The sequence below is a fragment of the Onychomys torridus genome, chromosome 3 (assembly GCF_903995425.1).
Source record: "Onychomys torridus chromosome 3, mOncTor1.1, whole genome shotgun sequence".
Lineage (NCBI taxonomy): Eukaryota > Metazoa > Chordata > Mammalia > Rodentia > Cricetidae > Onychomys > Onychomys torridus.
The window spans coordinates 111,002,816-111,074,540 of NC_050445.1; the positions used below are offsets into that span (position 1 = coordinate 111,002,816).

At 44.7% G+C, this 71,725-nt stretch overlaps 2 protein-coding genes and 1 long non-coding RNA gene across 3 annotated transcripts; all 3 read right to left on the reverse strand.

The window, feature by feature from the left end:
• Window positions 1-4,981: 4,981 nt before the first annotated feature.
• Gp9 (glycoprotein IX platelet) lies at window positions 4,982-5,515 on the reverse strand. The gene has a single exon (XM_036181907.1). It carries the CDS (start codon window positions 5,513-5,515, stop codon window positions 4,982-4,984), a length of 534 nt encoding a protein of 177 aa, XP_036037800.1.
• A 25,335-nt stretch (window positions 5,516-30,850) lies between these two features.
• On the reverse strand, window positions 30,851-37,275 carry Efcc1 (EF-hand and coiled-coil domain containing 1). Its single transcript, XM_036181908.1, has 8 exons — window positions 37,200-37,275; window positions 37,042-37,093; window positions 36,854-36,943; window positions 35,578-35,708; window positions 33,715-33,847; window positions 33,303-33,315; window positions 31,919-31,982; window positions 30,851-30,987 (listed from the first exon to the last, which is right to left on the reverse strand). Exons 1-8 carry the CDS (start codon window positions 37,273-37,275, stop codon window positions 30,851-30,853), a joined length of 696 nt encoding a protein of 231 aa, XP_036037801.1.
• Window positions 37,276-40,919: 3,644 nt separating this feature from the next.
• LOC118579294 lies at window positions 40,920-57,926 on the reverse strand. Its single transcript, XR_004944461.1, has 4 exons — window positions 57,903-57,926; window positions 42,440-42,580; window positions 42,234-42,333; window positions 40,920-41,209 (listed from the first exon to the last, which is right to left on the reverse strand). It is a non-coding gene; the product is annotated as an uncharacterized LOC118579294 (long non-coding RNA).
• Between the last annotated feature and the right edge of the window lie 13,799 nt (window positions 57,927-71,725).

Consider the following 71,725-nt stretch of genomic DNA (forward strand, 5'->3'; position numbering starts at 1 on the left):
CTCTCTGGTAGCCGGGAAGCAGAGAGGATGTGTGTGTTTTAATACCTCCTGCACAGGCACACCCTCAACGCCTAACTTCCTCTCATCAGACCCCACTTCCTGAAGGTCCCACACCTTCTCTATAGTGCCACAGGCTGGGGCCCAAGCCTCTGATTCATGGGCCTTTGGGAGACATTCAAGATCAAAACTCTAGCACCTGATCTGTAGTGAAATTCCAGCCTTGTCTCTGAGACCCCTGGGAAATCACACCCTGACCTCCTATCTCCTAAGGCTTGAGGCAGCTGGCAGGTTCTCACTGGACAGAGTCAGCTTAGCTAGCACGGTGACGACACATCAGGGTGCCAGGAGGGGGCAGCAGCAGAATTTTGGTGTAAGAGGATCTAGATTGTCCCCCATGTTGGGACTAGGGCCTGAAGGCCTTGGTCCCTGGGACCTGCACATGCTCAGAAGATCTTCATTTTCATGTCTTTGAGAGAGGGTCTCAATATGTAGCCCCGACTGCCGGTACTCACAGGGATTTGCCTGCCTCTGCCTCCTGGATGTTGGGATTAAATGTGTTCACTACCATGTCAGGCCTCAGAAGATTTTAATTTTTTCATTTTTCTTTATTAAGAAATTCTCTACTCACTCCACATGCTATCCACAGACACCCCTCCTCCCTCCTCCCACCCCCAGCCCTCTTTCCCAAACCACCCTGCATCCCCACATCCCCCAAATCGAGGTCTCCCATGGGGAGTCAGCAGAGCCCAGCACACTGAGACTAGGCAGGTCCAAGCCCCTTCAGACTGCACCAAGGCTGTGCAAGGCGTCACACCACAGGCACTGGATTCCAGAAGCCTGCCCATAGACCAGGGACAGATCCTGAACCCCTGCCTGGGTGCCCCCCAAACAGTTTGAGCCAAACAACTGTCTTCCGTATCCAGAGGGCCCAGTCCAGTCCCATGGGGGCTCCACAGCCACCAGTCCACAGTTCATGGGCTTCCATTAGTGTGGCTGGTCATCTCTGCATGTCCTCCCTACATGATCTCGACGTCTCTCACCTGCAGGATCTCTCCTCTCTCTCTCATCAACTGGATTCCCAGAGCTCAGCCTGGTGTCTGGCTGTAGATCTCTGCATCTGCCTCCATCAGTCACTGGACAAAGGCTCTGTGATGACAGCTAGGTTATTTGCTAGGCTGGTCACCAGAGTAGACCAGTCCAGGCACCCTCTGGACCACTGCCAGCAGACCAAGGTGGGGGTCATCTTTGTGGATTCCTGAGAGCCTCCCCAGCACCCTGCCTCTTGCTATTCCCATGATGTCCTCATCTATCATGGTATCTCCCTCCCTGCCCTCCCACTCTGTCCCTGTTCCAGCTTGACCCTCCCATTTCCCTACGTTCTCATCCCCCACTCCTCGCCCTCTGCCACCCCCCTCCCCGACCCGGTTCACTCATGTAGATCTCATCCACTTCTCCTTCACAGGATCATCCATGTGTCCCTCCTAGGGTCTTTTCCTATTAGCTAGCCTCTCTGGAGCTGTGGGGTGCAGTCTGGCCATCCCTTCCCTCCCATCTAGTATCCACGTAGGAGTGAGTACATACTATGTTTGTCCTTTGCCTCAGAAGATTTTAATGGACCACGTCTGGCTTGTGAAAGGGTCATAGTGGCCTATCAGTGGTGCAGGGCCCATATCTCCCTCTATGCTAGGGAAGACTGCTTGTTAATGAGATACCTGAGAATATCTCATGTGAGGGGTTTCACACAGGGCATTTAGGCCCAGGGAGCAGATCCCAGAGTTTATTGTTGACACTCGGTGTTCATGTAACCCCTGATCTCTAACACGGGAGCCACAAGCTCTCGGCCCCTGGGCTCCACATGAGCTGTTGCATTTCATTCATCCTGCTACCCCCCCCCTTTTAAATTTTAGAAGATTTTATTTTATGTGTATGAATAAATATTTTGCCTGTACAATGTCTGTAAACCATGCACATGCCTGGTGCCCACAGAGGCCAGAAGAGAGCATTAGATCCCCTAGAACCGGAGTTACAGATGGTTGTGAGCTGCCATGTGGATGCTAGAAATTAAACCCATGTCCTCTGGAAGAGCAGCCAGTGCTCTTAACTTTGGGCCATCTCTCCAGCTCCCAGAGCTGCAAACTTAAGAGCTGACATTCCCTGAGATTCAGCAGTGCCCATCATCACACTTCTCTCCAGATCTACCTGTACTTCCTCAAGCCCTTCTCTGGTACTGATTGAATTTTTCTTCTTCTTCTTCTTCTTCTTCTTCTTCTTCTTCTTCTTCTTCTTCTTCTTCTTCTTCTTCTTCTTCTTCTTCTTCTTCTTCTTCTTCTTCTTCTTCTTTTTTTTTTTTTTTTCTTTTTCCAGAGCTGAGGACCGAACCCAGGGCCTTGCACTTAGCTAGGCAAGTGCTCTACTACTGAGCTAAATCCCCAACCCCGGTATTGATTTAATTTGATAAAAGATGCTTATTGCTTGTCATGTGGTACTTAGCCTGGTCCAGGCCCTTCAGATACAGCAGCGGGTGTACCTCAGCCTTCAACTCCAAGTCCTACACTCTTGTGTCCTCCTGATCCCAGGAGGCCCTTTGGTGACACTAACCAGTTTCTTCTCATCTTCCCTGGAACATGTCTTTGGCCCACTGAGTTTTCTAGTAATGATTATAGAACCTGGCTGGTTAGAGATGACTGTTATTGATTAGGACCATTCCTTGTCAGTTCTCTGGTTAGGGTTCAAATGCCATGCCTGCCAGGGACAAACTATAGATATGGAGATTTAATTGTGGCTGCTGTGGACTGAAGTACAGCTCTTCAAGTGGTTTTTTTGAGACAGGGTTTCTCTGTGTAGCTTTGGTGCTTGCCCTGGATATGGATCTTGCTCTGTAGACCAGGCTGTCCTCGAACTCACAGAGATCCGCCTGCTTCTGCCTCCCGTGTGCTGGGATTATAGGTGTGCGCCACCACCTGGCTTCTCTTCTTTTTTTTAAAGACAAGGTCTCATACTGTGCTCTGGGCTAGGCTGGAACTCACTGTGCAGCCCAGGCTGGCCTTGCAGTGATCTTCTTGCTCCAGTTTACATGGTGTTGGGATTACAGGTATGGCCACAATGCCCTGCTCTTTTAAAAGTCTGATTTGATTGCCAACACTTAAAGAACATGTGGACAGTACCCTCTTCCTCTGGAGCTCAGGGTTAGAGGGGACTTTCTACTCAATGGTGCTGCCCCTTTGAGTGAAGCCCAGGTTGTCCAGTTGCCACAGTCTCCACCACTCCCATTGTCTTCCATCCTGAGTTTCTGGCTCTCACTCTTCACTGAGTCCTGATAGATGATAGATAGATGATAGATAGATAGATAGATGATAGATAGATAGATAGATAGATAGATGATAGATAGATAGATAGATGATAGATAGATAGATAGATGATAGATAGATAGATGATAGATAGATAGATAGATAGATAGATGATAGATAGATAGATAGATGATAGATAGATAGATAGATAGATAGATGATAGATAGATAGATAGATAGATGATAGATAGATAGATGATAGAGATAGATAGATAGATAGATGATAGATGATAGATAGATAGATGATAGATGATAGATAGATGATAGATGATAGATAGATAGATGACAGATAGATAGATGATAGATGATAGATAGATGATAGATAGCTAGATGATTGATAGATAGATAGATAGATGATAGATAGATGATAGATAGATAGATAGATGACAGATAGATAGATGATAGATGATAGATAGATGATAGATAGCTAGATGATTGATAGATAGATAGATAGATGATAGATAGATAGATGATAGATGATAGATAGATGATAGATAGATGATAGATGATAGATAGATGATAGATAGATAGATGATAGATAGATAGATGATAGATGGATAGATAGATAGATGATAGATGATAGATAGATAGATGATAGATAGATAGATGGATAGATAGATAGATGATAGATGATAGATAGATAGATGATAGATAGATAGATAGATGATAGATAGATGATAGATAGATAGATGATAGATAGATAGATGATAGATAGATAGATAGATGATAGATAGATAGATAGATGATAGATAGATAGATGATAGATAGATGATAGATAGATAGATAGATAGATAGATGATAGATAGATAGATAGATAGATGACCCAGAGTTTGGAAGCTGCTGGTTCCAGCATGTGAGGAAGAATTGTTTTCTCTTTTGCACTGAAGAAGCAGCTAGGGAAGAAGAGTAAGGAAGTCAGGGGAGATGCAGGAATGGAGGTTCCAGACCAATTGGGAAAAGCATCATGAAGATGCACCCTTTCCTCTGGATCACTCTGCCCCGCCCACTGCTCTGCCCCGCCCACTGCTCTGCCCCGCCCACTGCTCTGCCCCGCCCACTGCCCTGCCCCGCCCACTGCTCTGCCCCGCCCACTGCCCTGCCCTGCCCACTGTTCTGCCCAGTAAGCTTTCTGTGGAGCCTGGATGGGGCCTGCAGCCCTGTGTCAAGTTGACCTGGGTCGAGTGAGGCTGCTGGCAGAAGCCATGGGAGCTGGTCCCAGGACCTGGCTTGGGACGCCCAGAGATTATGGAATTAGGGTGACTGGGTGGGAAACTTTAGGGAGAGAGAAGCCTCAATACCAGGTTAAAACAAAGTGAACCCAGGTTTCTAGAAGCCAGACTTAAGAAAATTACTATTTTGTGCTCATACAAAAAGGCTATGCAGTGGGTTTATTGTTGTCTTTTAAAATTACGTTTTAAATTACAGCATGGGTGTGGAGGTGAGATTCTGTTCTCTCCTATGATATGGATCCTGGGGACCGAACTCAGGTCTTCAGACTTGGCAGAAGCGTCTTTGCTCACTCAGAGGTCTCAGCAGCCCCTCCTTTAGGTTTTTGATAGCATGGGCTGACTCAGGCTGGTGCTTCTGGGCACCGGGCTTAGGTCTGGACTTCCAGCCTGGTTTCATGTGCGAGGCTCAATTCAGGGGCACTGGGAATGTGCTCAGCAGGCCAGCCAGCAGAACCAGGCCCAGCACAGTCACAGCGACCAGTGCCACATCCCACAAGATCCCTGAATAGGCCCAGGATGGTGGTAGCTTCCAGCCACAGCTACCCAGCTCATAGCCTGTCAGCTGGCCCAGTGGACGCCTGGTGGCCAGGTCAGGGCTGGCACAGTACACATGTAGCAGGGCCTCAGGCATGTGGTCCTCCAGCCAGAGGCGCAGGTAGGTGAGGCTGCAGTCACAGTGCCAGGGGTTCTGTGTCACATCGAGGTTCCACAGCTGAGGCATGTGGTCGAAGGCACCTGGTGGCACTGAACGGAGGCTATTGTTGCCCAGGAGGAGCTGGCGAGTGTGAGCCGGCAGCGCGGGCAGGGATGTGAGGCCCTGCCCCTCGCAGTTCACCTTTAACCCCATGGTTTCCAAGGCCTGGCAGGTACAGGGCTTTGGGCAGTCTTGGGTGGCTGTGGCCACAGGCCAGAGCAGAAACAGGAGTCCCCGGGTAGTCATCCAGCAGGCAGGCTGTGGGCAGAGCAATAAGAGTGGGACCTGTCAGCCTGTTCCAGGATACCTGTGCGGGACAAAGGTGTGTACTTTCTCTCCAGGCCTCTGGAGGGCGCATGAGCTCTGTGCTCTGGGATAGGCTGAAACCTCACTATGCAGCCCAGGAAGTGTGGTAGAGAGGGCCAAGATCTTCCTGGTCTCTGGCAGATATCCCAGCCCCTGCTCAGATAAAGGAGCAGGTGACTGACTTCTAAGGGACTCCAGTCTTAGTCCCTGGCCACAGAGGCTAGGAAAGGTCTTTCCAGACTGTACCCAGTCCTTTGCCTGAGCCTGGAGCCAGGCCATGGAATGCGTTCTACACCTTGGCCACTCTCTCATGATACCTGATTAAAAAACCTGCAGGGCTTAGCTCAGAGGGGAACTCATGGGGACCTGTCTAGAAAGCCAATCATCTAGGCTAATGGCCAGAGCTGGGAAATGAAGGCCCAGAGAGGGGAAGCACTTGCCCAGGGCCACCCAGAAGTCCACGGCAGAGCGCAGAGTCTGGAGAATGTCTCAGGGCCATCTGAGGCAGCCTCCCCTCCCAGCTTAGGACGAGGACCTTTGTTTCCCCTTCTCAAGCATTTGCTTTCCTCCCAAGCCCCAACACAGAGCAGGTTTCAGGACTGTTCACTGAGTGACTCATGAATCTTGATTCAGCCAAGTTGCTGGTTGACACCTTAGAGCCAATGTCCTCTCACATTCCATCTTTTAGTGGAGAGAGTCAAGGGAGAGACACAAGTGACCCCTCTCTTTCTGCCAGCTCATCTGGAGTGGACACCAGGCAGGAGGTCCTGCTGGAAATAAGATCACTTACCTGTGAGGCCTTGGTTGGGACACACCTTCTGTGAGCTGGTGGCATCCTGGTTAAGGCAGTGGTGGTAGTGTGTGGGAGCTGTGGGAGCTGGCAGTGGTGGCTGCTGCCTGAGCAGAGGAAGGAAATGATGAAAATAGCCTGGCTTATCCCCCAAGTACAGCCCCGAGGGCCTATCTCAGAGGCAGGAGGCCCCCAGGCTCCCAGGGCCTTGGGCATGGAAATGCAAGCCAACGCCACTTTAAGGGAGGGGTATCTCTGTACCACAAGCAACCTGTGGCCTTGTGTGGTGGGTCTGGAGGCCGGTAGAGGTGCCCCTGCCTGGTCCTAGGAGTTGGGGAGGGCTTCCTGGAAGAGAAGACGCTTAGATGAGTGATGGTGGTCTGTATTTTGCAAATGTGGGCAATGGTCCTGGTTCTGCACACCTCCCTGAGGTATGGGATGGGAACACAAGGATGCCTGTTTATAGCCCTCCATCCCTCTGAAGACGGTAAGGGAGGCTCCTTTTTGTCCATGGTGTTTTAAGCACCTTCTCTTTCCTTTTCTAATAGAGATGCAGGTTTGTAGCACTGAACCTCTCAGAGGCCGGGCCCAAGTGCAACCAAAGACCAACATATATCTCATATTTACTTTTTCCATTCCTGTTAGTAACTGTACTGTTTCTCTTACAAGATAAATGTAGTTTCAGTTTAATTAAAGCTTTTGGTATTACAAAAGATTAATCAAAATCAGGCCTAATGGTCAAACATAAACATCATGAAATTAAAACTCAAATGCGTGCATTTTTATAATAAATCATAAAAATTCCACAGTTGTGAAATTGTGACTACTAACCAAGTCAGTTGATACTTAGCAGATGACAGAGTTCATGTGCACAGAAGATGGGGGGCGGGGTGCCCGTGAATCCTGGGCTGGAGTGACACTTGCTGAAACTGGGGCTCCTGGGACTGTGGGAGGAAGGATGGGCCACTGGGGAAGGAAGAGATCCCTGACTAGCCCTGTGGTCATGGCTGGTGTTGGCCAAGATCAACAAACACGGTCTGGAGAGATTCAGCCGGGTTTAGGGATGGAGAGGGAACCTGAGGCTGGGATCGGCAGTGCCATTGGCATACTGGATCTTGTTCAGCAGGCAGGTGTCATGCCAGCTGGGACAGAGGTCCCCAGGGTGTCCTGCAACCGGTTCTTAAGTAGTTCTAATGTAGCAGAAGTCACGCTGGCCCAGAGTCGAGGCAGAAGGCTGCTACTCCTCTCTTAACTCTCCTGCATGCCTCTCCCCACCTCCACAGACTAGCTGCTGTCTTCTTCCCTGGAAGACAGGCCTTTGGACGATGACTGGATCTCCCTCTAAGCCTATGAGAGCCATGTGCTCTCTTCACAGCATCTGTCCGCTTCTGTTTTCAGTATGGGGGCAGGATACACATGGGCCACCCACAGGCTGAGCTCTGGCTCTCCAGACCAGCTTCCTCAACCTTTTGCAACTGGCTCAGAGAGAGCGGGGAAGGTGTTTCTCTGGTCCCTGAGGTCATACTTGTCTGGAGCCTGTTTTCCTGTGTCTATGAGGACTCTGGCCCTGAATGGGGGCCTCAGCCTCTGTGAGCCTTTCTTCCCTTTGTGGTAGAGCCTTGGGCATCAGGAATCTTCACTGTCCCATCTTTGGGGCAGCTGATTTCTCCTCCAAGTGGGACGGGAGCCCCTAGGTGAGGGGGGATCCCTCCTGGCTGTGCTCCTGGCTAGGCCTAGGTGGTCCTTATCTCATCTATTCAGGTTTCTAAGATTTCTTTATTTTTAACAGGTTACAGCATCGTCAGTAACTACAAAACTCTACACAAATAATTTATTTTTCTTGTGGAGAAATTGTAATGTTCAAAAGAATAGGAAGAAGAAAATTAAAAATTTCTTCCACCCCCAACACGAATAAGAACACCTTTGAGGACTGGTGTCAGGGTACAACTCAACACAGAGTGCTTGTCTAACATGTGCAAGGGCCTGAGTTTGGGGTCCCAGGGTCATATGTATACCTACATAGAAGTATTTTTTTCTTACCCAATAGAATCATCCAGAGCTCACTCTGTTCTGGACCCTCCCCTTCCCTCTGTGACTAAACCTACATCCTGGGCATCTGTCATGGAGGCTCAGCACCGCTTCGTGGGTGTGGCTTCCTTAAAGAATCCTCTTATCTCGGTTGTACAGGTCCTTTGTAGTGTTGAGAGGATCAGAGGTTCCCCCCACCCCTTCACTGACCCCGGGCAGCAGGGGAGGACTCTGGAACTGTGGCTGAGCACTGGTAAGATTACAAACAAGGACTGTTAACCACAATTAGGACTGTTCTTTCGGCTTTTATAAGACACCATAGTAAATAGTCTTTCAAAAGTTTTTGCATTTTTCCCCCCTCTTTTGAGACAGGGTTTCTCTGTGTAGTTCTGGCTGTCCTGGAACTTATTCTATAGATCAGGCTGGCCCCGAACTCACAAAGGTCCACCTGCCTCTGCCTCTGCTTCCTGAGTGCTGGGATTAAAGGCCTGTGCCACTTATTCTTGACAGCCTTGGGCTGAGGCCTGTCAACCCAGTGGCTCAGCTCTTCTTTTGTGGTTGGCCAGGACTGCTCTCACAGCGGTCCTGCTAAGCTGAACCTTGAGTGAACGGATGCCTGGAGGAAGCTGTGCCCAACCGCAGCTGCTTTCTGCTAAAAGACAACTCCAACTTTCACTAGTCCCTGTGAACTCTAGCAACCATTTTTACCCAGATCAGAGAGAGCTGGCCTCAAACTCTCTAGGCAGTTGAGGAAGATCTCAAACTGCGGATCCTCCTGCCTCAACTTGCTGAGTGCTGAGATTACAGGCCACTGTACCCTGCTCGAAGGGATATTCTTATTTTTGTTCTCATCTCCCTCCTCTTCTTCCTCCTCCGATTGCTTTGGCTACTCTGGCTCTTTCGTACATCTGTATACGTACAAAGTATATATATATATATACTTTGAGCTCAGGACCCAACCCAGGGCCTTGCACTTGCTAGGCTGGCGCTCTATCACTGAGCTAAATCCCCAACCCACGTCTGCATATTTTTAAAGAAATGTTTAAAAAATTTATTTCGTGTTTTTGAGTGTTTTGCCTGCATTATATCTGTGCACCATGTGTGTGCCTGGTGCCTGCAGAGGTCACAAGAGACATCGCATCATCTGGAACTCGTTATGATGGTGGTGAACCCCATGTAGGTGCTGGGAACTGATCCCAGCTCCTTTGCAAGAGCAACAAGTGCTCTTAACTGATGAGCTATCTCTCCAGCCCTGTTGTAGGAATTTTAATATTGTCTATTTTTCTATTGCTGTGGAGAAAGTCATTGATAATTAGGTGGGAATTGCATTGATTCTCTGGGCAGTATGGTCCTTTTAGCACCATTAATTCTTTTGATCTGTGAACATGGCTTATCTTTCCAGTTCTTGTATCCTCTGTTTTTCTTCTTACTTTTCTTTTTTCACGTAGTCTGTGTCTGTGTGTGTGTATGTGCACACAGGCAAGCACATAGCATGCCTGCGTGCTAGGAAAGGCAGAGAACCACTAACATTTCTCCTTCCATTATGTGGGCTCTAGCGATAAAACACAGGTCACTATGCTTGGTGGCAAGCCTTTGCCTGCCATCTTGTCAGCTCTTTATCCTTCAAATGACTTTTTATTGAAAACTGCTTTGAACACCAAATTTCCAGCTTTACAATGAACAAACACAGTAATTGTCACACAAAAACAAAACATCTTCCAATAGCCATTGTTTTTCTATTTGTGACAGCTTTATGTTTATTCTTTTGTCATAAAAAGAGGAATATAGTCCTCTATAATTTCTTCAAAGTTATTTTTAGATTTACTTATCTTTTATGTATATGAGTGTTTTGCCTGCATGTATGTCTGTGCACCATATTCCTGCAGTGCCCACAGAGTTCAGAGGAGGGTGTCAGCTCCACAGATCTGGAGTTACAGGTGGTTGTGAGCCACAATCTGAGTTCTGGGAATCGAACCCTGGTCCTCTGAAAGAGCAGCCAGTGAGTGTTCTTAACTTCTTCCACCAGGATTTTTTTTATTTTATTTTGAATATTCAGCAAGTTCATCATTGGCATATAGACTGTTATTATAGCAACATATAAAAATTAACATAACTAAATATATATAAACAAAATATATATGATGACTGATGCCATTTTTTAGGCTTGAGAGTATGCTTTTTAGAAACTTTCTATTTATTCTTTGTGGCTTTCATGCATCTTGACCCCATTTATCTCCCCGTCCCTTCCTATCCAACCTCTGCCCTTGCAACCCCCTTCCCCAAATAACAAAATTTAAGAGAAGAAGTAAGAAGAGAAAAAGAAAGGAAGGAAGGAAGACAGGAAGAAAGAAAGATGTCATCATGGAAGCTGTAGTGTGACACAGTGAGTCACGCCGTAAACCCTTTTGTCCACATATCTTAATTTCAAGTGTTCATTGCAAAGAGCCATTGGTCTGGCTTGAAGCCCCTGGTTTCTGCTACACTAGTGATGCTGGGCGCTCACTGGGACTCCTCTTGGATGCCCTGTTGTTGCCCTGTGTTGTGGAGATACTGCAGCTTTGGGTTTGAGGGACCAGCCCCTTCACGTGCTCCAGCAGATCATAGATTGGGGTGGATGTTGGTGTGGGCCAACTCATAGCCTGGTTCTGGGCTGGGGTGGTTGCAGGGTTGGTCAGCCCATCAGCTCTCTCCCCCATCCTCACCACCAGGGTAAACTCTCTAGCACTGCCTGGCTAGTTTGCCCTATACAGCAAGGAGCAAGGGGCGGGGGTGGTTCTCCTGCTTTCAGGTCCCCAGGACCTGCTCACCCACCCAGCACCATCAGGGCCAGCTCTCCTGTTGCCCAGGTGAGGTGCAGGGGCCACTCTCGTGAGAGCTGCAGCTGGTGAGGGGCAGGGCCAGCTCTCCTGGTCTTCTGACCCCAGGGCCAGCTCTCCTGGTCTTCTGACCCCAGGGCCAGCTCTCCCACCTGCCACAGGCAGTGAGTGGCAGAGGTGTGGTGTGTGGAAGAGCGTTTCTCCCACGCTCACACCACTGTATGGCAGGGGCGGGGTCAGATCTCTCGAACTCACATTTTAGGGGTGGCTCACCTGCGCCTCTGTGAACAGGGTCAGCGCCTCTGTGCTGCCCGGGTGAGGTCCAGGGCCTTTCTCCTGAGTACTGCAGCTGGTGAGGGACTGGGTCTGCTCTTCTGATTGCCACTGGTGGAGAGGAGCGAGAGGGGCGGGGCGTCTTTCTCTCACCACACCACCACATGGCAGACAAGGAGGGGCAGATCCAGCTCTCCCACTCTGATGCCCTCAGGGCCAGGACCCCACAAACAGGATCAGCTCTCTTGGGCTTCCCAGGCTCCCTAGGGTTGCAGCCAGTGAGGGGTGGGGCCAACTCTGTGCAATTGTATCCTCTAGGCCTTTGGTGGTAACGGGAGCCACCGACATCAACATAGACCAGGGCTGCTGCTGCAGGGCCACGGGCATCGACATGGGTCTTGGCAGCACCCAAGTCCTGGACATCACCATGGCTTGCCACCCACCTCAGCCCACTCTTCATCACCTTCACTTCTTCAGATCTGCCCCTCTCCACAGGACGTGAACTACCCTGTCTCTCTCCCACATCCCACAATATTTGCTCACCATGATAGTGTTCTACGGGTGGGCTGTGTGTTTTGTCTCCTGCTCCTGCTCAGTCACAGTGGCTGAGAATACACTGTTTTGGTTTGAAACAGGGTTTCTTTGTGTAACAGTCCTGGCTGTCCTGGAACTCCCTATGTAGACCAGGTTGGCCTCAAACTCACAGAGATCTACCTGCCTCTGCTGGGATTAAAGCCACGTGACACCACATCCAGCTGTACTTTACATAATTAAAGAGGTTCACCACTCATTGGTAAAAACAAGGGCTTGAAATACTTTCACATTTTTGTTAAAGGTATATGAACATTCACTTGCCTTACCTTAATTTATAATCCTGACATTTTTATGCATTCAAATAGCCACACTCTATTTTATTATGAAAAGAAATAATTATGCCAGATGTAATGGCACTGCTCTATACTCCCCGTACTTGGGAGGCAGAGGCAGGATGATTGTCTCAAAGTTTGAGGCCAACATGGCCTACATGGTAAGATTCAGGCCAGCCAGGCTACATAGCAAGACTTTATCTCAGAAAAAAGAAAAAGAAAAAATAAGTAGTTCTATGTGCCAGTAACAGTGTCCTTAACAATTAATGACGAAGGCTTTTAACATCAAGATGCAGCACATAGCATTAAACAAAAGGAACACCTTAAATTACTTAAACTTTCAAATTAAAAAAAGGGGGTTCGAGAAATTTGCTAATATCCACTGAATCTATTTGCATCTTACAAAACTACTTTGATTGAAAAACAACCTAAAAAACCCTACAAGATAAGATCTCATGTTACTTACTGCCATTAAAATTGAGAAACAGTTCCTGGGAACAAGCCTGGGGAAGAAATGATAAAATCCTGCTGGGATAATTGTTTTTGTACACTGTGTGAAGATGCGTCTCTGTCCTTCCTCACTGCCTAAGGCACCTCTGGTTGGTTTACTAAAGAGCTGAATATCCAATAGTGAGGCAGGAGAGGACAGGGAGACTCCAGGGACGGATAGGAACCTGGGAAAGAATCTGAGGTGGGAGATTCCCCAGCTGTTGCAGGATATTTGATCACTGTGTGAAAAGCACCTTCTGGTTGGTTTACTAAAGAGCAGAATGGCCAACAGCTAGGTAGGAGAGAATAGGCGGGATTTCCGGGGGGAGAGAGAGGAACTAAAGAATCTGATGCTCGAGGGAGTTGCCAGCGAAACACAGAGCAAGTCGGATGTACAGATCTGCCACGTGGCAGAATGTAGATTAATAGAAGTAGGTTAATTTGAGTCATCAGAGCTAGTTGGGAACAAGCCTAAATTAAGGCCAAGCATTCACACTTAACAAGAAGTCCTGTGTCGTTATTTAGGAGTTGGCAGTCCAAAGAAAGTCACGTTACAAAATCCCCTTTATTGAACGAAGCTGTCTCTAAGAGAATTCCCGAAATTACTAACAACTACTTTTAACAGCTTATTGCCAGATGTAAGGGCACTTCAAAGTGTTTGCTTCAGTTAGATGAAACAACTATTTTATTTTATTTACTTATTTGTTCATTCAAAAAGATTTATTTATGTGTGTCTGTGTGTTCAACAAATGCACACTCGGGTACAAGTGCCCATGGAGGCCAGAAAGGGTGTCAGACACCCTGGAGGTGGAGTTACAGGTGTTGTGGGTCACCTGAACCAAGGTCTTCTCCACGTCTGTTATGGTGTTCCTTCCTCCTCTCCCTTCCTCTCCACCTCCTCTCTCTCTGTCCTTTTCTATCTGAGGCAGGGTCTCACTGTGGAGCCCTGGCTGGCCTAGAACTCCATGTAGACCAGGTTGGCCTGGGACTCTCAGAGCCTGAGTGCTGGGATAAATGGCTTGTGCTAGGCACTATGCTCAGCAACATGGACTCCTGAGTGCTGAGCTAACTTCCCAGCCCCAGTTTATTTGATTTACTTTTTGAGACAAGGTCTCATGTAGCTTAAGCTGGCCTTGAACTTGTTACACAGCCAAAGATGACCTTGGATTTCTGATTCTCCGACCTTGAAGTCCTGGGATTCTAGGTAAGCATCACCATGCCTTAGCTAAACAACTGATATTTCTCACTTTATGTAAGGTATGTCTATTACGGCACACATAAAGAACTATTGTTTTGTTGCTGTTTGCAAGGCACACACAAGGGAGAAATACCTTGAAGCTGATGAATTTTTCATGAATGAAGTACACAGTGGAAACACTGCATCGGTGTGGCCTGGCCAGTGCTGGAGGGACGGTGGATTTGCAGCTGTAGTTAAAGCTGGTGGCAATGAACACAGTGCTTTTACTTGCTGTATGGTCCACTAGGAGGCCCTTGGAGCAAAACAATATCACTAGCATCCATCCCGTGATTTGCTACCAAAGTCAGCAATGTAAGAGTGGAGTCCTCAGTGGTCACTTGTTTCAAACCTTTGCAAAGATATGGCCCCGATCGTGCAGGCTTATTACTTCATTCAGAGAGGAGGAAGCTGTGGGGTGGGGCGGTGGAGCTGGTGGTGAAGTTCAAACAGATTATTGTAATTCAAAGATTAAGTTTTTTTTTTTTAAAAAATAGAAATATGTGCAAGTGTATATACGTGTGGGTGTATGTCTGGTGTATGCACACGTGTGTGGATGTGAGTGCCTATGCATACACTTAGAGGCCAGAGAAGGTCTTGCTGTAACATTCTGTGCTTCATTCCTTTGACAAGGGATCTCCCTCCACCCCACCTCCCCCCCCCCCCCCCCCACCACACACACAGGGTTTCTCTGAGTAGCCCCAGCTGTCCTGGTGTTGAGCTCAGAGATCCACCTGCCTCTGTCTCCTGAGTGCTGGCATTAAAGGTGTGCACCACTACCACCACCCCACTGACACAGAATCTCTTACTGAGCCCAGAGCTAGGCTGGTGGTTAGGATGCCTGGATGGCACCCCCACTCACTATTGTGGTTATAGCCATGCCCTGCCTTTATGTGGGTTCTCGGGTCTGAACTCAGGTGCAGCCATTGCTCTTAGCCAAAGAGCTGTCTCTCCAACCCCAGTTGTTATTTTTGTTTGTTTGTTTTTGATGGAGCAGAAATCTAATTTTGTTAATTTGTTTGCATATTGGTTTATGGCTTTCAGAACTGTATTTTTTGATTAAAAAGATAAATGATTTAAAAATACTGCTTTAGGGAAGAAATTATAGTATTTTTTTGCTGTTGTTTTTGAGACAGGGCTTCTCTATGTAGCCTTGGCTGTTCTAGAGCTAGCTCTGTAGACCAGGCTGGCCTTGAACTCACACAGATCCTCCTGCCTCTGCCTCCTGAGTGCTGGGATTCAAGGTGTTTGCTACCACTCCCAGTTTGTAATGTTTATACTAAAAGAAAAAATAAAAGTTTAACTGAAAAAAATCTAACATATAGAATATGGTGGAATGTGTTCTTTAAAAATGCTTACAGTTAAAGATGATTTTATAATTGAAAGTAGCTTTCCCAAAGATTTGATTGTAAGAGTCATACCTGCTCATCTGAAGTGCCCTGAGACACGACCTCAGAAACGCTGCCTTCTCATTTGATTCTAAGCAGCTACACTGGGTATGTAAACTGTACCTTGCTGAAGTTTAACAAGTTTATTTGCATTTAAGAATCAAGTAGAACCTGCCAGTTCTCAAGCAATACAGGTTAAAATTAGAATTTCATGAAAGAATCTTTAAACCAGTTTTAGCTCAGGAGGAGAATAGAATTTCCAACAATTTCTGAGATGGCCTTAAACATATTTTGTCCATATTATACCACATATTTATGATATTTTGAGTACTGATGATTCTAAGATCAAAATATTGATCATCTCTAGAAAACACTGAAGATGTTCTGTGTCCTGCAGTATCAAATATTCAGCCAAGATTTAATTTCTTTTTCTTTTTGATTATTTTGAGACAGGGTTTCTCTGTGTAGTTTTGGTGTCTGTCCTGGACCTCGCTCTGTACACCAGGCTAGTCTCAAACTCACAGAGACCTTCCTGGCTCTGCCTCCTGAGTGCTAGGATTGAATGCATGCGCCACAGCCGCCCAGCAAGATTTAATTTCTCATGTAACCATAACCAAGCACCTGCATCTGATTTGCAAATTTGACCTTGTCTTTAACAAATAATAAAATTATTTGAGTATCAAAAATTGTTTTAAGATTAATCTCTTGCTGGGTGTGGTGGCACACACCTTTAATCCCAGCACTTGGGAGGCAGAGACAGGTGGATCTCTATGATTTTGAGGCCAGCCTGGTCTACAAAGCGAGTTCCAGGACAGACAGCTAGGGCTGTTACACAGAGAAACCCTGTCTAGAAAAAAACAAAGAAAGATGAATTTCTTTATGATTCATTATTGGAAAGCATATTATTTATATACCTATTTTGCATACTTATCTGTTTTTTTTTTTTTTTTTTTTTTTTTTTTTTCGAGACAGGGTTTCTCTGTGTAGCTTTGTGCCTTTTTCTGGAACTCACTTGGTAGCCCAGGCTGGCCTCGAACTCACAGAGATCTGCCTGGCTCTGCCTCCCAAGTGCAGTGCTGGGATTAAAGGAGTGTGCCACTACTGCCCGGCTTGCATACTTATATACTATGAGGTCATGTAAAAATTTCTTGAGCAAACAAGGGTTGTAAGTAGAAATTTGTGAAGTTGTGATGCTAATTTGTAGTTTGTGTTGACTTACCACAGTTTATAATCACCAGAATAGGAAGCCTCCATTGAGGAGTTGTCGTCCCCCCCCCCCAAGTTTTGTGCCTTTCCTAGAACTCGCTTTGGAGACCAGGCTGGCCTTGAACTCACAGAGATCCACCTGGCTCTGCCTCCCGAGTGCTGAGCTTAAAGGCGTGCACCATCACCGCCCGGCTTAGTTTTAGTTTTTAAGACAAGGTCTCACTAAGTAGCTCTGGCTGGCCTGGAACTCACTCTAAATTGCCAGGCTGGCCTTGAACTCATAGAAATCTGTCTGCTTTGGCCTCCTAAGTGCTGGGATAAAAGTTGTGTGCTACTGTGTCCAGCTTCCCAACCGACTGAGGACCCTGGTTCTTCAGGAACCCTCTAGGGTTTGGGTGCTAGGGGGAGTGCTGAGGCCCCAGCACCATGGGCTGAGCAGCTGTGGGGTTCTCAGAGTCTCAGAGTCTCAGGTGTGTGTCTACATGTTGTTGTTGTTGTTATTATTATTATTATTATTATTATTATTATTATTATTATTACTGGAGCTGAGGACTGAACCCAGGGCCTTGTGCTTGCTAGGCAAGCGCTCTACCATTGAGCTAAATCCCCAACCCCACATGTTGTTATTATTACAAAGTAAGATGATTTAATGAACCCTCTCTCATATACAATAGATATGGATTATCTCTCTCTTCTATCTATTATCTATCTATCTATCATCTATCTATCTATCTATCTATCCATCTATCATCTATCTATCTATCTATCTATCTATCTATCTATCTATCTATCTATCTGTCTATCTATCTATCATCTATCTATCTATCTATCTATCTATCATCTATCTATCATCTATCTGTCTATCTATCATCTATCTGTCTATCTATCTATCTATCTATCTATCTATCTATCTATCTATCTATCTATCTATCTATCTATCACTATCATCTACCTGGTTATCCTTCCTATTGGCTGTTCCTCTAGAGAACCCTGACAAATACAGAAGCTCCTACTCAAATCACAGCAACTCCTTCAAACACCCTTCTAGAATACTCGATTGGTTATGAGCAGCGCCAGGTTAGGGGGCTTCCATGCTTTTTTTTTTTATTTTCATTTGTTTTTAAATTCTGCAACTTTTTTTTTTGTTTTTGTTTTTGAGACAGGGTCTCTCTGCATAGCCCTGGCTGTCCTGAAACTCTCTTTGTAGAGCAGGCTGGCCTCTAACTCACAGAGATCTGCCTGGTTCTGTCTCTGGAGTGTTGTGATTAAAGGTGTCAACCACCATACCTGGCTGCAACTTCACTGAATTCATTTATGAGCTGTAAAATCTTTTAGAATGCAACAGTTAGTATCATCTATGAGTAAAACCACATTATTTACACAGCTAATTTAACTTCTTCCTTCCTGATTTGGATACCATTTCTTTCTTTCTTTTGCCTAAATGCTCTTGGTAAGACTTCCTATACCACATTAAAGAGGAAAGATAGACACCCTGTCTGACCTTAGAGGCAATGCTTCAGCTCGTTCCCGTTGGGGTGACACTGTCTACTTTTTATGTGTAGCAGAGTAGCTTTTGACATTTTGAGGTGTGTTTCTTCTGTACCTAATTACCTAATTTGTTGAGAGTTTTTTTTTTTTCCCTTTTTCTTTTTTGAGACAGGGTTTCTCTGTGTAGCCTTGGCTATCCTGGCACTAGCTCTGTAGATCATGCTGGCCTTGTCCTCACAGAGATCTGCCTGCCTCTGCTTGCCTAGTGCTAGGATTAAAGGGTTGTGCCATCACCCCCTGGCTATTTTGGAAATGTCTTAATTGGAAGAATCGTAATGAATCTTGTTAAAATGTTTCCTAGAAATTGTAAATGGAGACGTCTGAGTCCTGCTTTGTTTTCATTACTCATGGTTGGTCTGCTTGGAGGCTCTGCTTCTCCCTGGCTTGGTTTGGTGGTGTATGTGCTCAAGAGTTTATCCATTTCTCTTGGGTAGGCTTTGTAGTAGATCGCAACAGTCTCACGTGATTCTTTGCATTTCTGTGGTGCTGATCATGTGGTTTCCATTTCCACCTCTAATTTAATTTTTTCTCAGTTTCTCTTGGTTACTCTATATGCAGGTCTGTCAATTATATTTATCTTAAAAAACAAAAAAAACAGCCGGGTGGTGGTGGCACACGCCTGTAATCCCAGCACTGAGGAGGCAGAGCCAGGCGGATCTCTGTGAGTTTGAGGCCAGCCTGGTCTCCAAAGCAAATTCCAGGAAAGGTGCAAAGCTACACAGAGAGACCCTGTCTCAAAAAACCAAAAAAAACCAACCAACCAACCAACCAACCAACCAACCAAACAAACAAAAACAAAACAAAACAAAAACCCCAACCAATTTGCCCTGTGGTAATACACACCTTTAATCCCAGCACCCGGGAAGCAGAAGCAGGCAGATCTCTGTGAGTTCGAGGCTAGCTTGGTCTACAAAGTGAGTTCCAAGACAGCCAGGGCTGTTTGAGAAACCCTGTCTCAAAACAAACAAACAAACAAACAAACAAACAACAAACAAACAACAAACAAAACAAAACAAGCAAATGTTGTGGACTATTCCTTCACACTGTGTGGAGATGTGTCACTGTGATTGGTTTAATAAAAAGCCACTAGCTAGGCAGGAGGTATAGGCAGGACTTCTGGTTAGAGAGCTCAGGGAAGAAGGAAAGGGGAGTTGTCTGCTGGGTGAAGAGGGAACTAGACATGCAGGAGGAGAGGTAAAAGCTACCAGTCATGTGGCAACACTTAGACAATAGAAATGGGTTAAGTTATAAGAACTAGTGGGACAAGCCTAAGCTATAGACTGAGCTTTTATAATTAATAATAAGTCTCCATGTCACTTTTTGTTAGCTGGTATCCCAAAGAAAAATCTATCTACAAACAAATAAACAAAAGCTCCAATTCTTTGTTTCAATAACTTTTTAATTTTTCTTTTAGTTTTGATTTTATTTTTGCTTTGATTATTATCACTTCTTTCCCTTACTAATTTTGGGTTCAGCCTTTTTTTGATTCCCTGAGCCCTTGACATACACTGCTAGATTGTTTGAGACCTTTTTTCATGTGACATTTATTGCTGTAAACTCCTCCAGTTCTGTTCCGGCTGTACACCCTAGGGTTTGATGTACTGTCTTATCAATTGCATTTATTTTAGATATAAAATTTTTCCTTTTGGATTTTTTTGACCATTTAGGATAATGGTATTCAATTTCCATGTACTTTAGCTTTTTGTTGATTTGTTGTTTGAGAAGATACATGATATGATTCAGTTTAAAAAAACTTATTAAGACTTGATTGAGGTACAGCACATAGCCTGTTGGGAGAAAGGGCCATTTGGTGACTGCCCTGTAATGTCTGCTAGGCACATTGGTTCCACAATTTGGTTCAATTCAGATGCTTTCTTTGAGATTTTTCATCTGGACGATCTGTCCATTTCAGAAGATGGGATCTTGAGGGCTTTACGGTGGTAAATCTGTCAACTTGGTTGGAAAGAGAAACACAGTAGACTGTAGGGCCGGGGAGAAGGCTCTGGAGGTGAGAGTACTTGCTGTGGAAACAAGAGGACCAGGGTTCAAATCTAGAACCCATGCAAAGCCAGGCATTGGCAGCTGTACCTGTAAACCGGGATGTGAGGTGGGAGCCAGAGACAGGCAGAGTCCAGGAGGTTGCTGGTCAGGCAGCCTAGGTCAAGGGTCAGGTTCTGTAGAGACCTAGTCACACAAAATAAGGTGGCAAGTGATGGTGGACAATGCCAGACATACTTCTGGCCTCCACTTGTACATTCATGGACACACACACACACACACACCTACCTTGCCCAGGAAGGAATCCTTGACAGACTAGAATAATAATTGTACCAAAGTCCAACTTGGTGAACCGACACATTTCTATTGGGGTTCCTAACAGGTGTGGATGAGGAGTTACAGGAGCAGTGTCTTAGGCTTCTATTGCTGTGACGAAGCACCATGACCAAAAAGCAATTTGGGGAAGAAAGAGTTTATTTGGCTTACAGTTCCACAGCATCGTTCCTCATTGAAGGGAATCAGGACAGGAACTCAAACAAGCAGGAACCTGGAGGTGGGAGCTGATGCAGAAGCCATGAAGGGGTGCTGCTTACTGGCTTGTTCCCTATGACTTACTCCCTATGACTTGCTCACTCTGCTTTCTTATAGAATCCAGGACCACCCAGGAATGGTAGCACCCACCATGGGCCTGGCCCTCCCCCATCAATCACTAATTAAGAAAACATCCAATAGCCGGATCTTATAGAGACATTTTCTCAGTTGAGGTTTCCTCCTTCAGATGACTCCAGCTTGTGTCAAATTGACATTAAGCTGTCCAGCACAAACAGAGAGGAATCAGAAGCAGTCTGTCTGGATAGGAGGTAAGGGCTCACGAAAGCTCAGCCTGGAGTGCTCTGCATGCCTTGAGGGCTGCCCTGTAGGACAGGCCAAGTCAAGTCCTAGGAATCTCCTCTGGGCTGGTCAGTGTCTGTCCCTAGCAGTTTGCTGCTTCTAGAAAGCTGGGGTGGGTGATGCCAGCACTTGGAAGGCAGAGACAGGCAGATCTCTGTGAGTTCGAGGCCAGCCTGGCCTACACAGTGGGACCCGATCACAAACAACCAAGCCACTTGGAATCTCATATTTCTGCTTTCTCAGGGTTGTGATGTCTGCATGCCCCCTGCGTCTCATGGGCCTCTGTCTTTCTCTACAGAGAAATGTGTTCAATTCAGAGAACACTGCTGTACTAGACACTTGTAATCACAGAATTCGGGAGACAGGAGGATTTGGAGTTGGTGGCCACTGGATTACATAGCAGACCCATCTCAAAAAGCAAAACAGTAAAATGTAGAAATTTACAAGCTCGTGCACGTATGAGTTAGAATTAGAGCAGGTTCTTAGAAAACAAGGAATGAACTGCGCCTGAAGGCCCTCCTGGGTTGAACTTGAACAGCCTCAGGCTGGGAGAGCTGGAGACCTCGCCCTCTGTGCTTCGGACCAGCAAGTGTGTTCCCCACCTAGTGGTGATAGTGTAGAGTTACTTAGCTGGGGTATTACGAGCAATTTAAGGTCAACAGAGTATTTTTGCCAGAAGGTGAAGGAAGGACATTGGCTAGAATTTCCCAGAAAACATTTTTAACGAGTTACAGACACTTAGGGTAATTCCAAAATTCCAAAGAAGGACTTCTAGAAAAAGAAAAGAAGGGTAAGACAGGACATCTGTTCTCACACACTTGTGTGTGTTTTTCTGAACTGTTGTGGAATCACTGTGTGCCCTGCCCTGTTCCTCACCCAGCTATCCAATATGTTCTCTTTCCTTTCCATTCAAGGGCCTAAGTTCATCCTTGGATTATGTTTTCTAAGTGGGAGGGCACTGGCTATGCATGGGCTGGGCGTCTGGAGTCTCAGTGCACATATGGTCCCCTCTTATTACCTTCCAGCCTCGCTGCTGCCTGTCTCCTGCATCCTAACCCTTTCCCTGCTCAGCCTTTGGCCTGGGTGTGCTGTATCTGATGTGAACTAGAAGCATGACTGAGCAGCATACATTCTCCCACTCCCAGTATCTTTTTGCTTATGGATGCCCTTCAGCTGGCTTCCTGCTTTTGCCTTGACTATGGATCACTGTCAGGCCTCCTTCCCTACCATGAGTTTACCACAGGAAATGTGTTTGTTATCCACTGCTGTGTACACTACCCTGCAACTTCACAGTAACATTTGTTTATTTTTTCTTGGTTTTTGTGGGTCACAAATGCTTGTTTTAGCTGGAGAGTTCTAGATGTTGCAGTCAGGATCTCAGCAGGTCTGAAGCTGGGGTTGTTGCCACTGAAGGATTTGATTGGGGCTGGTGGAATTGTTCTAGAGATGTGCACCTGAGCTGATGACTAGCGTTCTCCATTCCTTGCTGGCATTGACAGATTAGGATGGCTCAAGGCCCTCTGGACAGGGCTTCCTGGATGTACTCAGGACACAGTGGCCAAGAGACAGCAAGGAGGGCACTACCATGCCATGTGGTTGAGTCTGTGTTCCCACTAGCAGCTCCCAACACACTCTGCTTGTCAAGTATGGCTTATACCTGACAGTCTTGCTGTCTTTCTTAGGGTTTCTATTGCTGTGAAGAGACACCATGACCACGGTAACTCTTATAAAGAAAACATTTAATTGGGGCTGGATTACAGTTTCAGAGGTTCAGTCCGTTATTATCTGGGTGGACACGGTGGTGTGCAGGTAGAAATGCTGCTGGAGAAGGAGCAGAGAGTTCAACATCGTGATCTGAGGCAGCAGAAGCAACTGTGTGTCACCCTGGGCACAGCTTGAACATATGAGACCACAAAGCCCACCTCCACAGTGACCCCTACTCCCACAAAGCCACAGCTCCTAACAGTGCCACTCCCTGTGGAGGGCATTTCTTTCAAACCACCACACTTGCTTACCCTCAAAGGAAGGAATTAGGTATTTCATTCTGGAGGAAGTGTGACAAAGGTGTTGTGATATGCTAAGAAGAGAGTCTTTTTTTTTTTTTTCTCTCGAAGCTAGGATGGAAGCCAGGACTTTACTTCTGCTAAACAGGTACCTACCACTGAGATCAAGAATCTTCAATCAAATAATTACAAGGCCTCTATCGAGAAGTTAGCAGTTTTTCAGATGGGGGCCCAGCACTGAGACAGGAAGTGGACCCGGGCTTCCACCCCTAAATAAGAAGCTATTTGTAATTAACACCTGATTGCAAAGGAAAATTTAGTTCTCTCCAATGGAGTCTCACTGGGGATGCTAACCACATTTCTGGGTAGGCCCCACGCCCAGCAGTACATGGCCAGAACAAACTCAATAGTGTTTTTGCAGACTTTTTAATCTTATATTGCTTTGTTTGGGCATTTTTTTTGTCATATTGTTCTTTTGCTTACATATTTTGGTTTCCATTTTTGTGGATTTGTGTGTTTCTTGATTTTTTTGTTTCATTTTATTTGATTGTTTTTTAAAGAGAGAAAGAAAGGGTGTGGAGTTGGGCAGGCAGAAAGATCCGAGAGGAGTTGAGGGAGGAGATGATCAGAATATATTGTCTAATTTTTTTCAAAGACATCCTAGATTTTCACATTGAAAAGGAATTTTAGAACACTTAATAGAACTTTGGCTACCTGATAAAATTAGTTTATACAAGGGTACTATAAAGTGATACAATGAGTTTAAGTTAATGTATTTATATATTGCATGTGAAAAGGATTAATAAATTCACTTATATTCTTTTCTAAGATATATTTAGTATCAATTGCATACACTCAAACCATTTTGCTTTTATAAATGAAAAATAGGAAACACTGACTTTATTTTTCTGAGTTATTGAATGTGCAATTGATCTGTGATGATCAGATGATTTATAAAAGTAATTATTTTGGTGCTATTAGTATTGATTTTGTGGTTTTTCAGACTTTCCACATTCTTTTCTGGTATTATTGATTGTGCCAATGTAGAAACATAAATGTGCAAACAGAGTGTAGTTATTGAATTTCACCTGCTTCCACACTAGTCATTTGGTGACTACACAGAGATTCCGATGTCCTTGTTTATCATGCCTCAGGCCTGGAGTGTTCTCAGCAATACATGGTTTGTAAAATAATTGGAAAAAAATATGAATTAATCTTTGGCTATAAGTTATATTATCATACATACATGGAAGACTTTGTTAATATGGATTAAAGATTAAATGGCCTATTTAAACATTTTTTTTTCAATAAAAAAAAGAAGAAAATAGCAGTTTTATTGAGCAGTGCAGACCAAGGAGTTAATTGGTGCATAGTGATACCTAGGACTCACAGGAAGCAAAGGGAACTTTGGGTCAGGATTCTGGGACTCAATATCCACCAACTAACCTTTTTTTTTTTTTTTTTTAAATAAATTTTTGGGTTCAAGTGTCAGGGGACTTTCTCTTTGAGTGGAATCATCCACATATACTATTTTTGACTCAAGGAGAAACTGAGGTTTCCATGACAGCTGTTCTCTGGAGATGTGGCCTCAACCACAGGCTCAGTGGCATGATGTGTATCTCCCTGTGAAGAGCTTTCTTTACGCTTCCCTGTCAGGGTGTCTCGGACCCTGAGCTCTGTATAGGTCCTTGGGCTGCCCAAGTGGGTGCAGTCTGTCCCTTGGCCAGACATGCTGGGCTCTGCTGTGTGGAAGTGAGTAGAGTCCTTGTCACGGAGGTGTGGATGTGAGGCAAAGCACACTGTTTGCTGCCACTCACAGCCGATGCGCTGGCCCGGACCCAGGTCTGCATCCAGAGAATCCCATGATCTTCTGGGGTCATCTCACCCTGGACTTTGTTCTGGCCAGGAGCATTAGGCATGTGTTCAGGTCCCATCCATGTTCAAGGTGTCTGCACACTGGATGAGGGAAAAGGTGGCAGGCTGCAAGCCAGCAAGGCTCTGAAGGCTCAAGAAGTACTGAGTATCAGCCCCACTCTCTGTAAGGACACTGAAGAGGCCACGGTCTCCAGCCTCCTTCCCATACGACGGTGTGTCAGTTCCACTGGAATAAGGTGAGCAATTCCTTTTTTATTTTTATGTATGTATGTATGTATGTATGTATGTATGTATGTATGTATGTATGTATGTACGTACGTACGTATGTATTTTTTGTGATGGAGATTGAACCAGGTCCCGTGTGAAGGACAAATAGCTCACACTGTTGCCTATGACTTGCTTATATTTTGCTGAAGATTTTGTTTTGTTTTGTTTTTTGTTTTTTCAAGACAGGGTTTCTCTGTGTAGCTTTGGAGCCTGTCCTGGAACTCACTCTGTAGACCAGGCTGGCCTCAAACTCACAGAGATCTGCCTGGCTCTGCCTCCTGAGTGCTGGGATCAAAGATGTGCGCCACTACCGCCTGGCTTGCTGAAGATTTTTGTACATATGAGGCATTTTGCTCTGTCTTTTTTGTTTGAGATAATTGCTTGCATGATGGCAACCCTGGCCTTGCAGAAGGGACTGCAAAGAAGGCCTGCTTCTGTTTGCTGGAAGAGACTAGATGATTCGTACAGCCCTTTTCTTATAGTTCGGCAGTAGAATGTACTGGAGAACCTGTCCTGGGCCTGTTATTTTCCTGTTTTGTTAATTATTAATGATAGTCTCTAGTACATATCAGATGGTGTTTCTTCGTGTGCAGCTCTTACGTGTTTTCAAGGGATCGGTCCCTTTCATTAGCTCACAAGGCCTATCCACATCACGTTTAAAATCCTTTGGTGCTCTTGGGATCTGTCCTGTGATGACATCCCTCTTTCACTGCTGGTATTAGTAAGATGTGTCTGTTTTTATCTTTGATTAGCCTGGACAGAAGCTTTTTTTTTAAATAAATATTTTAAAGGTTTTTAATTAATAATTTTATTTTATGTGCATTGGTGTCAGATCCCCTGGAACTGGCGTTAGAGACAGTGGTGAGCTACCATGTGAGTGTTGGGAATTGAACCTGAGTCCTCTGGAAGAGCAGCCAGTGCTCCTTACTGCTGAGCCATCTCTTCAGCCCCTGCAAGAAGCTTTTATTAACCACTTTCATAATCTTTCCAACAACCAGCTTTGGCTTTGTTGGTTTTCTCGTCTGATTTCTTATTTTGAGTCTGATTTCCCTCTAATTTTTATTCTTTACATCTGTATACTTTGGATTGGTTTTATAGATTAAATTGGGATATACTGATCAAGTTGGTCTTACCATTTGCTTTTCATTTTATAGCTTCCTGAGGTGGAAGAATATTGATTTTGGACCTTTCATTTTGGCCAATAAAGCCATGCCCACACTGTGCGTTTCCCTCGAAGCATTGCTCTTCTTGTGTTCCATACATTCTGATGAGGTATATTTCCATTTCATTTCACTAACAGTGTTTTAAAATGGCCAGGTGGTGGTGGCGGCGCACACCTATAATCCCAGCACTCGGGAGGCAGAGGCAGGAGGATCTCTCTGAGTTCGAGGCCAGCCTGGGCTACCGAGTGAGTCCCAGGAAAGGAGCAAAGCTACACAGAGAAACCCTGTCTCACCCCCCCCCTCCACGCCACAAAAAAAAGATAGGGAAAAAAAAGTGTTTTAAAATTACTGTAGAAAATTCTTCTTTGATATGTATTTAATGTAGAAATACGCTATTCAATCTCTAAGAATTTATGGATTTCCAAGCTGTCTTTCTGTTCCAAGTTTAATTTTGCTATCTCTTGAGCAAATTGCATGGCTTCCTTAGTTTAATTACTAAGAGTGTTTGTGGCCAGAACGTGGAGATCACTGTCCGAGCTTGAAGAGACTGCATTTGTGCCATTGTGGGGTGAGTAATCTGTGTCCATTGGACCCATTTGGTTGATGGTTCTTGTGTGTTCAGCTTTACTAATGTCATACCTGCTGATGTGTCCACGTCTTACATAAGGACGTTGACATCTGCAACTGCAATAGTGGACTCGTCTGTTTCTTGAACTTCTATTAATATATATTTTTGAGACAAGGTCTATGTTGACTAGGCTGGCCTAGAACTCAGAGATCTGTCTGCCTCTGCCTCCTGAGTGCTGTGATTAATGGTGTGCATTACTATGCCTGGTTTTGTATTAATTTTTGTCTCAGGTAGTTTGTGCCTGTTGCTAGGTACACACATTATTTTCTTGGTGAGCTGACCCCTTGGACAGCATGTGATGTCCCTTTCTCTCCTGATGCTTTTCCTTGCGTTGGAGTCTGTGCTGTCTGAAATGAACATAGTGAGTTAGGCTTTCTTCTGATTGCTGTTGGCACAGAAGTAATTTCTTTCATCCTTCACTTTAATCCACATGTGTCTATGTCTACAGTGGATTTCTTTTTTCTTTTAAATATTTTATTTTATTTTTTATGTATACATGCCTGACTGTATGTTTGTACCACATGCACCCACAGAGTCAAAAGAGGACCATTGGATCATTTGGAACAGGAGTTATAGGAGACTGGGAGCGGCCATGTAGGTGCTGGGAATTGAACCCAGGTCCTCTGCAAAGACCAATAAGTGTTCTTATCTGCTGAGCCATCTCTCAAGCCTCCTAAAGTGGATTCTTGCAGACAACATGTTGTTTGGTCTGAGAATCCCTACATTTTGGTTGTTGTAATGGGACCACTAATATTTGGGGGTGCTGATGACAGGGGTGATGTCTTCCATGACTGCTCATGTTTAACCCACTTTTGCTCTGTCTTCAGCTCCTAGTCTGCATTTGTGGTTTTGATTAAGTATCTATGCAGTATCACTTTCTCTCTTGTCCTAGTGTATCCCTGCCCCCCTCTTTTCCTAGTGTTTATCCTAACACTCACAACACCCATCTACACTAATCCCAGTCCACTTCTTTTCCTAGTGTTTATCCTAACACTCACAACACCCATCTACACTAATCCCAGTCCATTTTCCATAACCGGACTGCATGATGGGCAGCAATGCTTCCCAGGCTCCACAGTAGCAAAGCATTTCGAGTTCCTTCTCTGCCCTGGAGTCTGTGCTGGGCATTTCACTCACAAAAGCTAAATGTAATGCATTCATTGTCTCCAGAATGTGGACAAACTTGTCTGATAGGCAAGAAAAAAAAAAAGAGAAATAAAGGATTGTTTTTCTACCTTGACTTATTTTTTCTTTTGTGCTTTTTCTTCCTTTACATAAATCCAAACTTTTGGTCTGTATAATCCCCCTTCTCTCTAAAGAACTTCCTTTATTTCTTGAAAGCTGTAATGAGTTTTGCTGGAGAATCTTCCCTCCTTCCATCTCAAGGGTAATTTTACAAGACACAACGAATACTAGTTTTCTCTGCCCATCTCAGTGTTTCACTCTTTCCCTCCCTGTTGTCATTTTGAGACAGGCTTTCACTATCTAGCTTGGGCTGGCTGTAAACTCTGATCCTCCTGCCTCAGCCTCCAGAGTGATGGGATTACAGGTGTCCATCATCATGCCTGGCTCTGATGCTGTGTTTTCTTTCTTTTTTCTTTTTTTCTCGAGACAGGATTTCTCTGTGTAGTTTTGGTGCCTGGCCTGGATCTCACTCTGTAGACCGGGCTGGTCTCGAACTCACAGAGATCCACCTGCCTCTGCCTCCCGAGTGCTGGGATTACAGGCGTGTGCTGCCACCACCACCCGGCTGATGCTGTTTTTATTGTTTGTTTTGCATGTATTCTGCTTGTGCTTTGTGAGTCTTCTGGCTCTGTGCTTTGGTGTCTGACCGGAGTTTTGGGAAATTCAAAGTCAATATTGTTTGAACTGTTGTCTGTGTCCCCCACTTTTAAATACATGTTGTAGTTGTCCAACAGTTCTCATGTTTTCAGTTCCCTGTTCCTAGTCTTTTCATCCTTGTTCGTCTTTAGAAGTTTGTAGGACACATCCTTAGGCTCCAGGAGTCTTTCCTCATCCTGTGCAGTTGTCCATGAGCCTACCAGAGTGTCCTTCATTCTGTTCAGTTGGTAGGATTCCTAGCCATTCCCGACTCTTCCATGGGACATGTATCCTCCGCATGTTACTCACCTGCTCTTGCATGTTGCTGGCCTCCTCCATTAGAGCTGCCGGGTAACCAGTTGTTTCAAATTCCTAGTCTGATGCTTCCTGACTTGCTGATAAACCATGGATGACTGTCTCTTGGGTTTGATTGTCTTCTGCTAAAGGCTGACTCCATGTGTTGGGTGAGGAATTCCAGGAGCTGAGCCTTTAGTGACGTGGTAATCAAAAGTGTGTGTGTGTGTGGGGTAGGTGTTCTGTCATGCCAAGATTAGCTAGCTGGGTTTGGTACTACAGCCTATTGTCCCAGATACCTGGGAGGCAGGAGGATCGCTTGAACCCAGGAGTCTGAGGCCAGCCTAAGCAACATAGGGAGAGCCTCCTCAGAGAATGTAAAACAACAGAACTGAATATAGCCCTCTTGGTGAAAGTATTATGGCCACTCCACGTAGTTAAAATGGACATTTATTTTGTGGGGTAACTTACAAGTGAAGGGATAGTTTACAGGGTCTGGGAAAGGTATGGCACAGTCCGGTGGTGTTTTCTGGAGAACTCTGCTTGGTCTACCTCCAGCATCCAGGGTCCAGGAACCAAGAGAGCCCATGCATCCAGATCTCTGGTCTTCAGAGTCCTCTCTCAGCCCCGCCTTGTAGGCGTGACCGTTACCAAAGCCTCAATGGGGGTTGGAATTTCCAGGACAAAGCTGGAATGGCTACCCACTACATAGCCCCTATGATCACGGCTGTTTCACTGGACCTGAACTTGTTTCCTCTCACTTGGCTGGGACAGGCCAGCTCTGGGGATCTGGCTGTGGGAACGTTTCTTCTCTCGGTTAGTCAAGGCTTTAATGAAACCTGTGCCTGTCATGCTTCAGTGGAAAGGCAGCTTGTTGAAAAGAACAGAGTGAGGTCAAGGGTGTGTACTTGATGGGGGAGCTCTGGCAGTGCTGGGACATCCCTGACACCAGAAAAACAGCAAAATAAAACCCAGGATGCAGTAGTTATATTCTGCACTGGTCAATTGCCTCTTCCTCCCAGAAGCATTCCATGATTTTCTTCTGTCTTTCCTGTGAGGTCATAGCAGAGCTCACAAGTTAGACTTGCCAAAGTGTGGGTTCCTCTTTGCCTGGTCCCCTGGAGTTTTTCCTTGCACATTTGTCTACACTAAGTCCTAGCACACATATAGCCTGATCAGGGTGCAGAACTGGTCCTTCTTGAGCAGGCCAAACAACACAGGTCAGTCGGCTGGAGCAAGCAGGGCAGAGATTCTGTAATGTTCTGTGCTCAGCATAAGGGTGACAGCCTCAGGTACAGGCTGATCTAGCAACTGCAAGGTTTCAATGTGGGGGCTTCTGGGAGAATGTGAGAGGCCCAAGGAAGGAGCAGCTGCCAGACACACCCAGTTTTGGAAGGAGCCTTGGCTGCCAGAGTTCTGAGGAAGTGAGAACAGTCCAACCATTTGTGGTGGGTGTTCAGACGGTGGAAAGCAGTCCGACAGTGGACGGCTGACCAGGGAGGCTGGACAGATGGTGCTCAGGGTGACTGAGAAGGCTACTGTGATGGCAGTCAGTTTGGCTGTGAAGGTTGCTCCAGTGACTGCCAATGCAAGTCCCATGGTCATCAGGTTCACCAAGGAGGCAAGTCTGGTTGTGAAAAAGGCTGGTCTGATGACGGTTGGAATGACCACAGTGGCCCATGGCTGGGTCAGCAAGCTCAGCAGGAGATGAGGAAGGGGTTTTTGTGTGTAGGAGCTGTGGATGCTAGTGCTGCGGGATTTCTCTGCAGGAGCTCACAGCCAACCAAGGCTTGGTGCAAGGTGTCCAGGATGGCCAAGGTGCCACGTGTATCCTCTGGAGAGAAACAAAAGGATGGATTTCTTTATCTTATTCACAGAGTCACTTCTCTCTTCCATGTGGCTTGCCTACCACTTGCCCCATACCACTGCCCAGCCCTGCCTCCTATGTTCCTTCTTAACACCTAGATCAGCAGTTCTCAACTGATGGGTCGTGACTCCTGGGGTCAAACAACATTTTCATAGGGGTCACATATCAGATACCCTGCATATCAGATATTTACACTACAGTTCATAACAGTAGCAAAATTCCAGTTATGAAGTAGCAACAAAATAATTTTATGGTTGGGGGTCAGCACTGCATGAGGAACTGTACTAAAGGGTCGCAACATTAGAAAGGTTGAGAACCGCTGTTCTAGATACTCCTTGTCTCCACTGGTAATGGGCTGTTTCAAGATCCTGCCAGCAGGTGAAGGCTCACCTATCAGTCTCCCTGGGAGGCTCTGGGAGACAGGGTCAGATGCAGGGCACAGCTGGTGGAGTTATGCTGCTCTCAGCTTTGCCTGGGCAGCGGAGGCCACAGGGCTGGAGCTTTAGGCAAATCTCAGACACTCAGCAGACTGGTTCTTGACTATATGCCGAGGTAACTCCCTTCTGATAGGTCAGCTGTTAGAGCTGGGGGATTTCAAGCACAGAGGCACTGCCTGGTCCTGGCCACAGTGGGCTCAGTGAACAGTGCAGTCTGACTTGCCAGCAGGCAACCCCACCCTTGCCAGCTGTGCCCATGGTGGCTTCTAGTTGTCACAGCTGCCTGTGGCCTCTGCAGCTCTGTTCTTGTCAGACAGTACTGTCTGCCTTTGAAGTCTTTCTTGACGATGGCCTGCAGGCATTTGGGGTGGGATCAGAGTGGATGTTCTGCAGACAGTGCTGGAGTTTGGTCCAGACACCCTACAACTGCTACCCATTCTCTGCAAGGCACTCTTGCGTACCCTGTGAGGGATTCTGGTCCAGGGCGGTCAGCAAAATCTTCCCCAGGGCTCTTTTTGATATGTTCTTCAAGAGAGACAGAAAGAGGCTGGATCAGATCATGTCCCACCCAGCAGGTGGAGAGTAGAGACTCCTGGAAGCTTCCATGAAGTTCCTTGGGGCTGGTCCCACATTCCCTCTCCATGTTCCTCTTTATCCCTTCCTGTCCCGTCCTCCCTTCCTGCCCCCTCCTCCCTTCATGCCCTCACCCTCCCTTCCTGTCCCGTCCTCCCTTCCTGCCCCACCCTCCTTCCTTCTCTCTCCTCCCTTCCTGCTCCACCCTCCCTTCCTGCCCCATCTTCCCTTCATGTCCTATCATCTTGTCTTCTTACCCTGGACTCCCTCCCTGCCTCCCACCCCCAAGGCTGGCCACACTGGCTTCTCAGAGACCCTCAGTGGGTCGGGTGGAGCAGTGTGCAGGCTCCATTCTATCACAGACCAGGACCGATGCACCTGGGGAAAATGGTGACCAAGTACTTTAAGCATTTGCTCATCCAAACCCCAGAACAAGTAATTTATTCTGGGCTTCTTAGCAATGAAAGGCAGTGTAGAAAGGAAGGACCAGAGAGAAAGAGGGCCAGGGCCACACCTGCAATCCCAGCACTCAGGAGGCAGAGGCAGGCAGATCTCTGAGAGTTTGAGGCCAGCCTGGTCTACAAAGCTAGATCCAGGACAGCCAGGACTACACAGAGAAGCCCTGTCTTGAAAAACAACACACAAACAAACTAAAAACAACCAAAAAATTTTTTTGATGTAGAATGTGCCAGCCTGGACTTAAACTTGTGGCAATCCTCCTGCCTCAGCCTCTCTAGTGCTGAGATTACAGGTACCACTGTGCCAAGTCTTCTGGTCTTTAATAATTTGAAGCCATGCTTATTTTTTTTAACTATTTTGTTTAATTTTGTGTGTATGACGTTTTGCTCACTTGTATGTCTGTGTACCATGTGTATCCTGGGTGAGTGCAGAGGCCACAAGGTGTTGGATCCCTTGGGACTGGATTTACAGTTGGTTGTGAGCTGCTGTGTGGGTTCTGGGAATTGAACCCTGCCTGGTCCTCTGGAGAGCAGTGGGTACTCTTTTGTTATTGTTTTTGCTTGTTTGAGACGAAGTCTCTCTACATAGCCCTGGCTGTCCTGGAACCCACAGTGAGTGCCCTTAACCACTGAGCCATCTCCCCAGCCATGCAGCCATGTTTAAAAGAGATGTTACATTATTCTTTCTTGGTTAAACTCCTTTGGTCTTTAAAAATTATTTATTATTATTGTATTTGTATGCATATGTGTGGGCATGTATGCCATGACACATGTATGGAGGTCAGAGGGCAACATTATGTGTTTTCTTCTTCACCTTTTCAATGGTTCTAGAGATAGAACTCAGGTCGCCAGGCTTAGGCAGCCCATGCTTTACCTGGTGAGTCATCTCGATAGCCAGCTCTGGACTTTAATTACAGTTACACCAGACTCCTAAAATGATTTGGAATATCCTCTCTTCTCCAGGTGGCTTCTTGGAGCCTCCATTCTGTCAGTGGAGGAGCACCTGCTGACTGTGGGAACCAGAGCCCTGGGCCTGCCACACAGGCTCCCCTCAGCCTCCTGGCCTCCCCTGGCTCCCCACAGTGTTGCCCTCAGGTCCCCTAGAAACTCTCCTTGGCCCATCTCACCAACACCTTCCTCTGGGTCTCCCAGTTCACCTCCAGGCGTCCCTCTGCCTCCCTTCCCTCCAGGACCTCCCATGTTCCCACCAGGTCCAGAGCCTCTACAGGAGTTGCAGCACATCCCCCAGCTTCTCTTCCAGCAGTGACAGTCGTACCCGCTCTGTCTCCACCATCTGGAGCTCCAGCCTCAGATGCTCCGTCTCCACCATCTGCTGCAGTTCTGCCTGGGGTAAAGGGTCTCAGTGTGTTTCTTACAGCGCCTTCCCCACGATGGGTGTTCATAGCTCCCTAGCAAGGTTGCTGGCCTCCCGGGCACTTTGGCAGAGATCACCTAATCTGGCCTCCTGCATGCAAGGTAGCCATGCAGATAAACCACCCTGGGACAGAGAAGCTAAGTGCCTGTCCCAAGCTGCATGGTGAGCAGAGGCACATGCTTCTCTAGTCTAACGACTCCATTCTCTCTTTTCTGCTTGGCGGTTTCTTTTCTGTTTGATAAATCTGTGTTGGTGGCAACCAGTAGAAATCCATGTGACTGGCTTACGCAGAAGGGAGCACACTGTAGGCTAGTGGATAGTTCCCGTCCCATCTTGTCCTAGGGCCCTGGCCGAAAGGACATTCCAGGCATCTGTCCACCTTTCCACAGCCATGTGGCCAGGAGTGCTGCTAGGGTCCCAGGGTTGATGACAGAGGAAATGTCTGACGCTCACCCCCTAAATCAGGCGTGTCATGTGACAGGCACCCCTTATTACCAGGGTGCTCATGATTCCCTCTGGCTTTGGGCAGGAGTACAACAGAGTCTGTGGTCCCACCCACCTCAGAGAGGACTAGAGACTGGCCCATTCTGGAGCCCTCCTGCTCTGTCACCTTGAAGTTTACTTAGAAAGGCGACAGCTGTGTCTTTCCTTGGGTGCTCCCTGATTGCCGGTTTGTATGTCACATCTGACGGTGGCCGTTCCCCAGCAGCTCTCTGCTGGGGAGATCCTGGCTATCGGGACCAGGGTCTCAGGGAACAGCACTGTGGTGAGAATAAAAACAGCCTGAAATATAGCAGACCAACCTAGAATCCTGGGGGGTCTTCACCAGACCTTGACAGTCAGAGCTGAGCTGTCAAGAGCTCACTGCCCACATCTACTCACTTGACACATGCATAGTGGCCCTGTTATAAACGTGGAAACCAAGGCACAGAGATGCTGAAGCACAGCATCACATAGGTACTAGAGCTGGCATTGAAGCCAGGCAGCCTGCTCTGGCATATACTGTGGGCCCTGCTCTGACCTATGACTTTCCACTGTTCAGGCCTTAGCTTCCACCCTGAGTCCAGAGTGCAGGGTGGGGATCCTTAGGGCACAGTTCTACCTTGACAGAGGACCTGGCTGTCATGTGTTGCTGGAGAAGTCAAGGTGACTTCCCCAATGGGCCTGGAATGATATTTTGTCTACCTTAATCTTTACTAAAACACATGACCTGTAGGAACCTGCTGCTTCCTGTTACCCCGCAGTCACCTCCCCATCCTTCCTTCCAGGAACACAACTAGTCCTTCTGTGTGCATTAGACACTCCATATGATGAAGTGTTGCCTGATTCTAGAATCACAAATAGAGTCAATTGAGATCTTTAAACTGCATTGTTAAAAAGCCCTCCTTGACGATCTCTAGATCAGTCCGTGACTCAAGGCTGAGGTTTCAGAGAGACACAGACAGGAGACATGTCTGTACCTCTGACAGTTGTGCCTGCAGCCCATGTCCCCCTCAGTTCTTGTGAGCTTCTGCTTTGTAACCAAGCTAATCTGGGGTGGGATTCTGTGACTGGCTATCTAAGTTCCCGTAAAGTGTAAGGAGAGGACACCACATCTACTGCGTTCTGCTCACAGCTCTGAGTGGGCTGGAGGACTGCAAGTCCTCCAGCTGTAAGATCTAGGATCTTAGGGCCCCGCGGACCCCCTTCTTCGGTGTCCCCAGGGTCTTTCCACTGCAGCCTAGGGTCTGCAGCTGTTCCCCGCGCCTGGTGACATGGGTCTCCAGCTCTAGGGTGCAGATGTGGTCAGCACCATCACAGTGGCCAAAGGAAGTCTTGAGCGGCTCAGCTGTCTGCCCATCACCCCTGCAGGAGAGAGAAGCCAGCACTGCAGGGGCCTGCCTGCTGTCCCTGCGCTGCAGCGTTGAAAGCAGATGTTGTCGTGGAGCCTGTCCGCTCAGCATCTTCCTGGAGCTTCTTGGCTTTTCAGAGAGACTGCCGGAGGTGTCCCCTACAACCTAACACGGCACCCCCCCCCCCGACCTCACTCAGCCTGACCCACAGCTTTTCCTCCCTGTACTCTTCTCACACCATCTACATTGCTTGACAGAACTGCCTCCAGGTCTCCTCCCAGCCTCCCTGTCTTCACACTCTCTGCCCTAGCTCCCTACAGTAAAGGGTCCAGGACAGCATGGCAGCTCTCTCGTTATTATTGTCTCAATGGCTCAAATTTTGCCTGGCACACAAGCAGGTACTTAAGTGCTTTGTATGGACATAAAGAATGGGTGAGGGGTTGGGGATTTAGCTCAGTGGTAGAACGCTAGCCTAGCAAGTGTAAGGCCCTGGGTTCGGTCCTCAGCTCTGGCTAAAAAAAAAAAAAAAAAAGAATGGGTGAGACAGCCACCCCTGGAAGCCATAGCACCTCTCCAGTGTAATAAACATACTGTTCCTGAAAGCATCCTACATCCTGACCTCATGTCCTCCAAGACAGTGTTCCAGACCTGCCTTCAAGACAAGGAGACCGCAGCCCAGAAAAACCAGGCAATTTGAGATACCCATGGGTACCAAGCTCATTTTCATTATCCTTGAAGATGATACAAAGGGCAACACCGGTGGGTAGCTGAGAAAGAACCAGCCCAGGGCCAGGCTGGGGAGAGAGGAGGGCTTTGAACTGTGTTGTAGGAAGTGATGGATAGCTCAAAAGTGACAGAAATGGAACAAACAGGTCTTAGGACAGTGACTAAGGGAGTGTTGGCTGGTGGGAACTGAATTCCCCCGCAGGCTATGCTCGTGAGGGTCATCTCACTTCCTCCTTGTGCTTGGTGGGACGTTTTTCAACATTTGAGCTATGACTCCCGGCAGGGGCTGTCAGGGGCCAAGTATGGCTGTATCCTATAACCGTCAGCTTCTCATGTGGAAGCCTGTGTGAAGGGCTCTGCAAGGCAAAGCTGCCTTCCTGGGGTTCTGTGTTTCTGGTTGCCACTGCCAGGTTGGGCTATTCAGTCACTTACCTACTCACACAGCCTGAGGGCTGCACCAGAGATACCTCGACATGGGCCTGTGGAGGCCTTGACTTTTCCTGCAACTTTCTTCTTCTTCTCCTTCTTCTCCTCCTCCTCCTCCTCCTCCTCCTCCTCCTCCTCCTCCTCCTCCTCCTCCTCCTCCTCCTCCTCCTCTTCCTCCTCCTCCTCCTCCTCCTTCCTCAGAGGCGGCCTGGCCTTCCACGGAGCAGAACAGCTGTTCATCCTCTGCTGAGGAAACATATTATCTAGGAACTGGAGACCCAACCTGAGGACCACCCAGCCCTCCTCAGGAACATGTGTGAAGGCACTGGTGACATTGTCCCCTTTCTGTCACTGGCCCAGGGCCCTGGGGAATTGCATGGGAATCCCTGAGCTCCAGCCCCAATGTCTTCCATTTCCTCAGGCGACATGTGAAGAAGCATCTTTGGTGTCAGTGTTGAGCTTTGGTTCCACTTCAGGACAAGCACCTGGATTGGGGCACTGGATAAGGGCTTTGCAGGATGTTAGTATCAGATCAGAAGACTTTCAGTTCTCAGCTTTGGGGGATTGTGGAAGAAGAGGTGTCCAATATGTGGCTATTACAAATAATTCTGCTATGAACATAGTTGAACATGTATCTTTGTGGTATGATTGAGCATTCCTTGGGTATATGCCCAAGAGTGGTATGGCTGGGTCTTGAGGTAGATCAATTCTCAATTTTCTGAGAAACCACCATACTGATTTCCACAGTATGTGGTACAAGTTTGCATTCCCACCAACAGTGGAGGAGTGTTCCCATTGCTCCGCATCCTCTCCAACATTGACTGTCATTAGTGTTTTTGATCATAGCCATTCTGACAGGTGTAAGGTGGTATCTCAGAGTCATTTTGATTTGCATTTCTCTGATGACTAAGGCTGTTGAGCATTTCTTTAAATGTCTTTCAGCAATTTGAGGTTTTTGAGAATTCTCTGTTTAGCTCTTTAGCCAATTTTTTTAACTGGATTGTTCAGTATTTTGATGTCTAGTTTCTTGAGTTCTTTATATACTTTGGAGATCAGCCCTCTTTCAGATGTGGGGTTGGTGAAGGTCTTTTCCCATTCTGTAAGCTGTCTTTTTGTCTTATTGACCATATCTTTTGCCCTACAAAAGCTTCTCAGTTTCAAGACGTCCCATTTATTAATTATTGTTCTCAGTGTCTGTGCTGTTGGTGTTATATTTAGGAAGTGATCTCCTGTGCCAATGCGTTCAAAAGTACTTCTTACTTTCTCTTCCTTTAAGTTTAGTGTAACTGGATTTACATTGAGGTCTTTGATTTTTTCTTCTTCTTTTTTTTTTTTAATTCTTTTTTCCCCCACATGGTTGAGAGAGGAATTGAGTTCAGTCCTTCAAGATCTTTTTAAAGACTGCATATTCTGACTCTTCAAAAACTAGCCTCCTGTGAATGTAGTTTTCCCCTCTAAGGCCAAAAATCTCCCTCAAAAGTCCCAATTCCTGTATCTTAATGCTAACCCCAAGCATAGGGAATCTTTCTAGTCACTGCAAGGATGTTCCTTATCTTGGAAGCCCAGTCATAAAACTGAGGGAATTCTTGGTAATGGAGGAACTTCTGGAATCTGGATTTCCCAGCTTGGCATGGTAGCTAAATTCCTATATAAGGCCTTGAAGGAACCTGAGGATGAACCATTAGCTGGAACCCCAGAAATGGACACAGGCCATAAACCTCCTAAAACAAGCATATCCCTGCACCTAGTGCTGGCAACCCTGACTCTACTAACCCCTTTCTAGCACTGGGAATCTATTGTTTTAATTTATTTTTATTTTATGTATGTGGTTTGTCAGGTTCAAGGGAAACTCCATCTTCCCAAATTCCAGAAGGAACAGTTGGCTCTCTGCAGAGCTGGAGATACAGTGAAAGAGCAGTGCGCGCTCTCCACCACCGAGGCACCCTTCAATACCACGAGACACATTTTCTGCATCAAAACGATGAAAATGGAGTCCAAGTCAAGTAGCCTCTAACGCTGTGCCCTACACAAGCACTGGAAAAGGACCAGCCTGGTGTTCCTGTGCATCCAACATTAATCATCCATGAACACAGAACACTAAAGACAGAAAAAGTGCAGAGTTTTATTATGAAAAATCAGTGTGAGTCTGTTTAAGAGGGTAACAAGGAATTGTGAAGGTAACAACGGGGAAGATACACTCACAAACACAGAACCAGCCATCTGGTTCAAGTTCAATTGTGAACAGCCATTGTCCATTCTGCCGGGAGCAAATGGATCCAGCTGTCTGAATCCACCCCAAAGAAGTGTCAGCTCTGCTTAGACAAGACAGTGTGTAGCTTGACCTGCTTAAGGGGCCCCTTGGCAGTGGGATCAGGATCCTTCCCTGGTGCACGTGCGGGCTCTTTGGAGCCCAGTGCCTGTGGTGGGACACCTCACACAGCCCTGGTGCAGGGGGAGGGCTTGGACCTGCCTCAGGTGAATGAATGTCAGGCTCTGCTGATTCCCCATGGGAGGCCTTGCCTTCTAAGAGGTGGGAATGGGGGGGGGGCGTTGCAGGGGAAGGCTGGGGGATGAGAGGAGGGAGGAGAGGGGGGGATTTGTGGTTGGTATGTAAAAATGAATAGAAAATTTCTTTTCTTTTTTCTTTTTTTTTTAGAACATTTCTTAATGAAAATAAAAAAAAGGGGCAGGACACACCCTCTTTCCCTTTAAGCGATCACATGCGCAGATCAGAAGCCATGCCCATGACCTCAAAACTAATCGGTGGAATGAATTTCCACTACAGATTTCTCACACCATGCCTATAAAAGAGACATGAATGGCGCCACCTACACTGGAATTATCGTTCTGCTATATTCTCCATATTATTTTCAAAAGATAGTAGTCCAAATAGAGAACTGTCAAAAGTTGAAGAAAAGGGAGCATATAGGCTGAAGATGTGCATTAGTGTGAAGAGTGCACATCTAGGGTGCACACACCCTGGTTTGATCCCCAGTGATACATAAAACTAGTGTGACTGAGTGCTGGAGTCAGGAGGCTCAGGATTCAAGGGAACCTCTTGCTACATCACAAATTCAATGATGAGTTGGGATATATGATACACTTGTTGAGACAGAAGAGACAGAGACAGACACATACACAGAAACAAAGAGGAAGGAGTGTGTATTGAAGAGGCAGTGATGAGGCACACCTATAATCCTAGCCACCTGGAAAGCTGAGGCACACTGCCTCAAATTTAAGGCCAGCATGAGCCACACAGTACTAGGGTAGGCAGAGTAACACAAAGACCCTGTCTCCAAACAACCAAAAGCTCATTTAACAATGCCATTTTATTTCCAATGTAGAAAACATATTGCAATGGTTTGGGGGATGGGGGTTAATGCCAGTAGAATTGACCAAGGTGGCCTTTGCTCTGAGTGCAGGGCCATCCTCCTCGGCTTCTGAGAGGCACCTCGTCTCATGCTGCAGAGAGGTGAGACATCCAGGTGACCCACAGTGCTGACAAAGCTGGGATCGCCTTGTCAGCCCACCAACTGGAACCTACTCAGCAGTAATAAGAGTCCTCAAAGCTTGGCTTGCTGGGCTCTGTCAACCATAGAGCATCCCGAGAGGACCTACCCAGTGTTCTCAGCAGCATCACCCTGTCTCATTCTCCTAGGTCTTGCTGACCAGGATGCTCCTGCACAGAAGGTCAGGTCTTCCAAAAAGGTCAGGTCTTCCAAAAAGCTACCTGGTTCTTAACTGTGTGCTTCTTTATCACTATTTTTACTTAAGTGTGTGTGCAGATCACTCACACATTGTATGTTTGCACTTGTGTGATTGTACATGTGTGTCCTTGAATACATACATATATATGCTCAAACTTGTATGTATGTAGCACATGTATTCCCTCAAATGTCAATTCACAGATGCTGTACACATTGTGTTTTGGACACAGACTTTCTCAAGGCCAGCAAGATTGATGTACCTGCATCAAATGGAGGTGGTGGTGGAGCATGTCTTGGGGGAAAAAACAAACCCCACACACAAATCACAACAGCAAAACAAAGCAAAAAAGGAGATGCACCTGTCTCCATCCCCAAGTGCTGGGGTGACAAGCTTCAGCAAGCCTGCTCGCCCTTTTTCTTGCATCCTGGGGAATGAATTCCTATCTCACAAGGAAAGCAGGGAGTGCAAAAACAGACAGTCACTGTCCCAGTCCTCTTGTGCTTCTGAATCTCGACCAGGGTGTCCATTTCACACTCTTGACGCTGCCCAGTCGTCTAGCCTTATAAACAACAGAGCCAGGCACAGCAGTGTGTGTCTATGCAGTTTCTTCAGGACCATCCACTGGTCAGCAGAGCTATGAAAGGTATTGTGTTCCTTTATGATGATGGAGAAAAGGAATGAAAGATGGAAGGACAAAATCATGTTAGATGGGTATAGCGGGGCAAGCCTACCCCCACCCCACCCACCAACCCACCCAACCACTCCAGTTGTTGGCACCAGGTGAAGCAGGGACCTCAGCCAACCAGGCGCACTAACTCGGAACTTGTGTGGAAGTGCCACAAGGGGGCAGCACAACACCAGAGTTTCTGACCGGTTGCAGGGCCAGCAGCCTTCCTGCCTTTCCTTTGGTACAGGAGGGGGTCTCCATGCTCTTCATACCTTCCTCCAGTCTGTCCCCTACAGGATCAACAGGAAGCACTACTCACACAGCTCCCCATGCCTCCCACAGGGAGTGCTTGTTGAACAGCTCCCTGGTGCCCTGCACAGGGGATGAACTCAATACTCAGGCCAATTCCAGATGTGAGTCACAGGGAAAAAAAATTACTGCACTGCACATCTAGATGCTGGACTTTCTTCTCTCTATCAGAAAGGTCTTCTGATTCACACGGAGTAGGTGGTTGTTATGGGCTGCCATGTCGCTGTTTTCTCAGATTTGGGCATTAAGATTTGGGGGTAGGGGTTGTTTGCTTTTAAAATAGTGTGTCATTCCTCCTAGACTGACCTCCAACTCTCCCCGTTGGAAGATGACCCTGACCGCCTGATCCTCTTGTTTCCACCCTCCAATACTGGGATACTCAGCATGCTCTACCTGGTTTTATTTTACACTGGAGAAGAACCCAGGGACAAGAACCAAGTGTGCATGCAAGGTATACACAACACTAGTCCTGTTGTTCACTTTCTGTGTTTTAGAGAGAGAGATCTCACAGGGTCACCAAAGCTAGAGAGACCACTGCTCCTTATATAGCCCAGGCTGGCCTTGAGTTTATGGCTCGTCTCCTGTCTAAGTCGGCAGAGTACTGGGATTACACCCTGGCTAGTCTTAAGAAAAATGCACAAACTCCCTGAAAATGGCTAAATGTGAAGGTATGAGATCCCCTGAGGGGTGAGGGAACTAAACCTTCAAGCAGTGGGGGTGAGGCTCCATCTCATAATGTCATCAGATGCAGGTCTGGACATGGGCTGGTTGAGGCTTGTGTCTTCCATCCTGTCCCTCAGAGCTGCATAGAGGGTTAGATGAGACCAAATAGAGGGCGGCTAGTCAGAACAGTCCTTCAAAGCTGCCTGGCTACACAGGTGACAGTCCAGGGACTGCTACATACTGACCTGAGTGACCTTGGGACTGGGACAGCCTCCTTTCCCTCCCTCCTGCCCACATCACAGCTCACCAGCTGCAGAAGAGCAGCTGCCGGATACTGCTCATGTTTATGGCACTCCAAAAGCCTCTCAATAAAAAGACTAGGCCATCTAGAAAGGTTAAAAGAAAAAAAGAGAGAAAGAGAAAATTCAGGGTCAATGGTGTAGATCTGTAATTCTATCAGGAGGTCTTCCTAAGCTACATAGTGAGTCCCAGGCTAGCCTGAGCTACAGGTGTAACTCAGTTGGGACAGTTCTTGCCCGGCATACAGGTGGCCCTGGGTATGGTCCCCAGAACCAAATAAACCAGACATGGTGGGGAATTCCTGTACTCGCTACATTTGGGAGGTGGAGGCAGAGGATTAAAAGTTCAAGGTCATCCACCGCTACATAGATAATTCAAGAAACAAAACCCCTCAAACACACTAAGACCAGGTGCACACCTATATCCCCTCCAATCAGTTGGTTGAGGGCAGGAGGGTGGCCAGTCCTTGGCAGCCTGGACTACAGACAGAAAACCGGACACAAAACAAGAGGAGAGAAAAAAACAAGAGGATTCCTCATTAGAGGGGACTGATAGTTATGACACCGTGGGGCTTAAGAGTCATGTGCTTTGGCAAAGAGAAGGAAAGGCCATGAGTATAAGGAATAAGCAGCAGTGAGGGATATGGGTAAGGACAGGGTTGGAGAACTCTGCATAGTGTGTGTGTGTGTGTGTGTGTGTGTGTGTGTGTGTGTGTGTGTGTGTGTTTGTGCATGATGCATGTGTGACCACGGGTGTGTGTGTGTCTATTCTATTGTAAACCTTTGAGCACACATGTAGACCAGGAATATTCATCAAATGCTCAAATGCTTTTGCACCTTAATTCTCTCTCTCTCTCTCTCTCTCTCTCTCTCTCTCTCTCTCTCTCTCTCTCTCTCTCTTGTCAAGACAAGGTTTCTCTGTAGTTTTGGTGCTTGTCCTGGATCTCCCTCTTTAGACTAGGCTGGCCTTGAACTCACAGAGATCTGCCTGCCTCTGCCTCCCAAGTGCTGGGATGAAAGGGGTTTTCCGGCACCACCCGGCTTTCGGCTTTCACCTTCATTTTCCAGACAGGGTGTCTCACTGACCTCAGGCCAGCAAGCTCCCACACTTGCCTCTCTTCAGCACCAGGCCTCAGATGACATAAGGACATGCCACATCATGTTTTCACACTGTGGTGCTTTAGCCATTTCCCCATCTCCCCAGCCCATGTCCAGCTCTGATAGTTCAAAATATTCAGAATTTCCATATTCTTTTTGAGACGGGATTCCACTCAGCCTGCAACTCACTCCTGCCTATCCTGGCTTGAGCTTCTCAAACTTAACAGAGCAGAATGACTCAGACCTGGAGTTTCTGCCTTGGGGACAGAGACAAGAAGATGAGGATCCTGCTCAAGGTCATCTCTGGCTACAGAGTGGCCTGCCTGGGACAGATGAGACTTTGACTAAACCACAAATGCTAACAGAGTTACAGTACACCTAAGAGGGACTGAGGCAGCAGGATCCTCAGGAATGTAAAGCCAGCCTGGACTATATACCGAGTTCAGTCCAGCCCGAGTTATAGGGCAATACTCTGTGTGGACACTAAAACCATCAGATGAGTCGGGTAGTGGTGATGCATGCCTTTAATCCCCGAACTCAGGAGGTAGAGCCAGGCAGATCTCCGTGAGTTTAAGGCCAGTCTGGTCTACAGAATGAGATCCAAGACAGGTACCAAAGCTACATGGAGAAACCCTGTCTCCAAAAAAAACGAACAAACAAACAAACAAACAAAACAGGAGATAAAAATAGTTTGTAGCGGGGTTGAGGATTTAGCTCAGTGGTAGAGCGCTGGCCTAGCAAGCATAAGGACCTGGGTTCAGTCCTCAGCTCTGGCAACAAAACAAAACAAAACAAAAACAAAACAAAAAAACAACCAACCAAAACCAAAACAAAAATACAAAAACCAATTTCTAGCAAAGTAGACAGAACCAAATGTGAGAAAATAAAACGGAAGTGTGCATGTGACACCTTAATACACCTGTCAGGGAATGAAAGCCAATTTCCATCTTTGGTTGTAGGTGGAATGTGTTCCCTTAGCATGCTTCTGTGAGACTTATTATTAGGGTGTTCTGTTTTCTCATTGGTTGTAAACCCAGCCACATGACCTCCTCCTCGTCACTGCCTGTTTGTACAGAACTCCAGGTCTTCTATGGTTGGTATTGAGATTAAAGGTGTGTGTGTCTGCCATGCTGCCTGTGTCCTTGAACACACAGAGATCTACCTAGCTCTGCCTCCCAAGTGCTGGGGGATTAAAGGTGTGTACCACCACCACCACCACCACCACCACCACCACCACCACCACCACCGCCTAGCTTCTGCTCTGGCTTGCTCTGACCTCAAGGCAACTTTATTAACATACAAATAAAATCACATTTCAATACAAATAAAATATCACTATATTTCCCCTTTTCTATTTTAATAATAAAAAAGGAAAAAAGTTATAACTAATATAAGAAAAACTATATACAAAAGTACAATAACTATATATATCATATATACAAACAATCAATACCTAAGCAATGTCTAGTCCATTTGCATTTGACAAATTCAGAGAAAATAATTCCATTATCTATCCTATTTTGGTAAGTCCAAAATGTACCTGATTCACTTTCTATCCTAACTTATATTACTAACAGAACTGTCTTATAATGTCTTTCAAATTTATACACTTACAGCTCTTAGTGAGTTTTTCTGAAATCCTTAAGAAAGATAATTATAACTATAACCAACTGATCTTCAACTCCCTCAGAGACCCAAGAAGGAAATAATACTACCTAATAAAAAATAAAAACAGGGAGTGCCTGCAAGCAGCTTCCCCCCAAAAAATGTGAGTTGACAGAAACAGCCAGCTGCCTGGACAGTCACCTGAGGTTTCTCCGCAGTGTTGGGGCATCATCTTCAGCCTATAGGCTTAGCGTATCTGACAGACTCATTTGTGAACTAGGATGTATACAAGGTCAACAGTTTGACCTCACATTTGGTGAGAGCAGTCCATGTACCAGAAACATCTGAATTCCATTAGTGTCATGTCATGATTCAGGATTTTAAATTCTGGAAATTATTGATGTCCTTTCAATTCAGCTGTCCATTTTTCTTGGCTGTGTATATGTGGCTTCATCTTGGCATCCCGTTCTTCTCCACATCCCTCTATTAAATGCCAGTCTACTATTGAGAGGGGTGAGCTTAGTTATTCTTCAAGAATAACTGTTTCATCTGCTGTTCCATTGTACATCAGAAGTCATCGGCCCACTCCCTGTTCAGCTGCCTTCGAAGAAAAGGGCATGGCACCTTTTGCAGATTGCAAAGGCCACTCACTTTCAGGGATGGTGCCATATTGTCCTGGCTTCAGAAGATGCCTTTTGTTAAAGCCACAACCACGCTTGTTTTGGCAAGAATTGGTAGTCCTTGGTTTCATGTCCTGTCTGTCCTGTTTTTCAGCAGTTGATTCGAGGATACTTTGTTGTCCAGTGGCTAACTTTTGCCACAATAAAAGTTAACTCCATATGCAGTTTCTTCAATGCCCATATTTTCTCTGAAGTAGATTGGTACTGCCAGGAGCCGACATGTCTCATAGTCATAGCAAAAAAGAAAAATTCCTAAGTTATTAAAACATTTTAAATGCCATATTCTATAGATTTCTGAAGGGTTTGAAGGTGACCTGTCTATCTAAAATATGTTTGATCTTGAAAACACACCTAATATGACTACAAGTTCAATTGTGATGTCTAACCACTAACTTTCATTTCTATATATCCTAATAGTTGGTAATACTAACATTCAAGGATTAGCAAATTGCATTACATTGTTAAATGAATGGTATAAATACAATATCTTGAGCAAGATTAGAAATATGTGTATGGTATATTCTAACAATCTCAATCTCAATAATAATAATAATTTGTATACAATATAAAACAGTCCAATCCAATGTAAAGTATTTAAATCTAGTAATTGTCTTTTTCTCTTTTCTTTTTTTTTTTAACAAGCACCTTTTGCCTAGCCCTTTTCCTAACCCTTAACAACAACTTGTAACCAACCCTCCTAAACAATGAAAACTATACCAGACCCAATACCCATAAAAAGACCAAAAAAACCACCCACCCCATACCACCCCTTTGGGAATGTGGGTGTCGTATTCTTAAAATTGCTTCCTGCTGGGTATGGACGAAGTTATCTTTATTCTGAAAAGAAAAATTTGGGGTTAATTGTCAAATTCTAGGAAAGGTAACTATATTCTTTGTTATCCATAATGCCAAAGTTCAGGGTTTATCTCAAGTCCTTATTCAAGTAGTCTTTGAAACTGGATCATCTCAGCTAGCCATCTCAGAATTGCTCTAAGCACTTTGTAGTCCAAAGCTGATCTGTAGATGATGTTTGTCAGCTTAGTGATATTATTTTCCATGTGGAATTGTCATTGTGGGGCCCCATCTTCTTCCTGGAGATTTCAGTTGATGTTAGGCCTTGCTGTGGATATCGCTCTGTGTAAATAAAGTTCTGATTGGCCAGTGGCCAGGCAGGAAGTATAGGCGGGACAAGAGAGAAGAGAATTCTGGGAAGTAGAAGACTGGGGAGAGACACCGCCAGCCGCCGCCATGAAAAGCAACCTGTAAAGACACTGGTAAGCCACAAGCCATGTGGCAAAGTATAGACTAACAAAAATGGGTTAATTTAAGAGAGAAGAAGTAGATAACAAGCAGCCTGCCACAGCCATACAGTTTCTAAACAATGTAAGTCTCTGTGTGCTTTCTTGGTTGGGTCTGAGCGACTGTGGGACTGGCGGGTAAGAGAGATTTGTCCTGACTGGGCCAGGCAGGAAAACTCTAGCTACAAGGTCTGGCCATGATTTCCTGCAGAAAACTGAAAAGAGACTCGAACACGAAGACATGTATAGGCAGCTAATGGAAGCCCTTTCTCTAGAATTAATTAGTACTCTATATGACCATTATTATCTTAACAAAGTTTATATATATATGTATATCTTGTAAATTTTGATATAAAATTCATACTTTAAGAATAGTTTAAAGAATCAGAATAGAATCAAAGAATTGAGATTAGTAATAGAATAGTCCCTTAAGTAATTTGGTTTTTCTCCTGTCCCATGTCAGAAGATGGCTCTTTCTTCTGGTATGATACAGGGAGTTTGCATTTTCCTTTTAACAACATGCTTGAGTTTAAAGGAGGAGAGAGCCATTCTCCAAAGTCAGCTTTAAATTTTAATTGAACTGGGACTATAAGAAGACCAAGAGTATTAATTTTTTAGAGAAGTGCAGAAACAAACATTTAGGAAGATTTATGAAATTTTGTAGATGATATACCAATAGGCCATTTTACTCTTTTTCCTGGGACAGATGATTTGTCCTTTTTCTTCAGTTGTCTCATTTGTCCAGTGTTCTTCAGATTCCTTAGCCTTCATTCTCCTAAAAGACAAAAACAAAAACCCTTTCCCAAGACTAATTTTGGGGAGGTTCCTTTTTGGCAAGTTACATCTGATTAAATGAAAAGGCATGTATTAATGGTATAAGTGAGTTTAAACTGGATGGTCAAGTTGGTTGATGAACTATCACCTCCTCTAATTAAGAGGTCTCTCTTGTTCAAATTGAACCTTTATCAATTTTGATGGTACCCACAGCTTATCTTCTCCTGCAGAAACAAAAGCAAAACCTCATCCCCAACGTAACACATACCCTGGTTTCCATTCTGAGGTCAGCACATCCTTGAAGTATATAGGCTGATTTAATTCTGTAGTTTTTTTTATTAACCAATGTCTCTCTGCAGCTGTTGTTCCTTTCTCATTAGCACTGAGAAAATTCAAAGTTAATAGAGCATTGTGCAGTCTACTTCTGGGGGTTTTTGTTACCCCTTTCTGTTTATTTATCATGTCCTTTAGAGTTCTGTTGGATCTTTCTATAACTGCTTGGCCTGTAGATTATGTGGTATACTTGTAATATGTTTTATATTATAATAAGCAAAAAACTGTTTCATTTTAATAGAGACATATGCTGGAGCATTGTCAGTTTTAATTTGTGCAGGTATACCCATGATGGCCATAACTTCTAGCAAATGAGTGATTACAGAATCAGCTTTTTCAGAACTCAAAGCAGTCACCCATTGAAATCCTGAATAAGTATCGATAGTATGGTGTACATTTTTCAATTTTCCAAATTCCGCAAAGTGAAACACATCCATCTGCCAGATTTCATTCCTCTGAGTACCCTTTGGGTTACATCCTGCTGGTAATGGTGTCTGATTGTAGAAGGAACAAGTAGGACATTTCTTTACAATTTCCTTGGCTTGTTGCCAGGTTATGGAAAAATCCTTTTTTAAACTTTTACTATTGACATGATGTTTCTTATGAAATTCTGATGCCTCCAGCACATTTCCTATCAATAATTTATCAATCTCATCATTCGATTGTGCTAGAGGGCCTGGCAGACCAGTATGGGATCAGATGTGAGTTATATATAAAGGATGACTCCTTTCCCTGATTGTATCTTGTAGTTGAATAAATAGTGAAGTTAATTCTGAAGCATCAGGGATAAATTCTGCAGTCTCAATATGTAATACCACTCTTTCAGCATACTGAGAGTCAGTAACTATGTTGAGAGGTTCTGAAAAATCCATTAATACCAACAGGATAGTATACAATTTCGATTTTTGAACTGAATTATAAGGACTTTGAACCACTTTACTTAAATTTTCTGATTTGTAACCTGCCTTTCCTTGTTTGTTGGCATCTGTATAAAATGTCCGAACTCCAGATATGGGTTTTTCACGTACAGTTCGAGGCAAGATCCAATCAGTTCTCTTTATAAGATCAATTCTATTGCTTTTAGGATATTTGCTGTTAATTTCTCCCAAAAATTACTGCAAGCTCTTTGCCAAGGTTCACTTTCTGTCCATAATTTTTCAATATCCTCTTTAATTAAAGGTACAACAATTTCTGCTGGGTCTATTCCTGCTAATTGACGAAGTCTCAATTTTCCTTTCAAAATTAAGTCAGAGATTTTTTTCCACATAAGTTTTTAATTTTTTATTTGGTTTATTTGGTAAAAAAAATATCCGTTCCAATATAATATCTTCTCTCTGCATTAATATTCCTGTAGGAGAATGCTTAGAAGGTAAAATAACCAAAATGCAATCCAGCTTTGGATCAATATGATCTACATGTCCTTCATGTACTTTTTTTTCTACAAAGGCCAATTCTTTCTCAGCTTCAGGTGATAATTCTCTTGGACTATTTAAGTCCTTGTCACCTTCTAAGGTTTTGAACAAATTATTCAGTTCATCATTTTTTACCCCAACAATAGTTTATAGATGAGAAATTCCCCAAATAATCTTTGAAAGTCATTAAGAGTCTGTAGGCAATCTCTCCTAATTTGCACCTTTTGAGGTCTAATTTTTTGTAGCTCTATTTTATATCCTAAATAATTAATAGAATCTCCTCTTTGTATCTTTTCAGGAGCAATTTGTAATCCCCAGCAGGGCAATATTTTCTTTACTTCTTCAAACATTTTTTCTAAAGTATCTGCATTTGAGTCAGCTAGTAAAATATCATCCATATAATGGATAATTATAGATTTAGGAAATTTTTTACGTATCACTTCCAAGGGCTGTTGCACAAAATATTGGCACAGGGTTGGACTATTCAACATTCCCTGTGGGAGGACTCTCCATTGAAATCTTCTAACTGGTTGAGAATTATTGTAAGTAGGCACTGTGAAAGCAAATCTTTTTCTGTCTTTTTCTTGTAAGGGTATTGAAAAGAAACAGTCTTTTAAATCGATAACTATGAGAGGCCATCCTTTAGGTAACAGAGCAGGCAAAGGAATTCCAGATTGTAGAGAGCTCATTGGCTGAATTACTTAGTTAATTGCTCTAAGGTCTGTTACCATTCTCCATTGACCAGATTTCTTTTTAATAACAAATACAGGAGAATTCCATGGGCTAGTAGATTCTTTAATATGCCGAGCATTTAACTGTTTTTCTACCAGCTCTTCTAAAGCCTGGAGTTTCTCTGTTGTTAAAGGCCATTGATGAACCCATACAGGCTTGTCTGTTAACCATTTTAAAGATAGAGCTGTTGGTGTCTTTGGAAGATCATCAGTTTTTGTGCCCTGTTCTTGTATAATATGAATGGCTGGTGACCACTCATTAGAATAATACCTTCTAATATTTCTCTCAGAAACATGTGCTAGTTTATGATTTATTTCTGAGGGTGGAGGGATGTTAATCTGAGTATTCCATTGTTGTAACAGGTCTCGACTCCACAGGTTCATAGCTATGTTAGCCACATATGGTTTTAATGTGCCTCTCTGTCCTTCTGGGCCTATACATTCGAGCCATCTTGCACTCTGTTTCACTTGCGATAATGTTCCAATTCCTAACAGTTGAACATTTACCTCCTGAAGAGGGCAAGATGGATGCCAAAATTCTGGTGCAATTATGGTCACATCAGCACCTGTGTCTACCAGACCAGACAACAAAACATTTATTTTTATTGTTAATTTTGGTCTTTGTTCATTTATAGAAGTTTGCCAAAAAATTTTCTTTATGGTTTCTCCTGAATTTTCTGTTCTGTCTCAGTTATTCCATTACTCTGAGTAGCCTGGTTTATTCCAGTAGGCATTTGGTTATTTAACTGCTCTGAGTAGGGGTCTCCTCTACAATTGCAGGAAAGGTCTGAACTGGATTCACTGTAGGGTCCTGCGTGAGGCCCCTCTGGGAGTTTCCTGAAGACTGAGGCTAAGTATTACCTTGTGTAGTGGATAGCCATCCCAGCATTGGCCTGGAAATTCCAACCCCCATTGAGGCTTCGGTAATGGTCACGCCCACAAGGCGGGGTGGAGGAGGCAGCGGAAGACCCAGTATTGAGAGGAGGGCTCTCTCTTGGTTCTGGGATGCAGGAGGTAGACTGAGCAGAGTTCTCCAGAGAACACCGCCAGACTGCGCCATACCTTTGCCAGACCCTACAACCAATCCCTTCATTTGTAAGTTACCCCACAAAATAAACCTCCCTTTTAACTACATGGAGTGGCCTTAATAATTTCCCCAATATCTGGCGCCCAACGTGGGGCAAATTCCAAAGGCCTGGACGGCTCCCTCCCTCAGCCTCCTCCCTGGCTGGCAGGTACCTAAACCCGCCTGCAAAGTTCCATTTAACCAGGGAATGCCTACACAGTTCAATTCCCAAAAAAGGGAGCAGCTAGTCCAGTCTCAGTTCCCTAGCTTAGCCCCTAGACCAGCAAAAACTGCTGTGAGTGAGGCGTTCCCACTCCTCCCTGAGTGCCAGCTCCCTGCCATCTTGGCTCCTGCCTTCAACTGCCACCAGCCAAGGTTGCCAGCAGGCCCTGCTTTGGAGCTATACCAATGCCTCCTGCTGGCTGAAAAGTGCTACTGCACCCCCTAAAACCACAGAAAGGTAAGTTTATTTCAAGTAAAAGTACTTGATAATTTTCCACCTTAAAACTGACTAACAAATTTTGAGTAATTCTTGTAATATGGCTGACAACATTACCTCACTAGAATTTAAAAACCTTTTTGCCTGTATGATGAATGACATTTTCCTGGAAATATACGACCTCCCTAAGACATATCTGGCCTGTACCATTTTGACATTCATTGTAATAATCAGGGAAAGCAGGATACAAATCAGGAGACGTAAGTAAAGTGGTACAAAGTCCATACAGCTCTGTACAAAAGGCAGAACCATATGCCGTTCTTATGGTACTGATGGACTTCACAGAACCCCTCAATATAGTCACTGACTCTCAATATGCAGAGAGAGTTGTTTTATACATTGAAACTACTGAATTTATTCCTGATAAAACAGAATTAACTTTATTAATCATACAATTGCAGGAAATCATCAGAAAAAGGGAACATCCTATATATATAACACATATCAGATCCCATACAGGTCTGCCAGGACCTTTAGCACAAGGTAGTGATGAGATTGATCAGTTACTAATAGGTAATGTGCTAGAAGCCTCAGAATTTCATAAGAAACACTATGTAAATAGCAAAGGTTTGAAGAAGGATTTCTCCATTACTTGGCAACAAGCTAAGGATATTGTGAAAAAATGTCCTACTTGTTCCTTCTATAACCAAACTCCATTACCTGCAGGGAGCAATCCAAAAGGTATACAGAGAAATGAAATTTGGCAGATGAATGTGTTTCATTTTGCAGAATTTGGAAGATTAAAGTATGTACACCATACCATTGACACCTATTCAGGATTTCAGTGGGCAACTCCTATGAGTTCTGAAAAGGGTGATTCTGTGATTACACACCTATTAGAAGTTATGGCCATCATGGGAATACCTGTACAAATTAAGACAGATAATGCCCCAGCATATGTCTCCAATAAAATGAGACAGTTCTTTGCTTATTACAATATAAAGCATGTTACAGGTATACCACAGAATCCCACAGGCCAAGCAGTCATAGAAAGATCCAATTGAACTTTAAAGGATATGCTAAATAAACACCAACAGGTAACAATGACTACTAGAAATAGATTGCTTAGTGCTTTATTAACCTTGATTTTTCTCAATGCTGATGAGAAAGGAACAACAGCTGCAGAGAGACATTGGACGACAGATAAAACTCCTGAGCTAAACCAACCGGTTTATTTCAAAGATGTGTTGACCTCAGAATGGAAACCTGGATATGTCCTATGTTGGCGAAGGGGTTTTGCTTTTGTTTCCACAGGAGAAGACAAGCTATGGATACCAACAAAATTAATAAAAATTCAATTTGAACAGGAGAAACATCTTGATGAGGAGAAGTAAAAGATCATCCACCAACATGACATCTCTTCAGGTTGTAAGAAAGATTTAACAATCAAAGGTTGGGGTAGGGTTCTGTTTTTGTCTTTCCAGGATAATGGAAATACCCATCTTCCAGAAATCATAAGGCCTTGGATATCCGGATGTTTACAACAACAACAAAAAGACTCCATTGGTACCAATCTTCACAGGGTAAGATATCACTGTCTAACATCTATATCTCTATCAATCTAGAATAGTTGTGGTTCCAATTTAATTATAAATCAAGCTGGCTTTGGAGATGGAATTGTCTCACTCCTTCTCTAAACCCAAGCATATTGATAAAAGAAAAGGTTGAGAGATTCTTCAGTCCCATATCAGAAGAGCCCTCTGGTGTGAGACAGAAGGAAACCAATTATAAGGGACCATTATCTTCAAGATTCTAATTCTCTCCATGCTTACCCTTGATTTCTTGGAATCCTTTCTTACATGTCATGACATCTTTAAATCCAAACCTTCCATTCTGATAAAAAATAAGTTTTTTCCAATAGCAATCTCTGAAGTCTCCAGAAGGAAGATGGGGTCCCAACAACAACAACTCTACCCAATCCAGAATGATGCCATGATAATATTCATCATACTACACTTCTTGCCAGAATTTCAGACAATCTTACCCATTACTCTGAGAGCTGCTGCAGAATCTACAGTTAGTCTAACTGAGATTTAACTATCTGAGCTTTCTTACAATACCCAACAGAGGTACCATCGCCCCCTAAACAGCAGGAAGCAATTCTAAGAAAATGATGTCCCTTATCCCTAAGGTTTCATATTTCTCAGGGTTATGGATAATGGTTCTAGGGTTGGGGGTGGAAGAAACTGTTAAACTCAGTACTCTCCTTAAGGAAAGATAATATGTCTCAAAAAAAAAAAAAAGGAAAAAAAAAAAGGGAAAAGAAGAAATAGAATGGATAGGTATAAGATATTATGGTAGACTATCATATACATTAGTAAACAAATTTAGTAATATAGCAGCCTTTGCACTGTTATGAATTCTTATATGTTGATACAAATATAAACTTTTTATATTCCTATTTAAGATAATTTGTATATTGATACAAATACAGAACTATGTTTGTTATATTGTACACATATTTTTACTTTTATTTGAAATATTTTTTTTTCCAGAGCTGAGGACCGAACCCAGGGCCTTGCACTTGCTAGGCAAGCGCTCTACCACTGAGCTAAATCCCCAGCCCCTGAAATATTTGTATATTGATACAAATGTGAATTTATATCTGTCATACTGTATTTATGTTCTACTTCTGTTTAAGATATTCTGTATACTGATATATATTTAGGATTATTATTATATTGCATATTGCACTATACATTCCTACCTCTGTTAAAGATACTTTGTGTATTGTCACAATTTAAAGTCATTGTCCTTTTACTGTACATTTGCTTACAGACTGTTTGCCTTATTTATATGAAGTCTTAGTCCTTAGGTTGTTTAGGTAGATAAGACTTATAGAGTTATTGTCACCTATGCTTGTCATCTCTATAATTATGTTAGTTAGGTTATCCAGATTTATAAATATATAGGTCAGATGGACAGGTAATCTTCAAACACTTTATGGACCTAGAGAATATGGCATTTAAATAACTTAGAATTCTGTTGATGTGAGACACAAATGCTCTTGGCAATACCAATTTGATCCCAAGAGAATGTTGGGCTTCTAAGACATTTCCATTTGCAAGTTTGTCTTCTTGGCACAAAATGGCCTACTGGGCAAAGAACTGCCCTTGCCTCAACTGCTGACAGTATAAATGCTGTCCTTTCTGGACAAGCGGGACACAAGGAAAGTGACCACTATACTTTGCCAAGACAGGGTAAGATGGTCTTTCAGAATTCCTGCTTCTGAAAATGGTCTGTCAGATACTCTAGGCCTGTAGCCAATTTGAATGCACCAACGATGCTGAGAAACATTAGGTGACTGTCCAGGCTGCCAGCTGTCTCTGTCTACTCTTGCAAGACTCCCGAAAGTTGCTTGCATCCTTCTCCCATTTCTCAGGTATTATTATATTCCTTCTCAGGTCTTTGATGAGGTTGAAGATTAGCAGTTATAGTTACAAATTAGTATATATACATATATAATATCTTAGATAGAATATATTAAGTATTAGACTCAGGTTCTTTAGGATAGAACACCTTTTGGAATGATCTTTGTAATATACCACCTACTCATGCTCTAGACTTCCCTGGATTTTACTATGTGTTTTTTGCTTGATATTGTTTGCACTTATTGTAATTCCAACTTATCTAGGTCATTATCCCTCATTACTCCTGGACAATATTTGATAACCATCTCTTTGTATATAGTCTTGTATTAGGTTAGAACTTTCTTATTTAGACAAAAGGGGGAGATGTAGTGGATAGCCATCCCAGCATTGGCCTGGAAGTTCCAACCCCCACTGAGGCTTTGGTAATGGTCATGCCCACAAGGCGGGGCGGAGGAGGAAGCGGAAGACCCGGGATCGAGAGGAGGGCTCTCTCTTGGTTCTGGGATGCTGGACGCAGGAGGTAGACCAAGCAGAGTTCTCCAGAGAACACCGCCAGACTGCGCCATACCTTTGCCAGACCCTACAACCAATCCCTTCATTTGTAAGTTACCCCACAAAATAAACCTCCCTTTTAACTACATGGAGTGGCCTTAATAATTTCCCCAATAACCTTGTCTGTCCCTTGTTGATCTACATTCATTGGTCCAGCCTTACCACACCTTCTACATACTCCAGAAGGAAGGGGTATTCTGTTGCCATTGTTCCTTGAAGAAACATTTTTTCTAGAAGTGCCCTGTTTACAGTCCCTTTTCAAATGTCCTTGTTTTCCACATCCAAAACATCTGACATTCCTCAAACCTCTTGAAATTGCTTCTCCTACCCACATATTATCATGATCATGAGCCTCAAAATTAACCATGTCTCTAATCCAATCTTCCAAGGGTGTAGATCTTGCCTTTAACAGCCTGATTATTCTCTTGCATGGTGCATTTGCCTTCTCAAAAGCCAAAGATTTAATTATTATCTGGCTAGCTTCTGAATCTGGGACCATTCTCTTTACTGTTGAAGTCAGTATTTGTAAGAAATCTGTGAAAGATTCTTTTGGGCCCTGTATAACCTTTGTAAATGACTCAGTTTTCTTTGCTGGTACCTCAACTCTGTCCCATGCATTCAAGGCTGCCATTTGACATAGAATTAGAGTTTGGATATCATATAAACTTTGTGTTTGTACTGCAGCATATTGGCCTTCTCCAACAAGCTGATCCTGGAAGACTTGTGTACCTCTATCCCTACATTGTTTTTGCTATGTTTTTAGCTTCCTCTTTGAACCACATTTGCCACTGGAGCTGCTGTCTGGGTTCCAGAACAGCCTGTGCCAGCTCCCGCCAGTCCTGTGGTATAAATCCTATTATAAGTTGACCAGGAGTTTAACATTTGCTTTACATATGGAGAATTCATGCCATAAGATACTATTGCTTCCTTAAACCTTCGTAAGTCTAGCATTTCAACTGGAGTCCAAATATTTTGTGTATTCACTTGACCAGGTTGCTGTTGTATGGTTACCAGATAAATTAAGGGTGATTATGTGAAAACAGGCTTCCTTTCTGTAACCTTATAATCCAATCCTGAAACAACTTCACTGTTAATTTCTTCTGTTTGAATCTGAATTTCTCTATAATTCATATTAACAGATTTAACAGGTTTTTCTAAAATTTTTATCCTGGCACTTAAATTGACTATCTTTTTAAATTGTAAAATAAGGATAAGAAGAATAATAATGTACATAATTCGATCAACATTAATCTTCTCATATAGTTCCATTATCAGACTGCCTAAAATTTCAAACAAAGCCCAATTTTCTTCCAATGTACACATAAAACCCATTTTTTTTTAATGTGGAAAAAAAATCTCTTTTAAATAGTTTCCTTTAAAATATCTGATATAAATGACACCAATTCTGCATAGGACAGTAGAAATCCGAGGGAATTTCAAAACAGCTACCTAGCGTCCGAGGTGGGAATCCAGAGAGAGAGAGAGAGAGAGAGAGAGAGAGGAAGCAAGAAAGTGTAGCCATGTTCTGACTAAAAGCTTGAGTCCAACCACGTGTTCCTGTTTGAGACGAGTCGAGCCTGGGCTCTGGCTTCCTTAAGCTCCGACCAACCACGTGAGCTGGCGTTTCAGCCAAAAGCAGCCTATCTGCAGTTGTGTGTAGCTCCTGCAAGTATCGGTAGCTCCCGCAGGCCTGAGTTGTTTGTAGCACCGGCTTTTTAAGCAAGTAACTCCAGCTGTGGCAGTAACGGCTTGTAGGTAAGGTAGGTTGGGCCTGAGTCCTAAACTGAGCTAGGCCCGGGTTAGGCCCAAGCTAGGGAGCCGGGCCCGCCCAGGCAGGAAGCCAGACCCACTGCCAAGGCAAGCTGTTTTTTAATGAATTCTTGCCGCGATGGGCGCCAAATGTAGATGTAACCGGCTTGTTAAATAAGAAACACAGAACCAATTGCAGAGTTAAAAGCCATGAGCTCAGAGCAAGAGTGGAAAACCTTACCTTTCACTGCTTCTGCTGTCCTTCCTCTCCGCAAGAGACCTACTGCTGTGTGTCCTATCTTTTTTTATAGACTTTCTGTTCTGTTTTCTGATTGGTTGTAAACCCAGTCACATGACCTCCTCGTCACTGCCTGTTTGTACAGACCTCCAGGTCTTCTATGGTTGGTATTGAGATTAAAGGTCTGCCATGCTGGCTGTGTCCTTGAACACACAGAGATCTACCTAGCTCTGCCTCCCAAGTGCTAGGATTAAAGGCATGCACCACTACTGCCTAGCTTCTGCTCTGGCTTGCACTGACCTCAAGGCAACTTTATTAATATACAAATAAAATCACATTTCAATACTGATAAAATATCACTATACCCTTCCACTTTAATAATAAAACAAGGAGTCATAAGAATGACAGCGGCTCCAGAGCACTGGCCCTGCCTCGGTTACAGACTGATATTGTCCCCTAGTAGGTGGAGAGTGTTTTGCTCTTCATTTGGACCCTAGCCTTCCATGACAAGTTTGTAATAACTCATCATGTCACACTCAAAGAATTCAACTTATTCTCTTTAAATTCAGATTGATGGGTCCTATAGGATGACAGCTCCTGACTACATTGGGATGTTGTGATAAAATACTGTGTTCCATGGCACCCCAGTATCTAGGACTAACATCTGTGGGGCTGAGAGAAAGTTGACACCATTTGTCACATGGTCCCCATTGTTCCTGAGATTTCTCACCAAAGTCCACGATCCCAGAAGACAGTGACCTGATATGTTCAAAATGCCCAAGAAAGTGCTTGTCATCCAGAACCCTATAGACAACATGTGAAGGAGATGGAGGCCTATCCTGGCATCCGAAAGCCTTCTGCTCTCCAACAAAATGCCTTAGTTTGTCCCTTATAAACAACAGAAATCGGTTGCTTGTGTATCTGGACATTGGCAAAGATCAAGATACCAACAGATTGAGTGTGTAGCAGGGGATGCTTTCTAACTCTAATTGGTACTTTGCATGTACTCCCATGTTCTCAAGGAAAAGCATGAGCTCAGTCTATCAATCCCTTTTCTAGAGGCCACATGTTCTGCTGTGTGGCAAGTCTTTAGTGCTTGTGAGTCCCCAAATCTTAATACTGATGTTTTATGATTGACATTTCAACAGAGACCTGGCAGGTCACAGACACAGACTCACACTTATACACACACACACACACACACACACACACACACACACACACCTTACAATTAGACATGATACAACTAGCTGTGTCCATCCTGAGAGGACTCATTCATGGCAACTCATGAACATTATATACGAGCTCAATGGGGAAACCAGGAAATTCTGTTATGGGATATTTGATGGCACTGAGAAACTCAGAGACTGGTAATAGAATTAACCTTGGGTCAGGTGGTGGAGTCGGCAACTAGTTGACAGGAATTAGCCATAAAGATAAAGGAGGAACCAGGAATATGGATAGAGAGATGCACAGGAAGGAGGGGGGAGGGACTTAGAGATTTGGGTCTTTATGGTTTGGGATGAGTGTAGAGACACTTTTCTCCATGGGTCTCTGGCCAAAAAGCAAGGTCTTCTGGTTGCTTCTCGGCCTCTTTCATCTTGCAGGTTTTCTCCCCAACATCTGATTCCCAAGTCCTTATTGGTAAATAGAACAATAGAGTCTTAGTTAAAACTTACATTTTGGACAGGTCTGTGATGGGGCATGGCTTTAATCCCAGCACTCAGGAGGCAGAGGTAGGCAGAACTCTGTGGGTTCCAGGCTAGCCTAAGCTAAAGAATGAGTTTCAGGACAGGCTCCAAAGATATACAGAGAAACCCTGTCTCAACAAAGCAAAAAAATTTAAAAAAATTATGGGATCGGGGATTTAGCTCAGTGTTAGAGCATTTGCCTAGCTGTGGCCCTGCTGATACAGGTAGAATCAGAAATCCCTCTAGGCCTCCAGCTGTATGGTGGGGTGCTGCCTCTGGGGCCTCGGGGCACTGATGGCAGTTAAAATATCAGTAGATTGAGGCAAGGCCACTAAACTGACAGAGAAACAACCAAAGTCTCATAAAGGTGAGCACATGGCAATTATTAAAGCTAGGAGAGTGGAGGCAGGGGAAACAGCAGTTCAAGTCGTCTTTGGCTCCACAGTGGTCTTGAGGCTAGCCTGTGCTATAGGAGAGACTGTCTCATCAAACCAAAAAGCAAAAGCAAAGAGAAGAGCAGGGACTGCTTTTGATTTGTACATGGTCGAGGTTCCCAATGCTTCAGAAATATCGTTTGCTGTGAGACACAGGGCATGGACACAGTGAGTGTGACATCAACTACTGAGGGGGAGGGCTGTGGGCAGCCTCTTCCATGTTCTTGAAGCTACGCTGCTGTCACCTCCCATCAGAAGTCATTGGTTTTACATGTTAGATGGTCCTCAAAGGACCCACCCAGAACCAGCTATGTGACATGAGCCAAGGAAACTGGATGGAAATTTGCAAGAGGTCAAGAAAGATGTTTTCTGTCAAGAAAACGTTCACACTGCCTGAAGACAACATGTGTATACACATTCCACACTTAAGTGCTGGCTAGCAATTCTAGCAAACCAAATCATCACACGATGAAAGGGAGACATGGGTACTGTCCAGCAATGGGCACCGAAGTCCTACTTGCCAGTTCTCTATCAGGTATTAGATTTCAGAAAGCCACAGAGGATAGGCCCTCCCTCATCATCCACACCTGGGATACCTGGAAGGAGACTGAAGGGCTTTGGTGTTGGTTGAAACCATGAAGTTTCTGCTACCCGAGACCTCTCCCCAAAGATGAAAAGATTAAGATTGGAGGTGGTGGCACATGCCTTTAATGCCAGTATGTGGGAGGCAGAGGCAGGCAGACATCTGTGGAATCAAAGCCAGCCTGGTCTACAGAGTGAATTCCAGGACAGCCAGGGCCACACACAGAGAAACCTTGTCTGGATAAACCAACAAAGAAAAGAGTAAATTATTTATTTTTTTGTAGATTTATTTATTTATTATGTATACAGAAGAGGGCATCAGATCTCATTACAGATGGTTGTGAGCCATCATGTGGTTGCTGGGAATTAAACTCAGGACCTCTGGAAGAGCAAGCAGTTGGTGCTCCTAACCTTTGAGCCATCTCTCCTGCCCAAGAGTAAAGTTTTATTCAAGGCCAGGTTTTGGAAGCTTAGGGAAAGACTGCCCTTGTCAATGAATTGTCCCCTCTTTTTCCAAAGGGACAGGTGTTTGGGGTGGGTCTGTGGAGTGCGGACCATGATTCCAGCACTAGGAAGTTTTGTTCCTGGACATGTTCTTTGGCCAGCAGACCTGATCCTTTGCTTCAAAACCATTATTGTCTACACCCTCTGTGCATGATAGCACACAGCTTTAGTCCAATGATCACCCCCCACTTAAGTTAGAAAATGAAAATGACCCATGAAAAGGCAGCTTCCATCAGACAGAAGAACAGAAGATGGTGGAGGGACAGGGTGTGGAAAGTCCCCCCAAGGAAAGTTCTTTTCTTCTTCGAAGAGCAGGCTCTTTTTAGACTTTCATTTTTTCTCTTCTTGAATTATTTGCGGCTGCCTTGTTTCATCCATAACTTGAAAGGAACGGAATCTCATCTCTGACCTGTTTGAAACCATGACTTTTGACCTACCAGACTAAGTTAAAGACCTAGGACGAGACTTTTCCTAAAGGACAGACACAGAGGATATCCCTCCTCAAACGCCTTCTACCTAGGCAGGGGTGATGCCCGCCTTTAATCCAGCACTAGGGAGGGAGACCCACTGTGACTTCTGAATTTGTGGTTAACCTGGTCTACAGAATGAGTTCCAGAACACCAGTGCCACATTGTGAAACCTTGTCTTGGGAAAAACACTCCTGCCCCCCAAAAAAACAAAATAGAAAAAAGAAAGACCATCCAATGTGGCCTCTCATTCCTTGGACTAGGAGTCCACAAAACATAGAAAGGAAGAGCCTGACATAAAAAGGAAACACTAGAGACTTGAATCAATGGGCAGGAGTTAGTGAGATGAGAGGAATGTGTTCCAAGCTCATGTATATGTATGGGAAGGTCACTGTGAGATTACATACACAAGATGATGGCTAATATAAACTAATGCACATTTTTTAATTGTGGAAAAGGGATAAATCAAAGTGAAAATGACATAGATAAAAAAGAATACAAAAATAAAGTGGGAGATTATCAAGAAAAATAAGAGTAAGGACAATCATTCCTGAAACCAGTAAGTTGTGGTGGTACTGTGTTCCCCAAAATATTATGTACCCTAATAAACTTATCTGGGGTCAGAGGCAGAACAGTCACGATATTAAACATAGAGGATAGGCAGTGGTAGCACCTGCCTTTAATCCTAGCATTCCAGAAGCAGAGATCCATCTGTTCAAGGATACAGCCAAGCGTGGAGACTCACGCCTTTAATCCCAGGGAGTGATGGTAGAAAGCAAAAAGATATAGGAGGTGTGAAGACCAGAAACTAGAAGCATTTGGTTGGTTAAGCATTCAGGCTTTGGAGCAGCAGTTCAGCTGAGATTCATTTGGATAAGGACTCAGAGGAAACAGGATCAGCTGAGGAACTGGCAAGGTGAGGTAGCTGTGGCTTGTTCAGCTTCTCTGGTCTTCCAGCATTCACCCCAATACCTGGCCTCAGGTTTTATTTTATTAATAAGTACCTTTAAGATTCCTGCTACATCTGGTGACCATCGGTCATAGTACGAATTCATGAAAAAGCCTCTTGCTTCTGGCCTTGCGTGCTCCCGTTCAGACCCAAGCTACACTCAGCCAGTTGTGGTGGCACACTGGTTGGATTTACTGAAGAGGGCAGAGGCATAAGGATTCCGAGTTTGAGGCCAACCTAGGAGAAGCTTCTGCCTGGGCCTAGCCACAAGCAGTGGTGCGACCATGGAGGCAGTGGCTGCGGCTCAGAGTTGCTGGCTCTTTCTCATTGTGTTGGTGACTGCAATGATGATGCCACCAGGGACAATGGGTTTACTACTGCTTGTTCAGAGAAGAATTGCCAGGACCATGGTATTATAAGAAAGCATCGGCAAAGGTCAATTTGGAAATATTTGGCAAGACTAATAGTGGGGAGAAATTGCTGTGAAGATAATCTCTTCTAAGGAAGTAAGTTCATGGTTCCAAGAGACAGACATTTATCAGACTGTGTTTGCTCCAAACCACAGAAGAGGCACACACACACACACACACACCCACACACACACCCCTAAAGGGAACCATGACTATGCCTAACAGCAACTTTAAAATCTTCAAAAGGATGACAGGATCCCACAACAATTATTCCACATGGACTATGATAAAGCCATGAAGCTGATTAACACCACCAAAAGATCGACTTTGGACTACAAACTTCTCAGGACAATTTTGAGATGACAAGCTGAGATGATCCCTCCTGACCAATACTTGAACAACGACTTGAAACAAGTCCTGCACTTTCTCATTATGCAGAGACTGGATAAATAGTACAGGACTTGACAATTAACCCCAAAATTTTCTTTCCAGGATCCCCTAATGATGTCTTCACCTCCAGAAAGCAGGAAGTAATTTGAAGATAAACGATGCCCACATTCCCAAGAAGTGGGATATATGGATTTTGGTCGTTTAATGAGTTTTGGATATTGTCATTGTTTAAAATGGTTGGTAACAAGTTGTTAATTGTCAATGTTCAGGAAAAAAGCTGAATAAGAAGATTAGATTCAGAGTTTTTGTTTATAAAAAAAGAAAGAAAAAGAAAAAAGATAATATAGATATGAGGTAGATCATAGAATCTACTCTGAGAAAAAATGAAAAATAATAGGATAAATTGTAGTATGAATCTTAAGTGTTCTTATTAATAAAACCAAACCTGAGGCCAGTTATTGATGTGATTGCTGGAAGATCAGAGAAGCAGAACAAGCCACAGCTATCTCACCTTGCTAGTTCCTCAGGTGATCCTGTTTCCTCAGGCTGGAAGCTTCTGAGTCCTCCTCCACATGAATCTCAGCTGAACTGTGTTGCTCCAAAGCCTGAATGCTTAACCAACCAAAATTGCTTAACTAACTACATGCTTTTCTTTTCTAATTCCTGGTCCTCACGCCTTATATACTTTTCTCTTTCTGCCCCCACTCCTTGGGATTAAAGGTTGGGTTTCTGGGATTAAAGGGTTGGGTCACCATGCTTAGCTGTTTCTAAAGTAGCCTTGAACTCAGAGATCTGCCTGGCTCTGCCTCCCAAGTGCTGGGACTAAAGGTGTGTACCACCACCGCCCAACTTCTGTTATGGCTTACTCTTCCCATTTTCTAGCCACCATTTTTGGCTTTGTTCTAGTGGCTGTCTGTTCTCTGACCCCAGATATGTTTATTTCGGGGAACTCACAATATTTCAGGGAACATAATACCCACCACAATAAATGGGTAGATCATTGAATTTACACTAAAAAGGGGAAGATATAAAAATGACAAAAGGTAGACTACTGAATCTATTATGAAAAGAAAAATGATAGAATATAGATATGATAAGATAAAAAGATCAATTATTGTATATACTTTTAAAAAGCAACTACTTGTTTTAAATAGAATAAGTCATGAAATTTCTTTGTCTGAGTTTAGAAAATGGTACTGGACTGGACATTGTTATATATTAATGGAGTTTTTTTATCTGAATCTGTCAAATGTTAATGGATGAGCCATCATTAATGTAATTCTGGAGTGTATATATTATATATATATATATACTTATTGGATATAGTTTTCTTGTATTATGTTTTTAATTTTAGACAAAAAAGGGGAAATGTGATGGTATTGTGTTCCCCAAAATATTATGTACCCTAATATACTTATTTGGGGCCAGAGACAGAAGAACAGCCACAATATTAAACATAGAGGACAGGCAGTGGTAGCACCTGCCTTTAATCCTAGCATTCCAGAGGCAGAGATCCATCTGTTCAAGGATACAGCCAAGCATGGAGACTCACGCCTTTAATCCCAGGGAGTGATGGTAGAAAGCAAAAAGATATAGGAGGTGTGAAGACCAGAAACTAGAAGCATTTGGCTGGTTAAGCTTTTTTGGCTGGTTAAGCATTCAAGCTTTGGAGCAGCAGTTCAGCTGAGATTCATTTGGATAAGGACTCAGAGGCTTCTACTCTGAGGAAACAGGATCAGCTGAGGAACTGGCAAGGTGAGGTAGCTATGGCTTGTTCTGCTTCTCTGGTCTTCCTACATTCACACCAATATCTAGACTCAAGTTTGCTTTTATTAATAAGAAGTTTTAAGATTCCTGGGACAATAAATGAATGAATAAAAAGAAAAGCCACAAAAGCCATGACCTAAGAAGGGAACTCACTCTGCTGAGGTTCAACTGCTGTTCAGAGTCCTCCTGGAGCTCACCAGTGTGGAGACCCACCAAACTACAGCTGTAGTGGGTAGCCAGACATTCCAGCCTTGGCCTGGAAGTTCCAACCTCCACTAAGGTTTGGTAATGGTCACACCTACAAGGCAGGGCTGAGAGAGGACGCTGAAGACCCAGGATCAAGAGGGGAGATCTCTCTTGGTCCCAGGAACCTGGATGATGGAGGTAGACTGAGCAGAGTTCTCCAGAGAACACCGCCGGACTGCGCCATCCCTTTCCCAGACCCTGAAACCTATTCCTTCATTTATAAGGTACCTCACAAAATAAACCTCCTTTTTAACTACGTGGAGTGGCCTTAATAATTGCACCAATAAACAGCTACCACACTGTATGGACACAAACCAGCCCTAGTGCGTTCTGTATATGGCCAGATGTCTATCATTCCTCACAATGGCTCCCTGTGACATTGTAGCAAAAGATGAACTAACCATGTGTGGGAACAAATCATGTTGATTTCTTCAGTTTCTGCACTCCAGGACAGGGAAGACATGGAAACAGGAAAGGCAGGTACCTAGGGCAGTAGGGACCTGAGGAGGCCGGTTACATCCAGTTCACCCTTATTGCCAGTGACTGAATTCTTCTAGCAAGGACCTCATTCCTAAGATCCACACCTTCCCCAATCAGTGACTCCTGTTCAAACACATGATTCTTTGTGGGACATCTGCCATTGAAACCATAGGAAGGAGACTTTCCACTCTAGTATAATAGAAGGAATGGTGGTCATGCCAGCAACAGGCTCCAGAGTGTTGTCCTTCAGTGGGTTGTGGACACTGATATTCAGCTATCAGTGGACAGGCAGCATGGTTCCTCTTCTACTTGCTCCCTAACACTTTAAAAACTATCCACTTATAAAGCTCTTCATATACACGCTCAAGAAAGTCAATCCCTTCTCATTAGAGTCAGATTATTGAGAAATGGATGGTGGTCTCTGGTTGACATTGGGAGGCTGTGATGGCTAACCTTGCCAACTTGAGTATTTTAGGAATTAACTGAAACCCAGGCAGTTAGGCACACCTGAGAGGGATTTTCCTTGGTTGAATTATTTGAGGTGGAGACTCTCCCTAATTCTGGATCCTCAGAGTCAGCAGATCCAGCCTACATCTGGGCCACACCTTCAGCTGGCAGAAGGAATCTTGCACTTTTTCTGTCTGTTTTCCCTCACTCTCACTGACAAGTTCATCTAGTCTGAGCCCTTCCTTGCCAGTGTTAGAACCTACTTCTTCTGGACACCAGTGTGGACTGAATACTGGAAGCTCCTTAGGAGCTCCTCTAGCTCCAGACTGGGTCTGCTAAGTCAGTCAGTGTCTTAGTTATTGTTCTATTGCTGTGAAGAGACACTATGTCCAAGGCAGTTTGTAAAAGAAAAGCATTTAACTGGGGACTTGCTTACAGTTTCAGAGGGTTGGCCCATGACCGTCATGGCAGGGAACATGTCAGCAGGCAGGCATGGCGCTAAGGCAGTAGTTAAGAGCTTACATCCTGATCTGCAGGACAGGGAGGAGAGAGAGAGAGAGAGAGAGAGATTGAGCCTGGCCTGCACTTTTGAATCTCAAAGCCCATCATCCCCAGTGATATACCTCCTCGACCAATGCCACACCTCCTAATCCTTACTAAACAATATCTTGGAACCCAATTCAAAAACTCAAACATATGAGTCCCTCATGGGCACCTGCACTTTCATCCAAATAATCATTCTTGGTATCCCAGTGAGTTGATAGCTGACATATTGCTGAGTGGTGGTGGTCTTCCCCTCTCCGCCTCTACCCCATTTAATCCTAGCACTTGGGAAGCAGAGGCTGGAGGATCTCTGAGTTCAAGGACAGCCTGGTCCACAGAGATAGTTTCAGGACAGCCAGGGCTACACAGAGACCCTGTCTTGAAAAACAAAAACAAACAAAAAAGTCAACCAGATATATCTATACAGCAAATCATCTTTCCCATAGCCGTGGGTGATGGAGCCATGTCCAGGCATTATGTTTTCTTCCTGATCTCCAAAAATTCTTGAGCTTTGGTAAGCCATTATTAAACTAGAAATTGATTACTTGTGCTTTGGGAGGTCGGCCAGTCTAGATTAAGGTACCAGCAGATTGTGGGTGGAGTGAGGGCCACTTTCTCCATCTACTGTGGTTCTGTGGTGTGTTTTCCCACATGGCTGAGAGAGGAATTGGCAGGTACCAGAGCCTCACTAGTGTGGTTTTGTTAGAAAGTGTCTACTTGAGGCTAATGACACTTAGCCCCTTTTTGTATATGTTCTAAATAAATACTTTGGAATAAATATGGAACCTAAAAAAAGAGAGGAATTGAATTCAGTCCTTCAAGATCTTTTAAAGGACTGGATATTCTACCTCTTCAAAAACTAGGCTCCTGTGAATGTAAGGTTTCCCCCTCTCCCTCTCTAAGGCCCAAATCTCCCTCAAAAAGTCCAATTCCTGTGACTCCCCCCCCCCCCTTTTTTTTTTTTTTTTTTAGACAGGGTTTCTCTGTGTAGCTTTGCACCTTTCCTGGAACTTGCTTTGTAGACAAGGCTGGCCTGAACTCACAGAGATCCACCTGGCTCTGCCTCCCGAGTTTTGGGATTAAAGGCTTGTTCCACCAATGCCCGGCCACTTCCTGTGTCTTAATGCTAACCCCAAGCATAGTGAGCCTCTCTACTCACTATGCAAGGATGTTGTTCCTTATCTTGGAAACCTAGCCATAAAATAGCAACTGAGGGAATTCTTAGTCATGGAGGAACTTCTGGAATCTGGATTTCCCAGCATAGTATGGTAGGTAAATTCTATGTAAGGCCAGAAACTGACAAAGGCCATAAACATGACTCTAGCATGTGCTAACTTGACATAAAACTACTGAGGACAGGTGGCAGCTATAGTACGTAATAACTGAGATATGTGTGTGTGTGTGTGTGTGTGTGTGTGTGTGTGTGTGTGTGTGTGAACATCCATGTATGTGTATGTGTGTGCCAGTTTCTCCACTCTCATTCAATATTCTTCCTGAAGTCTTAACTAGAGAAATAGGACAAATAAAAGAAGTGAAAGGGAAATAAGACAGAAACCCAAGTGTCAGTATTTGCAAAAGATGTGAGTCTCTATGACACCTAAAGATTCCACCAGAAAACTCTCAAGTATCAATACTCAGCACAGCTGCAGAACACAGAACTAACATAGAAAGTGGACACAGAGGGTGCAGGGAAGGGAAGGGAGCAGAGGACCTGAAAACTTCTATGTGGAAGCATCAAATTGCTATGAAAATGACCTTTCCACAGGCTGGGTTGGGTCAGCAATGCTCCCTCAAGTCCATGTGCTTCTGCTTAAGCCCCAGCTGAGGTCTATGCCTAGAGGCTGGAAACTTTAAGAGTGGTCCTAGGCTTCTGCTCATTGGGAGCTTGTCCTTGAAAGGGACCCAGCGCTCTCTCTCTCTCTCTCTCTCTCTCTCTCTCTCTCTCTCTCTCTCTCTCTCTCTCTCTCTAGACAAGATCTCTTGTACTTGCTCTGTATACAAGGATGGCTCTGCACTTCTGATTCTCCTGCCTCCTCCTGCCTTCACCTACCAAACACTGGGATTTTGGAGCATATATCATCACACCAAGTACTTTAAGTTGCTGGAAACCAACCAAGGGCTTTGTACACACTAGGCAAGCATACCACCAACTGAACCACACACCCAAGCCCCTCTTTTCCTTGTCCTGTGATGGAGAAGGGACTTGCTCCACTGAGTGTCCCTTGCATTTGACAAACTTCCCTCGCCACAGGACAATAACGCACAGGACCAAATGCCTGTGAGGCAAAGCAAACCTTTACAGTTCTAAGTTAGGCATCTCAGGTGTTTTTCATGACAGAGAGCTGACTGTCACACCACACTAAGTTGGGTCTTACTATACCACCCACCCTAACCTGGGCAGCTGTGCATTCTCCTGATAGCCACAGGAAATAGAGATTATCCTCACTTACAGAATCATCGCATAAAAGAGGATGTGCTGTCTTGTGCCTTTAATCCTAGCACCCAAAAGACAGCAGGTGGAGGATCTGTGGGTTCAAAGCCAGCCTGGGCTACATAGAAGCTTTGTGGGGTTTAGTTGCAGGTATCTGAAGTATGGTGCTGAGCTAAATACAAAACCAAACAAAAGTCTGAAAATATTATAGCACTTTAGGCTCTGTCTCTGAACTACCAGCTCTTCCACACACAGACACACAAAGAATTCCTACTTCATGCTAAGCGTGAGAACCCTAACTAGAAAAGATGAATGAGGATCTATGCATGCAGTACTCATCTTCATAGGTCCTTCCGTGAGTATGCAAAGAATGCAAAGTCAGGTTTATCCAGGAACAATTTCTACAGTTAGGCAGAAAAAGAGAAATAAGAAACAGGTGTGAGGATGACCTGACCGAGCCCAGCTCAAGTAAGGTAGGGCTTGAGGAGAAAAGGAGATCTGCAGACAGGAGGCTTGGACCCTAGACAGCTACACTTAGGAACATCACTCTCCTCAACTGAGCTCCCAAAGGAGCTCCCCAACTCTCCTCTCTCCTCCCTTTATGTTTAGAGGTGGTTTTTAAAATACATATGGAGGTGCACTATGTGTATGTCTGGTGTCCAAAGGGGCTAGAAGAGGGCATTGGATCCTTTGGAAGTGGGGTTACTGTGGATGTGTGCTAATGAATGGTGGCTGGGAAAGGAACCTAGGTGGCCTGGAAGAGCGGTCCATGCTTTTAACTGCTGAGCTACTACCTGGGCCATAAAAGGAGCTTTTCAAACATATCCTCTGGTCCATGACAGACGCTGTCAGTTTGCAAATCAGAATGACAAGCTTTCAGAATGACTGTTTTTACTCAGCCTGGAGGTCTCCTTTCTTCCCCAGCAAGGACATAATCTGACCATACAACATACACTGATGTTATCTGTTTGAAAGTGAACATCACAAGTCAATGATAAATGATGTGGCCAATGATCACTCAGAAGAAACATGACTCTCTCCCTGGAAAAGGGAACTGTGTTGGGTTGTGTGCTTTCAGCTGCCCAGACAGCAGCCATGTAGGGCAGCTCTAGCCTTCCTGCAGAGTGTCCACTCTGTCCCTTTTACACATGGCTCCTGAGATTCCTATTGGCTTTCGCCTGCTTGATGATGTCATTCTCCCTCTCAGCCAATCAGCACCTGATGGAGTCTTGGGGTTCCCCTGGAGCTGACTAACCAAATTTGCCTCAGTGTTCAGCATCTCTGATCCTGGACACACATGATTTTTTATTCTGAACCTAACAAACCATATTCCATCCCACATCCAACTCCTATACTGTATTCATATTCCCATGTTGACGATGTAAGGAAGAGAAGAAACCTGAACATTATTTGTTAGACAGACCACTACACTTGGAAGAGTCGACACAATGTGGCATAAAAAGGAAACTCTGAACCATGATCTGATGCCCTAACTGTGGCCTTAGCTCTGACATTGTCTAGGGTTGCGACACTGGAAAGAGCATCTCCTCTTTCATTAAATGTGTCTTCACCTTCCTTGGTGAGATGACGTGCTGGAAGGCTTTGGGGCTCTATGTTATTGTCTTTAGGAGCATGGAAACAGGGAGAGAGAAAGAGGAGAGAGAGAGAGAGAGAGAGAGAGAGAGAGAGAGAGAGAGAGAGAGATCTGGGCATGCAGAAATGAACACTCAGCTCCAAGATGCTTCATGTCAGCAGCTGCCCTCCACCCAGTTTTCAACATCAGCATTTTGAAGTTGATGCTGATCAATAGTAGTTTGGGGTATGGGGAGGGGGGATCAGCTACCACATGTGCCACTGTTCAATCAGCAGCCAAGGCTGGCTGACTCTTACTAGATAGATGTCCCTTCCTGCTCTGTGGCTTCCCTGTGGCTTCCCTGACACTGTGAGGTAGAGGAAAGTCTTCTTCCCCTGGCAGATCAGGACTGTTTGTTACTATCAAGGGCACAGGAGCAGCTGTGTTCCCTCACACTGCACACTGGGTCAAAGTCAGGCACCTTCCTGGTAGAGGAGGTCACCCAGTTTTAGTGAACGACAACCCTGGAGACATTCCAAACAAGCTCTGGTGGCACACCCCTGTAATCTCAGGCCTTCAGAGCCAGAGGCCTTCAGAGCCTGAAATCAAGGAGTTTCAGGAAATAAAACAACATTCCTCATGTTTGGAGTCTTCTGTCTAGATAAAGAGATCTAAAGAGAGGAGTGAGGAGCGCAGGGCAGTGAGGAGGCTGATGCTCTGGGAGAAGCAAGTCTGGCCTGTTTACAGAAGGCCCAGGCCACCTGGACCTGGAGACCACGAGAAAATAGAAAAATAAGGACAGAATAAAATAAAAGGGAGAACACGGAGCATGGAGATATTACCACGGTAACAGGTAGCTTGGGACTGAATGCTGAAGGGAGCCAAGACTACTTAAAAATAAATTTAAAAAGA

What these genes read in the sequence shown, in the direction of transcription:
- Gp9 (XM_036181907.1), bottom strand. Translation starts at nt 5,515, where the DNA reads ATGACTACCCGGGGACTCCTGTTTCTGCTCTGGCCTGTGGCCACAGCC.
- Efcc1 (XM_036181908.1), bottom strand. Translation starts at nt 37,275, where the DNA reads ATGTCGCCTGAGGAAATGGAAGACATTGGGGCTGGAGCTCAGGGATTC. An exon ending in GCTGCAGACCCTAGGCTGCA is followed by an intron (nt 33,848 to 35,577) that starts GTGGAAAGACCC and finishes AAACACACTGAG; the next exon opens with ACCCTTTACCCCAGGCAGAA. An exon ending in GGACCAGAATCCCTCACAGG is followed by an intron (nt 30,988 to 31,918) that starts GTACGCAAGAGT and finishes GTTTCTCTCCAG; the next exon opens with AGGATACACGTGGCACCTTG.